The sequence below is a fragment of the Equus asinus genome, chromosome 4 (assembly GCF_041296235.1).
Source record: "Equus asinus isolate D_3611 breed Donkey chromosome 4, EquAss-T2T_v2, whole genome shotgun sequence".
NCBI classification, from domain to species: Eukaryota; Metazoa; Chordata; class Mammalia; order Perissodactyla; family Equidae; genus Equus; species Equus asinus.
In genome coordinates this window covers 24,444,786-24,511,549 of record NC_091793.1, presented here as the reverse complement: position 1 = coordinate 24,511,549, position 66,764 = coordinate 24,444,786, and the positions used below count along the sequence as shown (strand labels likewise).

Sequence of the window (66,764 nt, the reverse complement as noted above, 5' to 3'; positions counted from 1 at the left end):
CCCCTCACCCTCACTAAAACACCGACTCCGAGAGAACAGGAACTTATGGGGCTGGTTCCCTGCTCTATATCCCCAGTGCCTAGAGCAGTGGCTGGCACAGAGTAAGTACTCAATAAACGTTTATTGAATCAATAAATGACGCTGGGCCAAGGCTGTGGAGTTGGGCTGACGAACCAATGGGGACAGTGTTGGTGGACATTCTGACAAGTGCACTCAGACAAGTACAAACCAAGTGCCCTGGAAGCACAGAGGAGGCACAGTTCCGACTGTGGATCAGGGAGGAGGAGGCCCCTGAGGGATCCCTGAGGCTGGGTGGAACTTCCAAAACGGAGCTGTAAGGAGAGAGAACCCCCTGTGCAGAGGGAAAGGCAAGAGCAAAGTCAAAGGCAAAGGTGAGAGGCACAAAGGTGGGGTGGGCACAGGGACCAACCCGTGGGGCTGTAGCTTTGGGTTCAGGATCAGTGGGTGGGTGGGTGGGAAGAAAGCTGGGGCAGACTGCAGGAGGCTTTGAACGCCAGGATAAGAAGTTTGGAGTTATAAGTCTCTGTGATCTAAGGAGAGCTATCTATCTACCTATCTACACACATATGTGGAACAAATATATACACAAATATCACAGGAGCCTATTAAAATATATTTAAAATAAAAATAAAATATAACATTAAAAAACATATTTTTAAAATTTGTGTTTTAATATGCCCATGGTTCACAGTTCGGGCATAAAAGCTCTTACGATGAAAATCTCCTTCCCACTCCTGCTCTCCCTGCGGCCCCCACCCCCCACCCCCCAGAAGCTTTCCCTCCCCCATAAGTAATCCGAGTTACTGTGTTTTGTGTCTTGCTCTAGTAGATTCACGTTTGCAGGGAGGCCGCGCTTGCGGAGCCGCTGTGAGTGGGGTGCAGACAGTTGATGCCCCCGACCCACGAACAGGAGGCGCGGCCCCACTCTCCGCGCCCAGGTGGCCCCTGCACCCCTCCTGCCCGGACGTCCCTCGCCCCACCCGCTGACAGGTGGATCTGATTGAGCCCGCCCACTCCTGTCGCACGGACCCATCGAGCACTTTATGCAAATAAGCCCAAGTCCCCGCCCCCTACGACAACCAATGGCTGCGGAGGTGCGGCCGGCGGCCGGGTTCCCATCGCGACCGAGCTCCGGGCCGTCTGCACAATTTCGCCGCCGGCAAAAAGGGCTTGGAAACTGCGGCAGCTGGAAAAGCAAGGACGGGGGCATAAGTGGAACGCTCAAGTGACACTGACGGCACTGAATCCAGAAACGAGGCCTGTAGGATTGCTGGAGGTCCTTTCCCCTGACCTCGGGGCTGACCTTGTCCCTCCCTCCGCGTCCTTCCTGCCAGGTGCTCACAGTCTGGTGAAATCACTACCTGCAGACGTGAAAACAGGATGCGGCTTCCTCAGAAGGAGCAGGTCCAAGTCTGGCTACTGGGGGTGGGGAAAACCCCACAGATAATCAGAAGCGGGTTCAAATCCTGCCTCCACCACTTGTCGGTTGTGTGACTTTGGGCAATCCGCTTCACCTGTCTAAGTGTGTTTCCTCACTGGAAAATGGGAGTAATAACTACCCTATTAGCTCCAATATGAGGATCCTGTGGGTTAGTCAAATGGAAAACGCAAGCCACAGTGCTTGATAATTAACAGCATCACTTTTGAGTTACATGGGGTTCGAATCCTGGTTTTCCCAGTCACTTGTGGTAGGACCTAAGGCAAGTCACTTTACCTTTCTGACTCTAGCACTAAGGTAAAAAATGCCGTGGACTGCTGTTAGGATTACACGAGTTAAGGTCTGTAAGGCCCTTGGCACAGGGCCAAGCTCCCGGTGGTGGCCAGAACCATGGGACCTCCTGGAACCTCAGTTTCATCATCTGTCTTCTGGATACAACAATAATGTCTTCCCAGCCTGTCTCCCAGGATTGTCATGAGTCTTAAATGTCTTATGACAGTTTATAAATAGAAAAGCATCACACCAATGTTAATTAGTGATATTGTAAGGCAGCCAGCACACTGGAAAAAGCACGATGGTGCTGGCTCTGCCTTTTATTTGCTGTGTGACCTCAGACAAGCTATTTCACCTGTTGAAGGGTCAGTTTCCTCTCCTGTAATATACCAGCTTTGTAGGGCCATTGCTGACACTGCTAGGATTGTGTATGGAAAGTGCCTACTGTAGATGCAGCAGACAGCAGATTTTAATAAATGGTATTTATTATTACCAGAAAGTTTTTCCTTTAAATTGCACCGGATTCTGTTCCCTTGTAATTCCTACCCATTGGTGTTAAGATTCTACTTCAGCTTACATTTAGAAGATGAAATGATTCAGGAAAATCTTCATCCAACTAGAAATATTCATTGCACACCCACTATGTGCCAGGCGCTGTACCCCAGAGGCCAGCAGGATACATTTTTTTGGAAAGAAGAAGAAAAAATGTTTTCATGACTGTAGCTTTACAACACATTTGAATACCTGAGAGGAAATTTCTCCCCTGATTAATCTTCCCTTTTAGAATTTTCTTTCTTGCAAATAAACTTCAGAATCATTTTTGTCAAGTTCTAAAGGTGCTTGGAAACTTGGGAAAAATGTATGCTAGAAATTAACCAAAAGGTTGTTATCAGTAATATATAAAGAGTTCTTCCAAATAAATAAGAAAAAAAATTTTTTAATGGGTTAAGGACATGAATGGGCAATTCACAAATTTTAATCAAAGTGAATTAAAATTACTTACATTTTTAAATGGTTGAAAAAATCAAAAGAGGAAAAGAATATGAAATTCAGATTTCAGTGACCACGAATAACATTTCATTGGAACACAGCCATGCTCATTAGTTTACATATTGTCTGTGAAGCTACAAAGGCAGAAATGAGTAATTTTGACAGAAAGAGTATGGCCCACAAAGCCTAAAATACTTACTATCTGACATTTACAGGAGAAGTTTGCCAACCGCTGGTAAAGATAGCTCTGGCAAGATACACAAGAAACTTACAACAAATAGTTAATCCTGGGAGGGGAACTGAGGGGCTGGGGAAAGTGTGAGCATAAGACCTCCTCATTGTACATCCTTCTGTATCTTCCAACTTGTTGCCATGCTGTGATTTTTGGGATATTGTGAGTTATATTTCTCGTATATATTTGGTCTTCATCCGTGGTTCCTGGCTTACAGCTCCAGACCCTTGAAATTTCCTGAGCAATAAGAACAAGGAGCATCCTTTGTTATAACATTTGGTGTCTTGGCCTCAGTTCCTGGAAACACTTCAGAGCCATAGAGGTGGGATGGGTGTCTCGTTATTCACAAGCAGCCCCTTTCCACCACGACTGGGTTCGTGTTAATGAGATGACTTTTGGAGATCACCCCAGGATGGGGGCTGGTTGCCGGGGGAACCAGCCCTGAAGAGAGGGGTGGAAGTTTCAGTCCCACACCCTGATTGCTGGGGAGGGGAGAGGGGTTAGAGGTCGGCTCTGTCACCAGTGGCCGATGATTCGATCGGTCGCGCCTATGGAATGAGGCCTCCTTAAAAGCCCAAAGGGAGGGGTTCGGAGAGCTCCCAGGTCGGGACCAGAACGCTGCCACGTGCCACTGTGCGGCCCCCGGACCCACGAGGCCAGGAGCTCCTTTGTCCGCGACCTCGCCCTCTGTACCTCCTCATCTGGCTCTTGATTTGTATCTTTTAATGGCCTCTGTAATAAATCGGCAATCTAGAGAGTAAACGGGTTTCCTGAGTTCTGGGAGCTGTTCTGGCAAAAACTGAATCCGAGGAGGGGGTCATGGGAACCTCTGCTTCACAGCCAGTTGGTCAGAGGCACAGGTGACAACCTGGGCTTGCGGTTGATGTCTGAGCCTTTTGGGACTGAACCCTTAACCTGTGGCATCCGCTGCTGTCTCTGGGTAGATAGTGTCAGGACTGAGTTGAATTGTAGGACACCCTGCTGGTGTCCAAGAATTGTTGGCTGTGTGGGGAAAAACCCCACACACAGATTGCAATTGGTGACCAGAACCATTACTTGTACTAAGGGAATATACTCTTTTTTTTAATAAATAAAATTTAAATAGAGACAATAAATTATGTAAATATAATAAATAATGAAAATCAAAATATAATAAATTAAAATTTAAAACTAACTTTTAGCCTCATGGGTAGAGGTCTTGTCTGGGATAAGAACAAGCCCAGATGCAAAGTATAGCCTGTCCACACATGCTGGAATTTACCATGGAAAACCAGAGGCTTGTGTTTTCTAAGATCAAAGGGAAAATTTTCCAAACCCAGACAAGGGGTCACCTCTGAAAGGAGTGACAATCCAATGGTGTAAACATTCTCAAAGCCACTCTGAAGTCATATTCTGTGGAAGGAAATGACCTCGGTTTGGAGCCCTCTCGGGATGGAGTTCCCTCAGCGTCAGAGGTATTCAGGGACTGTGGGTGAGTCACTCCTCCCCGTTGGGCTCCCCTGCAACCCTGATAAGGAAGAAGACCTCATTATTGGGCAAGCGCTCTCCCCTCACCCTAATGCCTTACTTGTGTATCAGCTAGCCTGGGGCCATCCAGCCAGTCCACACCCACGCTTCTCCAATTGTCCGAGGATGCCTCTGGCCTGCCTGTTCTTCCTCCCCTGGGGGCCGCAGTCTGACCTGACCACCACCACTCGACACAGGAGGCCCCCCACTCAGCTGGAGAAGGGAGGGAAGGAAGAACGTCGAGGCCCAAGCCCACTCTCTCTCCTGTGTCCACTGTCACATCTTTGCTGTGTGTGACGGTGACACCACTGTTCAGGTTCTGCTTCACAAACCATCCATCAAGGCAGGCAAGAGAGAGACTGAAGTTTGGGGCCTGAGCTTTTAACCGCCTCATCCTGGAGGGAACGCGTGTCCCTTTGGCTCTCATCTCATTGGCCAGAACTAGTCACGGCCTGCCCTAAGGGCGCGGACCCGTGCTGGGGAGCAAGTGGAATATTTGGTGAGCCTTGCTGTGCCTGCCACATCTTTCTGCTCAGACTTTTGGCCAACGTCAATTGACTCTAGAATCAGAGGACATCAGGGCGGGAAGGACCTTGGGAGTTGTTTCATCCACTGAATTCCAGAAGTAAAAACACATCGGAATCCTCTGGGGTTGTTGTCAAAAATGCAGGCTTTGGTCCCACCCTAGACCTACTGAATCAGAACAGTCTAGGATGGGGCTAGGGAATCCACATTTTTAAAAGCTCACCAGGAGATTCCAGCAGCAGCCAGGTTTGGGACCCACCGAGGAAGGCAAACCCCTTTTTTCAGATGAGGAAACTGAGGCCCAGAAAGGGACAGCATCTTTCTCAAGGCCACACAGGAAGTGAGTGAGAGAGCTTGGACCGGAATCTAGGCTTCCTGGCCAGGGCTCTTAACACCTATAGTCAACACCTGTTGTCTCTGCCTGCCATGGCTTCTGATAACAGCACCTCACTTCTCCTTTGGGGAGACACCAGCCCCGCCTTCTCAGTCCCCATGGTTCAACTTGGGCTGATCCACTTTCCAAGTCTGGAGTGGGCACACGACACAGACCTAACCCATCAGAATCCCAGGATCTGTTGTGAGATGGGCTTGAGATCCAGCCCTGGAGGTGGGAGGCAGCCCCAGGATGTTTGCTGGAACTAGCGAGAGAAAGCAGCTCTCTCCCCACCGAGGTTGCTGACGGGTTTGATGTGAGCCTGGAGCAGCTGGTGGCTATCTGCTGTCATGTAGGGACAGCCTACCTGAAAATAAGCCCTGCACGGAGGAGAGCAGGGCTGAAGGACAGAGGGCATCCTGAGAGCATCAGCGGATGCCTGCAGCCTGCGCTGCCTGCACTTTTCCCTGGGTGAGCCACTATGTTCCCTTTCAGTTCCCTGAGGTTGCGGTGCTGCCCTTGCAACTGCTAACGGCTGGGGACAGAGCACCACGGTCCAGTAGCCCCGCTGGTCCAATGACGAGTGTCTGTTGAGGGACTTCAGGGAAGTGTCAAGTGTGAGATGCTGACGCACCAGGGACACGGAACCAACACACAGGCAGGGAGTGGTACCCAAGACAGTGTTCTAGCTCAGCATCACAGACACCCGGGTCCCATTTGCTCTCCTCCCCGGGGAGTTAAGCAGGAGTAGCATAATCACCTCTGAATGATAAAGGGACTTAAGTTCAGAGAGATGAGGTCACTTGTCCAAGGTCACACAGGAAGTGGCTGACAGTTAGCCCCGGTGTTTCAATTTCAGCCAGAGCGCTTGGTGCTCCATCCGGATCTGCTCTGCCTGGAATCACAGTGAACATTTGTTGGGTGCCTGCCACGGGCCAGGCACCATGTGAGCACTTTCCATGTTTTCCTCCTGTGTTCCACACAACAAGATACTTGTGGGTATGATGATGACGGCCTCATCATACAGGTGAACAACCAAGGCATGGGTGGTTCAGGAACTTAGCCAAGGTCACAAGGCCAGGCAGCCTCACTGGTGGATTCGGGCCCAGGGAGTCTGGCTCCGGAGCCGTCTATCGCCGGAAGTCCATTCACACTCCTGGCTACACCACATCAAGGCGGCCGGGAGCCCCGGCTTCTCATTGTCTCGATGAGAGCGGCTGATTAGAAACCAATATGTGTGCGTGTGGGGAGTGAGGATGGACAAGGCGCCTCCTCTGATCACTGGGCTTCCCCGAAATGGTCCCTGGCCGAGTCACTTCAGAGAGGCCTCACACAAAGCTTCAGGGGTTTCTGCTAAGAGGCAGGAAGTGTGGGGTTAAGGGTGGTCTCCAGACTTCCATACGCCCAAAGAATTGAAAGCAGGGTCTCGAAGAGACATTTGTACACCCACATGTATAGCACCATTGTTCACAAGAGCCGAAAGGTGGAAGCAGCCCAGTGTCCCCCAGCAGAAGGATGGATAGACAAGATGCGGTGTGTACATACGACGGAATATCATTCCATTAAAGAGGAAGGAAACTCAGACGAGCTACAACAGGGTGAGACTCGAAGACGCTCTACTCAGTGAAATACACCAAACACGAAAGCACAGATGCTCTGCGACTCCACCGATAGGAGGAACCCAGAACAGTCAAATGCAGAGAGACAGAAAGTAAAATGCTGCTTTCCAGGAGGAGGGGGAAGGGAGAGTGGGGACCTATGGTTCAATGGGTACAGAGCTTCTGTTTTGCAAATGAAAAAAACTTCTAGAGATGGATGGTGGCCACGGTTGTACAACGATGTGAATGCACTTAATGCCACTGACCTCTACATTTAAAGAGGGTTAAAATGGGAAATTTTATGTTATGTGTATTTTACCACAATTAAAAATTAATTAATTAATTAAAATTTTTAAAAAAGAGAGTCTCCAGAGATAGCCTGCTCTCAAATCTCAGCTCTGCCACTCATGAGCTGTGTGACCTTGGGCAGGTTGCTTTCCCTCTCTGTGCCTCAATTTCCTCACTTATAAAATGAAAATGATAAAGCACCTCGCTCAACAGAATTCTGGTGAGGTTTAAATGACTCCATACCAATAAAGTGCTCAGAACAGTGACTGGAACTAAGTAAGCATTCAATAAAGTTAGCTGTTATTATTTTCATACTAGTCACTGTAGAGCGAGATGGATGAGAAGGAAGATAATGATTCTTTCTTTTCTAGGTTCTCAGTCTCTTTCCCCAAATTCCACCAACCTAAAGACACTGGATTGTCCATGCTTCAAGCCACAGGGTGAACTAGCTGAAAAGATAAGTGTCACAGCCAGCCAGTCAGAGGCTTCAGCTCAGCCCTTCCTCTTGCTGCTGTGTCACTTTGGGCCAGTTCGTTTACCTCTCTGGGCTAGATTGTCCTCATCTATGAAGTGCGTAAACTACCGCCTGGCTCATAGGTGGAAGGGAACATTAAGAGAAAGAACAGAAGTGCGAGGGCCTGGCCCACAGCAGGCACCGCACACACAGCTGTCTCTCCCTTCTCCTATGGATCCATGGCCAGGGGTCCAGGCAGTGTGTTCCCTCACTTCCCAGGCTGTTGCTGGTTTGCAAAGGACCGGAGAAACGTGGTCTCCAAGGACAGCTGCTTCAGTCCACGTGACCAGGATGACCGTCATTAACAGAGGCCACCCGCCCTCCGAGCTTTGCAGAGGAGGCTTTGCTTTCCTTTCAGAGCCTCAAATGGGGGTCAGGGAGATGCCCAGGGTGATAAATAAAGAAGGAGCAAAAATAAGACCAAGAAAGCGTTTCCCCTGAGATGAAAGCACATTGCTAAACACTAACCACAAGGGCTTGTGTACAGAAACCACAAGCTGGCGACGCTCTGGAATGTCACAAACTGCAGTGTTGAGAAAAGGCTCCTGGGCCTGAGCAGGCTGCGCTGGGCCCCAGGGCGCAGGAATGGGACTCCGCCCGTGGAAGCTCTTGGGCGTCCAGGCAAGTTCGCGTCCAGGAGTCCGTGAGACTCAGCCCGACCTCACACAGCCTCAACCATCTACACAGCCGCCCCACGTTGCCTGGGCCCCTGCCCACTGGCTGTCCCTGCCTCTGCCCCTCTGGCCCTGGAGCGCCCACCTTAGTCTCAGGAACTCCAACTCATCCTTTCACACTGCATTTTTTTTTTTTTTTTTTTTGAGGAAGATTAGCCCTGAGCTAACATCTGCTGCCAATCCTCCTCTTTTTGCTGAGGAAGACTGGCCCTGAGCTCACTCTGTGCCCATCTTCCTCTACTTTATACGTGGGACGCCTACCACAGCATGGCTTGCCAAGCGGTGCCATGTCCGCACCTGGGATCCGAACCGGCGAACCCCAGGCCACCGAAGCAGAACGTGCGAACTTAACCACTGCGCCACAGGCCGGCCCCTCACACTGACTTTTGACACCACCTCTGCTAGCAAGCCTTCACTGACCCCACCCCGCCACCCTGACTCCCATAACCCCTGCATTCATCTCCGTCACAGCAATGCTACAGTGCGTTGCACTTATTTGTGCCCTTGCTTCTCTCCCCGACTAAGCTGCCAGCACTTAAGGGTGGTATAGTGTAATGGTTAAGGAGCCCATCTGCCCAGGTTTGAATTGCAGCTTCCCAGCTCGGTGACCTTGGGTAAGTTAATTGACCTCCCACGCCTCGGTCCCTCTGTAAAATGAGGATGATCATAACAGCATCACCTCACGGGGATCCTGCCCATTGCTGAGGATATCTGGGCCCATCATGCATTCTGGAACTGGGGACATAACCAAGTGTGAGGCAGACCTGAGGTACAACTACGTTGATCACCTCACCTCCATACGTCCTTACTCCCACGGGGGCCAGAGTGACAGGGGCTCTCTCGGAACCGGGGTCAGTTCAGAGCCAGAAAAGCCTGCTGCTTTCCCTTCCCCTTATGCTGTCACCCTGGTCAACGGCTGGAAGTCCCTTTGGGGTAGGCTGGGACAAAGACTAAGAGTATAACTTTTTAGCAGTGTGGCGGGGTCCCTCCTCGAGGAGAACCGGCCCCTCCTTCATTCACGGTGTCTGGATCCGTAAACTGGCTCAAGTCTGGGAATTCACTGAGGGCTGTGACTCTGTTTTGGTGATTCGAGTCAGACCCTGTTCACTCGCCCTAGAATTCTTCCACTTACACAGAGCAAGGAGGAATTCGGTAGACTGCCCACCCATTTCTTTCCCAGGGGCTCCACGATCGACTAGCCAGTGCCGTCCGTCTCTGCAGGTTTCGATGGGCTTAGGTGGGTTGATATATGAAAAGCATCAGCATGTCCCTGCCACCCTGTAAGCAAAATAGAAATGCTCTTCATCACCGTCATTCCTCTCCATGCTCCCAGGGCCTGATGGCCGGCGGGCGCTCCATCCATGAGTACAAAAGGGGAGAACGAACGGCACCATGATCTTGATGCACCGAGACTCCCCTGCGACATAAGCAGTGTTCACCTGTGATTCAGGTGAGACCTGAGGTTCTGGGTTGTCCAACGTGTCTTATCTGCATGAGGCCAAGAGACTTCTGGGAAAGAACTCCGTGGAAGGTAAGAGAGAGTCAAAATGTGGAAGGTTGGTTTGAGGCCACTGGGCCGAGGCCAGAAGGGAGAGTTATGAGCAGAAGGCTGTGACCCTAGTCACAGGTGATCGCCACGAGGCTTCGTTCTCTCTTCATGAGTGTAGTTAGCTGTTTTTATTTAGCTTCTAAGGACCTCCAGCTACACTGAGCTGAATCGATACACTTTCTGGGTGTAGGAATCCTTCTTTGGTAGTTTATGCAAAGACCCCTTTCTTATTTATTTTATGTTTCCTTCCTTGATCCCCACTCCCAATCAATTTCCCCAAATATGCACGAATCTTGTACATTTTCTTTTAAGGATTTCTTGCGTGTGTTTTAATTTTCAAAAGTTAAATCTCGTGCTGTTCACTCCTCGGAGACCTCTCTGTCCGCGCTGCTGTATGCACATCTAGTTTGTTGTTTCTGACATCGCTCCACCTTCCCTGGCACGGATCTGCTCCCTTTCGCTGCTAGCAATGCTGCAGTGAACACCGCGCCTGATTCTCTTAGGGATGCTCACGAGACTGTCTCTGGGGTGTTACCCAGGAGTGGGATTTCTAGGTCACAAGGCATGTCCAGATTTAACTTTGCCAAATACTACTCGGTTGCTTTCCAGAATGGCTGTGCCAATTCCCACGTCCACAGCAGTGCTTGGGGCCTCCCCTCTCCCCAGGTCGTCACTAACACTTGAGGGTACTGATCTTTCTAATTTGTGGTGGGCGTGAAGTGATATCTCACCGTTTCAATCACTGTTAACTCAACGCCCGTCTTCCGCGCCGGATTGTAAGTCTGTGAGGATGGCAGGCCACACGGAAGGTCCATCTGTGTCCTTAGCTAGCTCAGTGCTGCCACATAGTAGGTGCTTCGATTTACACCTTTGGACGGACAAATCAATTAATCCTGCCAGCAGCCCTCGTGAGCTCAAGCTCGACTCCTGGGGAGGGGAGAGGAGGCCATGAGTGAGCAAAACGGGAAGAGCTGTTCCCCTGAAGTCTCAGAAAACCACTGGCCAAGAGGAAATTCCCTAGAGACTCCCACACACAGCTGGAGGGAACGTAAAGGAGTGGATGTTCCCAGAGAGGCCAAGAAAAGCCACTGGGTTGCAGAGACAGGCGTCTGTGCTCATCTAGAAAACATGGGCTCTGCTGAGGTCAGGGAAGACTCTGGCAGGAGCCGCTGGGCAGAATCCCCACAGACAGACTCGAACATCAAAGGGGAACAGAACAGCGGCTGCCAGGTGGTTGGGCCAAACAGATCTTGTTCACATGTTACTATTATTATTATTTTTAAAATTTGCGGTAAAATGAAAGCCATACGCCTCTGAACTATTCCAGGCAAAAATCTCCCAATGGGGCTTGCACAGAACCGCTGCCTATAAAGAGTCCGGGAGGTGCTTTTCTGCTAGAAGCCTCAGTTGCCTCATCTGTAAAGTGGGGACAATAATGGTGCCCACCTCATTGCCCAGCATGGAGGAAGCGCTCGGCAAACGCTGGCTTTGAAAGGCTTTCTCCCAGGCTTGGCACTAATGAGGGCCAGCCACACAGTAAGGGGCAGGCAGCCTGGCATTCCTGTGGTCTCGCTTTTCTGGGCCCCGTAGGATCCTCTTATGACTTAGCATGCTCATACCCTCATTCATTTGGTCAGCAAACTCCTAAAGAGCGTTGAGCACACAGTGACAAAGCAGACGGAGCCCCCGCCCTCGAGGAGCCTGCAGACACTTGGCAGAGGGTGAGGCTGTGATGAGGGAAGACACAGACCGCCAAGGAGCACAGGGGCCACCCACCCCGTGCATCCTCCCCTCTCTGTCCCTTCCAGCTCTGTCTGAGCCTCGCTTTTCTCACTTGCAAAATGGGACTCAGAGGGTCGTTTTCAGGTTCAAGTGAGAAAATGGATTTGTGGGAAAGAACTTTCTAGACTGCCATGTGCGTCGAAACACATGACCAGGACCGTACGAGGAAAGCAGAGACCTACTTACAGAGCGATGCTAATGGTTAGTGGGCTCTTGATCCGGGGCAGTTTGCAATCCTATGGTTTTAAGAAGCTTTCATGGAAAAGAATGATGCTCTTAGCCCATCCTTTGAGCAAGGAAAGGGGAGAGATGGGACTGAAATTTGGTTGCTCATTCTGTTTTCTAGACCGCCAGGAGCGGCCTGAGTGCTGGGAGGTTTGGGAGCAGAAGCTGTTGGAATCCAATCGCTATCTTCCCCTCACCTGACCTCCCAGAGGTCAAGGAGCTGAGGGGGTGGGGACACAAGGTCACTGCATCAGCAAAGAGATGGTATTCGTTGCAGGATGGACTAGTCTTCTGTAACATCATGGAAAACATCATTGCTTCAATAAGACAGAGAAGGATTTCTGTCTCATGCAACAGTCCAGGGAGGTGGTCCGGGGCTGGCAGGGTGGCTCACCAGGGCTGGGGACCCAGGCTCCTTCTATTTTGTTGCTCAGCTATCCCTAGGGGGTTGCCCATATTCACATGCCCCCAAGCCACAAAAGTGCAATTGGCTTGTCATCCCAGACAGAAGGAAGAGAGAGAGGGGGGCTGGCACATTCCTTTCTTATTAAGGGCATGCCTCCAAGCCTGTCCCCAGTGACCCCTGCCTCCTGGTATTCCTGTCCTTATATAGTTCCCTCTTGCACTGAACAGGGATGACCTGTGTCACCAATAGGCTATTTCAGAAAACACGGAGTGTGACTTCCAAGCCCAGGCCATGGAAGGCACTGCAGCTCCTACCTCGCTCTCTTGGATCACTCGCTCTGGGGAAGGCGGCTGCCATGACGTGAGGACACTCAAGCAGCCTGTGGAGAGGCCCACGTGGCGAGGAATGGGGCCTCCGCCAACAGCCAGCAGGAACTTGCCCCCCACGAGAGGGAGCCACCTTGGAAGTGGGTCCTTCAGCCCCAGTCCAGCTGCAGATAACTACAGACCCAGTGGACATCTTGACGTCAACTTCATCAGAGATGCTGAGGCAGGACCACTCAGCTAAGCCATTCCTAAATTCCTGACCCACTGGAACTGTGAGACAATAAATGTCTATTGTGAGTTTAAGCTGCTAAGTTTTGGGAAGATTTGTTACTCAGTAATAGATGACAAATACAGGTCACCACCCAGAAGGTGCACTCATCATTTTCACTCACATCTACCGGCCTTAATCCAGCCACGTGGCCACATGTCACTTAAAGGGATCTGGGACGTGTAGCCTTTAGTTGGGCAGCCATGTGCCCAATGAAACTTCAGTGACTCACGTCCTTAATGTAATCACATCTGCAAAGCCCCTTTTTCCATGTAAGGTCATATATTCACAGGCTCCATGGATGAGGACCTGGACATCTTTGGGGGCCATTATTCTGCCTGCCACAGTGCAGAAGCTTGTACACGAATGTTCACAGCAGCTTTATTCCCAATAGCCAAAAACCAGCCAGATGTCCTTCGATGGATGAGTGGTTAAACAACCTGTGGTACATCCTTATCATGGGATACTAGTCAGCAGCAAAAAGAAATGAACTATTGATACATGCAACTTGGACGAACCTCAAGAAAGTTATTCTGAGTGAGAAGCGCCTCTCAAGAGGGTACGAGCGGGTGACTCCATTTATATAACATCCGTGGACGACCAGCATTATGGAGACGGTGCACAGGGGTTAGGAACGGCTGGCAGGCGGTGGCTATAGGGGAGCATCTCGTGGTGATGGCACAGTTATATATCTTGACTGTGGTGGTGGTTGCCTGAAGCTACCTGCGATAAAATTGAACAGAGATACACACACACACGAATGCATGTATAACTGGTAAAATCTGAATAAGCCCTGTGGATTGTACTAATGTCAATTTCCTGGTTTTGATATTGTATTATACTTGTGCAAGATGTTAACCTTTGGAGAGGCTGGGTGAATCTACAATTGTTCCAAAATTAAAAGACAAAAAAAAAAAGAGAGTGCTAGACTCCCAGAGCCCAGACTGGAGACCTGGCTTCTGGATTCTAGTCCTGGTTCTTTCCTCAACTTGCTGGTGACCCTGAGCAAATCCATTGCTATCTCCGACTCTGCCAGCTCATCTGTGAAGCGAGGGTTTCGGCTTATATCATAGGTTTTCAAAGTTTTGTTTAACAGTGAAAACCTTTGTTACAAAAAATTCTACCAGTACACGGACAGTGTTAGCACCCCAATACTGTGAACCCTAATGGACTTCTGCCGGCACCTGTCACACTTTGCTGGAGGCTCCGCTGAGCCCAGGGGAAGGCTGGGAGTGCTAGAAGTGAATGCCCCAGTGCCCTTGCCCCTGGGGCGCGATGACCAGGAGGTGCGTATTGGCTACTGACGTCCCCTGTTGCCTGCAGTGGAAGCCGGCTCGCTGGCACGTGCTTTATCGGTTCCCCCACCTCCCTGTCTCACTCGCTTTCTCCCTTACCCAACTTGCCTGGGAACACAATCCAAATAAACGACTTGTATTCCAATCCTTATCTCAGGATCTGCTCCTGCTTCCAACCACATTAGACTCCCCAGTGTGAAACAAACAACAGCTCTTGCCCAGCGGGGAACTTCCCCGAGGCTGGGCCTGCACACCAGCCTTGAGCAATAGAAAGGGAGTAAATAGAGGCACGGCTGAAGAGGGAACCTCTTGAACCAAGACGTCAGGAGGCGGGGCCCTGAGATGATGATTGGCTGTCCCTGTCCTCCTTGGCCGTCCCCACCCTCCATGCTGACCAAGTCACTCAGTGGCCGTTCTCTCCATATCTTCCCTTTTCACTCAAGACCATGTTCCTCTTTTGACCAAGAAAGTGATCCAAAAAAGGACTGTGGTCACTTTCTTATCGGGCCTGGGGTGGAAGCAGAGGACACACGTCAGGCCCTTCCCCAGCTCCCACAGCCCCAAGCGACTTCTCCGAGGAGGACACCCCATCCGCCTCGGGGGCCACCTCAGGGTTCCTCCCAAACTCTGAATCAGACAACAGAAGGAGGCCCAGGCCGTGTCCTGGGGTTAGGGCCCGAGGCATGCCATGCAGGGCAGTCCTAGGAGAGAGCCCCGGGATGGGAGGCCAGCTGCCAACTTGTAGAGCGGCCTCACGTGAGAGTCCTCATCCTTCTGAACTTCAATTCTTCAGTGGCATCCACACACCAGGGTCACGGGACAGGATATGCAGAAGGGCTTCCTGAGCAACAAACCGTGAACAGTTGGACGGTTCAGCCGAGAGTTATCACTCCAGTGAGTTCTTGAGGGCAGATCCCTGTCCTTATTCCATATCATGCCCCAGCGCCTGGCACGGGGCCTGAGGCCTGGCAGGGGCTCAGCAAATGCCTGCTGAATTAATGAATGAGAGTTTGGGTACGCCATCTAGTTCAACAATTCAATCCAACCAAGGATTGCTAAGGGCCCACTATGTGCAAGGGCAGTGAGGAAAATCACAAATAACAAGGCAAGATTTCTTACCCTGAGAGTTCATGGCCTAAGAGGGGAGCAGCCTCTTTTCCAGGCCCGTGTATGTCCCCTGAGGATCCTCTGCCCATCTGACTTGAATCTCAACGCCAGGTCACTGCTCAGGCTGCGTGTGGTGGCTGAATTCCAGGGCGGCCCCATGGTGTGCCTCCTGGTGTTCACACTTTTGTGTAATCCCTCCCCTTGAGCGTGAGTGGGGCCACGATTTGCTTCCAGCCAACCAGATGTGGCAAAGATGAAGGGATGTACGAGATCATGTGACTGTGACTCCTCTCCCTGAGCAGTAACACTTGTCCCGCGAGGAGGCTGTGTCTCCCTCGTGGCTATGATGAAGCAGGCAGCCACGTTGAGGGGCCCACACGGCAAGGAACTGAGGGAGACTGCCTGCTGACCACCAGCAAGAAACTGAGGCTCTCGGTCTGATGACAGCAACGAACAGAGTTCTGCAAACCGCTGCGGGAGCTTAGAAGCAGATCCTTCCCCAGTCAAGCCTCAGATGAGACGGCAGCCCCGGCTGGCACCTTGTCACCTTGGGAGACCCTGAAAAGAGGGCCCAACTGAGCTGTGCCCGTATTCCTGACCCACAGAAACTGTGAGATCACAAATGTGTGCTGTTTGAAGCCACTGAGCTTGTGGTAATTTGTTACGTGGCAGTAGATAACCAATGCGTCCCTGCTTCCTCCTGAAATGCCCCGTCCCCATTTACCCCCGGGCAGTCTTCTTGGATCGCGCAGGCTCCTGTTGCTTTTTGCCTTCCCGGCATCTCATTCTTCTTCCTCTGCTGACACAACCCAGTTTCCATGTGGGGAACCACTCCACTCCCACTGTTGGTCCATGTCATTCCTGTGGGGCTGACTCCATCCTCTGGCTCCAGGGGTGGACATGTGACCCTAGATTCAGCCAATCAGAATTCTCCATTCACCTGGCCATTGGTGATAGATTCAAGGATGAGCATGTGGCCCACATTGGTGCATTCAGAGTTAACGCTGGACTTTTTCTGAATTTGCTAAACTGATGGACTATAATTCCATAGCTTTGGGGGCTGTTTGTGCCACTGTGCAGGGAGATCCACTCCAGCGTGGGGTCAATAGGAGGAAAACAGAGTTAGATATGGACGGAGACAAAGTCTTCATGACATTACTCACTTGAGCACCTGGATCCAGCCATACCTGAACCTAGAGATCTACTCCTAAACATTGCATGGATGCGAATCAATAAATTCCATTGTTTCTTTAAGCTGGTTGAGTCAGGTTTTGTCACTTGCAAAGGAGAAAGTCCTAATTGACAGACTCATCTCTACAGACACATCTCAACAACCTCCCTCCTCAAGGAAGCCTGCCACGAACTCCCCAGCAGCTTCTCCCCACTACAGCGCTCTCCTCACTCACCTCTGCTTTTATCCTCTCCTCTTGTGATACTCCGATGAGATCTGAAGCATTTTTAAAAAACTTTTCTCCCATGCCAGTCACCTAGTATGTACCAAAACCAACCAAACCAAAAAATACCTTTTAAATCAAAACACAATGTTATAAAGAGGTGGCTGAAAGAAAGGAAATTCATGACCCCGCCTTGGGCACTAGAGTGTCAGGAACTTTCTGATGGGCTGTCTTAGTAATTCCGAGAGCTTAAGAGGCAGCAGTTAAGTTAGGGGACCTGGGTGCAAACAGTGGAATCTGTGCTATCCTGAAACTGGAGAGGGAATTTTCTAGAACAGTGGTTCTTGAGCTTGAGCCAGCATGGGAATCCCCTGGAGCCCGTTAAACACAGATAGCTGGGCCCCACCCCCACCATTTCTGATCCTGAGGTCTAAGGTGGGTCCAAGAATTTGTATTTCTAACAAGTTCCCAGGATTACCAACAAGTTTCTAAGTGCAGGTCCTGGGACCACACTTTGAGAACCCCTCCCTGGACTAAATGCTGTTAAGATTACAGAACCAGGAAGGGAAACCGAGAGTCAGGCGTGGAGGCTGCACAGCAAGAAACGACCCCAAAGCACATTATGGGCCAGGTCCAGGGAAGATGATCCCCTTAAGGTTGTCACCACTGACCCCAGGTGCTGGGCACCTCACTCCACCATCCATCGCTCTTGCTAGAAAATGGATTCAGTATTTCCCACCCCATGTCTGCAACCCAAGGCTCCTGGATGTTGTCACTTCTAATTGGCAGAGCCTGAGTCTCCCGCCTGCTTCCCAGCTCCAGAAGAGACTAGAAAAAGGAGGTGAGAATCATAATGTGGGAATTTTTCCAAATGTACGAAGGGGCTCCAAAAAATGTCAGGCAGCCACACACCACGGGAGTCATCGATTCAGTCTGCATCTTTAACGTGGGACGGGAAAAATTGTTTGTGGTGGGGAAAATTGTTCCTTACAGCTCCTCACTGCCATCGAAAGAGGCAGATCTTAAGGAAGGTCCCTTGTCAACTTAGGAGATAGGAATAATGGCTAACATCTATTTGGTGTTTATCCTGTGCCAGGCGCTGTCGTTAAATGCTTTATACATATTAACTCATTTAGTCCTCGCCACCTCTCTTTCCAGTAGGCATTGTTATCATCAACCCATTTTACAGAGAAAGAAATTGCGGCAGGTGGAGGGGAGGCCTCTTACTTGAGGCCACCCTGCTAATCAGAAGCAGAGCTGAAATGTGAACCCAGTTTGCCTGGCTCTGGAGCTTTCGTTCTTAGAAATGATGTTCAACTCCTTCCTGGGGTAAGAAAGCTGAAAGATTCCAAGAAGTGAGAGACCTAAATTGTTTTGCATAAGAGAAGGAAAAGCAATGAGATAAAAAATGTCAGACCAGGAGTCGGGGGGGGGGGGGGTGTTGGGGGGGGACATGACTAGAGTGGCTGCCTGGTGAAAGGGTGGCGAGAGAGAGTCAGAGAATCAAGAGGGCTAATGGGACTTCCGTTCAATTTTCCCGCATTCTGAGCAATGTAACCCTTTCATCACCCCGTGAAACCTTCAGTAAAATCTCATTACTCACTAAGGACAAGCGGAGCTGTTTTTGCGCATAGAAGAATGCATCAGACCCCTGGGAGTTCCTTCCAGGTGAGCACAAGGATGAGAACAACAGCTATTTCAGGGAGCTCAGTCACACTTGGGAGATACAAAGCTCAGAGAGGGAGGACATTTGTCTAAGATCACCCAGCAAGTAGATAGCAGAGTGTGGATTTGAACTGAGGGTGGCCTCCTGCCAAAGCCCAGATTCTTTCTGCTAGAAAGCCTCAATGGTTTATTTAAAGTCTTCCACGTGCTCTGGAGAAACTTCCCTGTCCCACAGGCAGGGGCTTTAAGAATTTCTGGATGTGCCTGAAGGAGGGTGGGCAGGGGGGCTCTTCCAAGAGTCTGTCACAAGTTAAGACCCCAGAGGGACCCGTCCCCATGGCTTGGGGGAGCTGACCACTCGCGCCCTGAGCCCAGACAGCTTCCTCCAGGCCCGAGTGGCCAGGCTGATAACAGCCAGGTCATCAGTGGCTGTGACAGCAATGCGTAACGGGAGGCCCGATGCAGTGCTGACCCCAGGCCAGCAGGAGTCCCATGGCACAGACACACAGAAAACCCAACAGAAAACCTGAGAGGTCCGGAAGCTCGGGGGTCTTCTCTGGGCCTCACCTGCCCATTCTCTGTTCTCTCGAGGTGTCTGCCTGTCTCTTTCTCTTTGTCCCTCTTTTTTTCTGGCACTCTCACTATCTCGTCTCTGCGTGCCCAGCTTGCTTCCCCTCCCGTTTCCCTGTCTCTTCTCCTGCCTCTTCCTCTGTGCATCGGAGCCTCTGTTCCTCTGTTGCCTGCTGTTACTCTGGTTCTCTCCTCTTTGTCTCTCTGTTCCAGCTCCCTCTGTCTCCCTTCTCCTTCACCCTGTCCTTTCTCTTCCCCCGTCCCCCTTCTCCTCTCTCCTGCTTGTGCTCCCCGCCCTTGGCCTGCTCTCTGGCCCCTGGAGCTCAGGCACAGAGACCCAGCTGGCCTCTCTGAGAGAGGAGGCTCCCCAGGGGCCCAGCAGGAAGCGCAGTTTCCCCTCTGACCCTGTCAGCTGGCCGTGGGGGATGTGGCTTCCCTCCCACGCTGTCCACTCAGGCCGGCTGTGCAGCCTCTCTGGGGCTCAGGATAAACCGTCTCACTTTGGAGGGGCTCTAAGGACAGCCTTTATTTACCAGAAGGGTGGAGAGTAGGGGGTGGGCTGCGGCTGGGTGAGCAGGGGAGGGGAACCCCATGTTCACTGAGCATTTTCTGGGTGTTGGCATGGCACCAGGTCCTGGGCGGGGGGGGGGGGGGGGGGTGGGACTAGGGGAAAGTGTCAAAGGCCACAGTCCCTTTCCTGGAAGACAGAAGGACACACAAGAGCAAGGAGCTTGGGGGGGGGCGGGGAGCATGGCAAGAACTGAAGCTTGGAGGAAAAGAGAGGTCTCTGCAGAGGTGGGGCTTCCGGACCAGCCTGGGAGGATGAGAACCACCCCCATGAATTCGCACAACCCTTAAGATACTTTTACATCCACTGGACGACCGTTAGGAGAGGCGGTGTAGCGGGTTAGAAAGTGTCCAGGGGTCAGAGTCAGAGGGCTGGGTTCCCATTCCAGCTCCATCTTGTTGTGTGCGTGACCTTAGCCATGTCACATGACCTCTCCCAGCCTGTTTCTTTGCGTATGAGGTAGGTGTAAAAGCCCTGCTCATTGTGGTGTTACAGAGGGGATGGGGGCGCTAAGGGAGCTGGAGAGAGGAACCCAACGTTTACCGATCTGTTGCCGCTGTAACAAATGACCGTGACCTTGTCTTAAAACCACACATATTTACTATCTTACAGTTCTGGAGTTCAGAAGTCCAGCACGAGCTGGACGAGTGTTTCACTGGGCTAAAGTCAAAGCGTCAACAGGCCTGGGTCCCTTCTGGAGGCTCTGGGGAAAATCCATTTCTTTGTCCTTTTCCAGCTTCTAGAGGCTGCCCACATTCGTTGGCTCCTGGCCCCTTCCTCCATCCTCAAAGCTGGTGGCTTTGCATCTCTCTGACGGCTCTTCCACAGTCACACCTCCTCTGATTTTTCTTGTGCCTCCCTCTTCCCTATTTCAGGACCCTTGGGATTACGTTGGGCCCACCCAGGTAATCCGGGATAATCTCCCTATTTTTTGAGATATAATTGATATACAACATACAATTATATAAGATGTAATTGATATACAACATTGTATTAGTTTCGAGTGTATAACATAATGATTTGAGAGATGTATACATTGCAAAATGATGGCCACAATATGTCTAGGTAACACCCATCACGTCACATAGTTATACAATTCTTTTCTTGTGATGAGAGCTTTTTAGATCTACTGTCTTAGCAACTTTCAAATATACAATCCAGTCTTGTTAATGACAGTCACCACGTTGTACTGCTCTCCCTATTTTAAGGTCAACCAATCAGCAACCTTATTTCCCCCTGCAGCTTTATTTCCTCTTTGCCATGTAACCTGACTGTTCACAGGTTCCAGGGATTAACGTGGCCGTCTCTGGGGGGGCCATTTTCCTGTCTGGCACATCCAGTGAAGGGAGAAGATTTTACAGGTCCCATCCCATTTTAGTCTCCTCAACAACCCTAGGGGGTTAGTGGTGTTAACCCCATTTTAAAGGTGAGATTGAGGTCAGGATCACACTGACATCCAATAGTGGAGCTGAAATTCGAATCCAGGTCTATCTGACCCCACGGCCCACCTCTTCCCACCTCATCACAATCCTTTGAGACCCCCAAGAGGCTGCAGAGAGTGAGAAGTTATTCCATTCATTGATCACATTTGCGGAGCTCTCCCCACATGCCAAGCCAAATGCTGAGCACTCTGGAGGGATTCTCGAAGGATTAAGATGTGGGTTCCTCCTCCCGAGGAATTTATCATCTGTTGGGGGGGATGGGGGAGACGATATACCCCAGTGCAGAGAGGAGCACAGCGGGGAGACGGGGTGAGGGGGACGAGAGCAATGGTCTCCTGGTAGCTGATGAGGACCCGGAAAGGGCTGGTTTTGGGCTCCAAGTGCAGCCCCTCTGCTCCCTGGGTGGCGGTCAGAGCAAAGTGAGCCTCTGCTTTCTCATCTGTGAAATGGGAATAATGATATTAACCATTTCACACCTAGAATTGCTGCGAGGAACAAGTTAGATGATGTTTGTAAGCACGAGCAGGTGCCTGGCACGGTCAGAACTCAATAAAAACAGCTGTTGTCATTATTTTTATTGTCAGGATGCGGGTATAAGACAGCAAGATGGATGGTGCCGGATGCTTGCGAATGTATTCTTTCGAGAGGGAGGTAAAGAGCACCGAACAGGGACCCAAAGACCAAGGTTGGCGTCCTCGGTTGCTCCCGTGACGGAGGAATCTGGAGAAGGGGCTTCTGCACTCAGTGCCTTGGTTCCTTCGGCTTTGAAGGGGATGATAAAGACTGCGGCTTCTGGGTTTGTGCGAGGCTCAAATCAGATTAGGTAGACAGGGCCTTTGCAGGTCGTAAAGAGCCATTCAGCTGTAAGAGCTCATCTTCATCACTGCCAGGAGCAGAATGCGGACGGCGGTGACAGTGTTGCCCAGGATGAATCACTGTCATATTGACCCAGTGACCGTCCAGGTGCCTGGGGCTATTGCTACCTGAGGCTCAGGGAGGTCAGGTGACATGGACAGTTGCAGAGCAGGGTTCTGGGACCAGGACCCCCTGCCCCCTGGCCAGGATGTCTGCTGCTCCTCCGCCTGCCCCATCCCACTTCAGGGTCAGCTGAGCAATCCACTCTCCCTCTCGGAGCAGGCCCGAGCCCCCAAGCCCCAGCCTGCCACGGGTCATCCCACAACCTCCCCACCAGCAGGCCTTCGGAGGTCAGCACATCCTGTGCTTCTCACTGTATCTATCAGCAGTCAACTGCTTTTCCAAAGAACACCTGACCTGGAAGCTCAGTAGTCGGGACATGTGAAACTGGAAACTCCTCACCGTGGCCTTCGAGGCCCTCATGTTGTCCTGGGCCCCGCCCCTTGCCCACCACCTGCAGCCCCTCAGCCTTGGGAGGCGGCGCTTGTTCCCCTCAGCATCCACGGTCACTCCCCCTTCCAGGCCTCTACTTTTCCTCCCTCCCCAAAGGCTGTGTGCCTCCTACTGAAAAGGAGGGACTCTGAAGTCTCAATACCAGCCCCTGCACTTATTTGCTGTGCGCCCTTGGACCAGTTACTTACCCTCTCTGGGCTTCAGCCCTCTCATCTCTGATATGGGTATGTGATGATAGCACAATTGCAGGGTTGTATGAGGAGTGACTACGAGTCCGCCTAGCTGGCCTACAGCAGGGTCTGGCCCCCAGGACACACTCTCCAAGCTATTTACTTCACCCATGCCAAGGGCCGCACAGATGTGCGGCCCATCACAGAGGCCTTCTCTGAGACCCCACCTCTCACTCCCCTGCCTTGCCCTCATTCACCTACTCAGTAACCTTGAATGGAGAGCCTCCTCAGTGCCAGGCGGGGCTGGGCATCATGCAGAGACTCACGGGAACCAGGCGGGGCCCTCCTCCAGGCAGCTCTGAGGACAGAAGCCCAGCCTCTGGGCAGGAAGCTCCAGGAACTTGCTCCCTGACACTCTAGGGGCCTCCTTTCCCAGGGCCTGAAGGGGTCAGGCCTCAGCCCCCAGCTCCCAGGTGGTCCTGTGCAGACTTGAGGGGCGGACTGACAGCACACCCGGTGGGCACTGATGGCTGAAGGAACAGGGGAGCCTGGATGGGAGTCTGGATTCAGACTTAACTTTGCTCTTCTGGGGTTGCCCCTGTGCTGAGCAAGAAGCACGGCCGCTGGCCTCCTCACTCAGGAATGCAGAGCATTTCTTACCACCACGAAGGACAGGACGGGGCCAGGCCTACCCTCCCAAGCCCCAGAAGCATCCAAATTGTTTGCTAAAACCACAGCCCAGGAGAGGTCTGAGGGGAAAAGTGAGGTCTGGGGCATGGGGGCGGAGACCCTGGCTGTGATTACCCTGGGGGGGAGGAGGAGCCTGCCCTTAGAAAGGCAAGTTCTCCTCGGGTGGATGGATGGTGGGGTGGCAGGAACAGAACTCTCCTTCCCACACCACAGTGCTGGCTCCCAGATCCCGAGGGGTGTGGGCGAGGGATGGGGGCCGGCTCGTCCTCCCCCTCTAGGCTCCTCACGGCCCAGCCCAGGCCCCTTCTCATCCCAGCTGCCTACTCCCTTGCCTCCGCTATGCCACCCTTTTCTCTCTTCCCAGATCTTCTTTGTCAAACGCCTCATTGGAGGGCCTCTATTGGCCGGCCCTGGTCTCAGGTATTTTGTTCAGTAACTATTATGTGCCAGGTGCTGCTCTTACTAGGCACCTTGCGGAGGGGAACAGGATGCCCACAGGGCGAGAGCTACTCCTTATCTTCCGCTGTGTCCCCAGGGCCCAGCCCAGCCGCACAGCCAGTCAGATGGGCAGGATTTGACATAGCTTGGCCTGGCTTTTCCAGCACCTCGAGGCCCTCTCTCTCCCCCAGAGACCTCCCTGCATCCAGCGCTCTAGGCTATCCCCCACCCCTCCCCCTGGGCCATCCCCCAGCTCTGCTGCCTCCCATCCCCCACACCTGTGTTTGCTCAGCTGCAGCTGGGCCGGCACTCCAGCTCCGCTCTACCCCGCCCACGGCCAAGGTCAGTGGACCAGCCTCCCTGGGCACCTGGGCCCAACACAGACCCCAGCTGAGGGGCACAGACCTTCTAGCTATTCCTGGGCTGGCTCTCCTGCCCACCACAACCCCATTCTGAGTGGTCTCCCAAATACAGGCCCCAGAGGCCAATTTCCCTTGGCTCCTGTATCATTCAGGGTTCACCCAGAGAAACAGAACCAGTAGGATACGTATATTTTGAATGATTGTCTGATTGTAAGGAAATGGCTTATGCCACAGTGGGAGCTGGCTAGGCCAGCCTGAGATCTGCAAGGCAGGCCACTGGAAAGGGCAGCTGGGTGGACCTCTCAAGCACAGGCTGCAGCTGCTGTCCGCAGGCGGAATTTCTTCCATTTCCAGAGCCTTGATCACACCTGCAAACTTCCTTTTGCCATTTAAAGTGACATATTCACAGATTTCAGAGATAGGGAGGCCAATACCTTTGGGCGGCCTTTCCGCCGACCGCGGGCCTGGAGGGGCCACCATCTTTCCACATTCATTCATCCTCTCACTTTCCCAAGCATGATCCATCTAGGGGTTAGGCCTGTCCTGAGGGCTGGGGCACAACCGAGGCAGCCTCAGAAACAGATGATGGTGATACAGAGACAAGCGACATAATGGAGGCGAGGTTCAAAGGACTTGGGCGACATGGTGGGATGTGAGATCTGAGAAGCGAGGAAGGGAAGACAGGAGGAGAGCGTCTTGTGGGGCTTCTACTCCTGGGGACCCTTCGCCAGGGGTCTGCAGGGACCGCTGCCGTGTTAGGGGGTGAGGGAAGCCAGGGCAGAAATGGTACCCTCTGCAGTCAGACTACTCCGACCCTTTATGGCAGGAGGGGAGGGAATTGTGTGCTATTAAAACAAACACAGATCTCCTAGGGAGTGGGAGGCAAGATTCCCAACGTTTCTCAAGAAAACCAGGATGACCTGAAGGAGCTGTTGAGCGGGCCTCCGCTTCAGTTCCTGGACCCGCCCCCCCGCCTCTGTCCAGTCCTACCCGCTCCGGGTCCCACCAGCTCCTTTCACAGTTAGGGGTTGGGGTGGCTTGAGAAGCGCTGGTGGGGCCGAGAGTTTGGTCTGGAATAGAAAGACTGGGGCGCCTCTGCTCAGTCATCCATCCTGCAGACCTGGGAGGAGAGAGGCCCAGCCAGGCTGGCCCTGCCCAGGGGCACTCCCGAGGGTGGGGCGCTGCCGAGGGCCGAGTGGGTGGGGCCTATAAAGGCCTCCCCTGACACCTGCCTTCTCGAAGGCCCCCGTCTTGCTTTCTCGAGCTTCCTTCAGCTGCTAAAGTGCTGGGGACTCAAGAGAGGACCCGGGCAGCCTGTAAAAGCAGACCCTGGGTTCGCATCCAGGCTCCGACTGCTTAAAGCTGAGTGAACAAGGGCGTCTCCTTTCCTCCTCTGTCATGATGGGGTATCTCCCCCCTCCTCCCTGGCTGACAGCCATCGGCTCAGGAGAAATCCTGCCCACAGTTACAAAGCCCCAGTTACTCAACCTCCTGCTGCCGTTAACCACTTCCGCAGCCCTTCGAGAAAAATCTCCAGGAAAGCAGCGACTGTATCTGCCTGTTTACCACAGTATCCCCAGTGTCCCCCACAGGATCTGGCACGTGGTGGGAGCACAATAAATACTCCCTTTCCTTCCTTCCTTCCAATAACACACATTAACTAGTCTACAGGGTGGCAGGCAGGTCCTGGGCTGAAATGTAGGCCTTTCACTTTACAGCTGAAGAAAGGCAGACTCAGAGAGGTGAAGTGACTTGCCCAAGATCACACAGCAGGTAACTGAGCCAATATTTGGACCTAGTTCTTCTCCCTGACATTTTCCACTTGGCCCTGTGGGGGATCAGAATTGGCCACCCCAAAATGTGTCTCTTTGGTTAAGGACAAAAAACTCTGAAAGAAACTTTGAAACTGCGCCCAAGGCCTTTGCTTTCTTAGACTATTTTTGGGAGTGAACTTTCTGGATCTTGTGAGGGCTGCTTCTTCTGTACTCTCTTTTGGGGATGTCTCTTGTGTCCATGGTTAAGCTGTAAAAGGCTTATTAGTTTGAATCGCTATTAAGATCCTACTCATCAGTGTGGCCAGATGATGGATCATTTAAGTTGGAAAAACCTCTAAATTGGAAGAAAATTTTTTTTCTCTCCTCCTTCTCCCCAAAGCCCCCCAGTACATAGTTGTATATCCTAGTTGTGAGTGACTCTGGTTGTGCTGTGTGGGACACTGCCTCAGCATGGCCCGATGAGCGGCGCCATGCCCGCGCCCAGGATCTGAACTGACGAAACCCCAGGCCACAGAAGGGGAGTGCACGAACCCAACCACTTGGCCTTGGGGCTTGCCCCCCAAAAAAGATTTTTGAGAGCTCTCTTCATAATTGTTTTATTGGTACCTATGAAAAGACCAAATTAAAAAGAAAATACAAAAAAATAATGACTAGCCTTAAGACCCTGCCTCAGGGTGCAATTAAATCGAGAAAATGCAAAGGTTTTGATACGATTATAAAGGTTAAAATATTTGAGCTAATTTTATATAAAGAGGTTGTATCAACTTTGCCTGAGTCTGTCTTCAAATGGCTGACTGGGAATGCTTCTCCTAACCAATATTATAAGACCAAGGCCTATTGATAAAATCCTAAAGGAAACTATGATTAGAGGTAGAAGAGCTGATGGAATTCAGATGAAATTTTGTGGAAAAACTGATATATTTATGGGCTTTATGTGAAGTGATGGCATCTCTTTTTGCCTGATTATATTGTGTCGTGGGGACAGACGCGTCTCACCGTGTCCCCAGCCTGATTGTAAGACAGCGTATAAATCTGTGCTTCAGACAGTGTTAATTAAACATACTGAAGGGAAGTCAATAGAGTTTCCTGAGCCCCCACACCATATTAGACAAAAACTGGAGGCTAATATCAGGTTCCAAAAAATAAAAAAGGTAGTAAAGTTACGCCCCCCCCCCACCAAGGTAAATTGGTCTAGGGTTAAATTGTACACTTACAAAGAGGACCTTTGTTAAATGCTTTGTGCAGACTTTTAAAGGCGTGGTACATTGTCCTAAAGTGTGAAAACAACAGGTGTAGAGTCTTTGTGTATGTGTCTATATGTATGTGATATATGTGGGACATTTTACCTCTGGATGACATGACCAAAATTAAGAGCTCTACTTCACTGTCTTAAAGTAAGCTCTTACATAAGCTATTTCTAAATGTAAAAGAAATTAACCCAAATGTCTTTCAAGTTAACATGATATGAAATAATCTTTAGTAAATGAAAGCTTGTTTAAGTTTGTTGGTTTGATTAAAATAGACATGTCCTCAAGATTACCAATACTGGATGTGATGCAGACATACAGCCCAGGTTTATAGTCAAATGAGCTCATGTCATCTCTGTCAGCAAAAATAATAACTTAAAATGATAGCTAATTTTGTATAATGTCTCATGAAGTTTTCGTGGGTAAGCTAAACATAATTGTTGGGAGCAAGTGATTTAAATATAAGTGAGATAAGAGTTGATAGATAAACTTTTAGGAATAATTATAGTTTATGACATGTGTGCTTAAAATAGCTTCCAAAATCTCTTGGGTAACTTGAAACCCTGAAGTTTTGCTAGGATAAATTAAATGATAAAAATTCACTAAGTATCTAGATCATTTCCAAATAAGATAAAATACTAAAACATTAATTGCTAAACCTGTCTAAGTTTACCTACTTTTGTCTTATTACAGAGAACCAAAAATTGTTTGGGTCCATTAGTAAATACATGTCTTGTATTTTATTAAAAGATTGTACAATGAAGTAGCATGTTTCTAGAAATTATGAAAAGTGTTTATAAACTTACTGAGCCACAGAATGCTAACGTAAAAGGTAGTTTATGATTGCTTGCTTCTTAGTTTTCACTAAAATTAAAGTCCATAAGGGTTAAGAATTCTAATTAATATATGTAATATATTTGTATTCAAGGAAAGCAAGATGTAAAATGTATGTTTTCAGTAAAAAAATTTTTTTTGTTAAGAAAGATAAATTTGTCCTAAAGTGCTAGAAGGAAAAAAAGAAGGCATGGGACAAATCTGAATGTAAAAAGAAAGTTATAGAAGGTTTGTAAAGAGAAATTCTGAAAAAAAAAAAGAGTTTTGTACATAGTCAAGTTGGCTAAGATTGAAATGAATTTAATTAAGTTTTAATATCAAAATTAAGCTAGTGCAAAATTAGAATTTGTTTTTTCCCCTCTTTTAAAAGGATAATTTTCTTAAACTTTTAATCTGTTCTTGGTAAAGAAATTATATGTTTTATCAAAATAAATTTCCTGTGTTGTTTTTATCAGGTCTTTAATCACAGGTACTAAGGTTTTTCTTATAGCTATTTAATTCTCTGCATTCACCTGAAAATCTTTAATTGTCACCATGGTTAAATGGATAACTAAACATTGTTTCATAGGGATCTGTGATATCATGTTGGTAAATATTATTGATATAATAAGTATTTTTTAAAAAGTATATAACATTCCTAAAGTTCCTGATCTGTCCTGACTGTCGGTCATAATTCTAGTTATTATCTTAAAATGTTGTATGTCACAGAAATAACCAAGTTTTTTTGTCAATTGCCATTTTTAGATCTTTTGTCAATTACAGACAGTTATTGTTGTACTTTGCTTTTGAAAATATGTTTCATCTTTAGAGAGTTTCATGGAAAGGACCCTGACACTTCCTGTGGAATACGGGTTTCTGATAAACTTTCAGATGATAAAACTGAACTAGGTTAAAAATTACAGAACTCTAATGGAGAAACTGATGACTTCATGAAACTGCTAACGGAAGATCAAGATCAAGAGTTGATTGCATGGGAATTAATGAACTGATGAGGATGATTATAATTTTTATGACTTTTCTTTTGAGATAGGCTGATTTATAAAAATGTTTTGGGGGTCGGCCCCATGGCTGAGTGGTTAAGTTCGCACGCTCTGCTGTGGTGGCCCAGGGTTTCACTGGTTTGAATCCTAGGCACGGACATGGCACCACTTGTCAGGCCACATTGAGGTGGCATCCCACATGCCACAGCTAGAAGGACCTACAACTAAAAATATACAGCTATGTACAGGCGGTTTGGGGAGATAAAGCAGAAAAAAAAAGCTTGGCAACAGTTGTTAACTCAGGTGCAATCTTTAAAAAAAAAAATTTTGTCTTTTCAGATTTCAGGAAACCTTTTTCTCTTTTCTCTCAAGCTAACTATGACTTATAGCAATTTGGTAAATTATACTTTTGTAAGCAGATTTGAAATATTTATATTTTTCTCCCTACCTGATCCTTCCAGAATTTGAAAACTCTTAGTGAGTGATCATTGTATTTTCATGGCACTATAGTTATTTACATAAGTTCAATAAGAATCTGTTAACCTTCTAACAGGACCAAATTGGAAATATTGATTATATTACAGAACATTGATTATATTACTTTGACTGGAATGTCATATTTGAGAAAAATATATAGACTCAGATATGACCTGACAGCTTTTGAAAAACAAAGATTGGACTTCATGAAATAAAGCCACTTGAAAATATTGGCCTGGTACCTGACTTACAGGTTTCCCAGCAACCTTACCAGGTGAGTAAAGCAGGTCACTTCTCTAGCAGGTGCAAGGAACCTCAAAATACTTTGGGGAACCTCAAAAGAAGAGAAGAATTCACCCAAATCTATAGGTATTACAGGCCTTGTCTGATGACAAGTCCTTGGCTTAGCCTGGCCTCAAGAGGCCTTTAAAGTTCAATCTGAGATTCCTGATGAAAAGTTCCAGCAAAGCAGATTTAAAAGAGCCTATATGATCAATGGCTATTCTTGCTGTATTAAAGTAAATAATTGGGCCAAGTTTACTGAAACTAGACTTACTTTACAAAGCAATTAGTCTTAATTTGGCTATATTTGGTAAAAATGAGGGTGATTTTAGAGAGAAAAATTATATTTCAGTAGAAACCATAGTACACATGTATACATATTAGATTCCAATTCTGTTAGTTGTCTTTGAGGTTTTGTTTCCTACCTGTAAACTGGACTGGATCCTGAATTCTTCTAGTCTCCTGAAATATCTGGCTACAAACTAACATTTTCAATTTTTTCCATCATTTTCATTTGAAATCATTAAGGACTGAAACCACGCCTGCTCCTGAAGCCTTGCAGACTGAAGCTGGATAACTTGATATAAACTTAAGCGAGATCACCACGATAGCATGCCTGTTGCTGAGTAAGCCACTCAAAAGGGCACCTGAACACCTGATGACATCATCAGAGACATTTCAAACTACAAAAGATGCTTTGACCCTAACATCTAGAAATCTTCTTCACTGGCTGTCCCCTGGACTCAGAAACTGGTTTATAATTTGCTCTAACCATTAACCTTGTTTTTCTTTTTATTCCTATAAAAATGTTTCTTATTAAATACCTGATTGCTTGCTTACACAATACAGGCCTAACTTTGGGAGCCTACCTGCATCACCACCTCCTGAAATAAATTTAATTGCACTGATCTATTATCAGGACCAAGAAATGTGTTCAGTGAGATGAAACAATCTACCAACTCACCTTTGGACTATGAAACTTCTTAAAGTTTCAAAGGCAGAACTGGGGGGTGGGGAGGGGTCAGAATTGGCCACCCCAAAATGTGTCTCTTTGGTTAAGGACAAGAGACTCTTAAAGAAACTTTGACCTTCCCCCTAACTGCCTAAAAGAATTTAAGATAGAATGCTTGTCCCCAGGACAGGCCATCACCATAGATAACTCTGGCTATCGATAGACTGTGAGGGTCCTTGCTAAGCCCACTCTTATCAAAATTCTGTCTACCAAACATTTACTTTTCCATTTCCATGTGAACTGCCTTCCTCCCCTTTGAAGTCCCAAACCACTACCCCCAACGTCCTCCTTTGTCTTTAGCTGGAGATGGTATTTAAAGTGGCAGCTTTGGCCATTCTGAGTGAGTTACTCAGACTTCCTGGGTTTCTCCCATGTATACATATTATTAAACTTTGCTTGATTTTCTCCTGTTATTCTGTCTCATGTCAATCTAATTCCTAAACCAGCCAGAAGAACCTAGAGGGTAGAGGAATTTTCTTCCTCCCTTACAACCCAAAGTGTCAAAGTGTGGAGGTGTGGAGGCAAGGGAGTGGAGTGATGTATTGGGGAGGTGGCCAGAACAGCAGAAGATGCACTGGAGAAATGGGCTGGGGCAGGGTCATGACGTGCGTCAAAGGTCAAGCGAGGGACTGGTGAGGGTTGCCCCCGTCCCGTGGGCCACAGTGACCTGGAGTTTGTTCCTGCTTTGGGCCCTTGTAAAACTAAAGTGGCCTCAGGGAAAGGGCTTGTCACAAGCACCAGTTTTCTTACCTAAACAATGGCACAAACACATTGACAAGTGTAATACACCCAGTGGAAAGAGTTGAGCCTTGGGGTCAAACATCTCTGGGTTAAAATGCCAGCACTGCCACATCATAGTTGGGGGATCTTGGCAAATGATGACATTGTTTATCTTTTCTGAGCCTCAGTGTCCAGCTAGGGGAAATGGAACTTGTCACACTCATCTTGCAGGACCCCGGGAGGCTCAAAAGGGGCATTACGTAAAGCACCAAACAAGTATATGCACCTGACAGTGGTAGCTGTTATTGTTATTATATTATTATTATTACCATTAGTGGGGCCTTCTGGGGTTCAGACCCGGGGCTGAATACCCCCTGACTGAGGAGCCAGGGCACAGGTGTTCTGTGGGCTAGCTGCTCCCCACAAGAGAACTTGGAGCCCTTTGCTCCTGGCTTCCCGAGTGTCTGTGTGTGTGTTCCAAAAGCTTAGTCTTAGAACAGCTGCTCTTGAACCTCATGAGCATATTATACTTAGCAGCATGGGAAAAACTGGCTGGGAGACAGGAGACCCAGGGCCTAGCCCCAGCTCTGCTCCGACTTGCTGTGTGATCTTGCGTGAGTCATTCCCCTCTCTGGGCCTCAAACAAGGCAGGTGGACTGGATGACTCTTAGGAGCCTTTCATTTCTTATCACAGTAACTGAGGTCTGGAGATGGAAATCCAGCACCGGGCCCAAACCCTGGTGCGTGTAGAGTCCAATTCAGAATAAGGCCGGGGAACAGATGCCTGCCAGGTCCAGGTGCCCGATTTCTGAGGCCCCCAAAGACCTAATCAGAAGGAGTTCCCATGCAGTATGGTGAGGAGGGCCAGATTTAAGTATGCTCAGTGAAGATCAAATTTCTGATAAAGAAGAGGGTTTTTTTAGTATAAGTATGTCCCAAATATTGTATGGGGTAAACTTATACTAAAAAATTATTTGTTCTGGGGCCGGCCCATGGCCGAGTGATTAAGTTCGCGCACTCTGCTTCGGTGGCCCAGGGTTTTGCCAGTTCGGATCCTGGGTGCAGACATGGCACCGCTCATCAGGCCATGTTGGGGTGGCATCCCACATACCACAACTAGAAGGACCCACAACTGAAAATATACAACTATGTACGTGGGGGCTTTGGGGAGAAAAAGGAAAAATAAAATCTTAAATAAATAAATAAATGAAAGTAAAAAATTATTTGTTCTTTTTCTGAAGTTCAAATAATTCAGATTTAGCTGGGTGTCCTGTATTTTATCTGACAATTCTAAATATAGCCAAAGAAAACCCATGAGGAAGCTCTCTACGTGCTCATGTGAAATGCTCTCAGAGATGTGTCAAGGGAGAAAGCAAAGGGAAGAACAGTGGGAATGACATGCTTCCCTGCATCAAAAAAGGAGAAAAGGGGTGCTGCCCGGTGGCATAGTGGTTAAGTTTGCACGCTCTGCTTCAGCGGCCCCGGGTTTGGATCCTGGGCGCAGATCTACACACCACTCATAAAGCCAGGCTGTGGCAGTGTCCCACACGTACAGGGGAGGAAGATTAGCTTAGCACAGATGTTAGCTCAGGGCCAATCTTCCTCATCAGAAAAAAAAAAGGAGAAAAGAATACAGGAAGGATACATGCAGAAGCAACCGGAAACACAGGCAGCTTCTGGGGAGGGGCCTGGGGGGCAGGCATGGAGGGGCACGGTGTGGAGACTTTTCACTGTGCCTCCTTTGCACCTTCTGAATTTTGTACCATATGAATATTTTATCCAGACCAAAAAAGTAAGTGAATAAGGAACATCATCAGGCAGTTTGCCCTGATCAAGCTCCCGCACCCTTAACCTCCTGCATTCTAGAAATACTCCAGGGCTTGTGTTATCCTTACCAAAATTCCTTTTGGCCTTGGACTCCTGTCTCAGCATTCCCTGGCCTGCAGGGGTCAGATGAGTCACAGCCACCCCTGGCCAGCTGTTTGCCATCTGCAGGCCTTCCTGGGGAAGAGCCCCTTCCAGCTGTGGCCTCCGTCTCTGCAGACTCTGATGCCCCTTTCATATCTCTCTCTCTCGTCTCTCCCCTTAGACTGTAATTCAAGTGAATTCAACCCCCATTTATTGGGTGGGCCAGGCACGGTGCTAGGAACAAGGAAGACTTCCCCACAAGTCTGAAAGGGAGGGCTTACAAGAGCAAGGGGAGAAGTGTGGGGGTGGGAGGGAATTCTATATGTGCGTCTGTAGAGAGGTGGTGGCATCTGGGAAGACTTCCTGGAGGAAGTGGCACCTTGAAAGAAAAGTGGTCTTCTGAGCAGAAGTGGGGAATTGATCAGCAGGTCTTCATGGAGCACAATGTGTAGAGCTCAGGGGCCGAAGGCAGAACAAGGACGCGCCTTCCCTCCAAGAACTTAGTGATGCAGGAGGAAAAACAGCACATCTCACTGACGCTGCGGGAACACCTCCAGCGGGATGTGCTGCATTACCATATCCAAGGGGATAGGTAGGGCTGCTCAGGGATCCAGAGGACAGCTATCAAGCTAGCGTGGGAAGGGCCTTTACACATCCTTACATCTCACTCTCATTTTTCAGGCCCAGAGAGGGACAGGGAATGGTCCAGGTCACACAGCGAGTCAGTGGCAAAGCCAGGACCAGAGCCCGGCCCCTGACTCCCAGCCCAGTGCTCTCTACACAGCCCTCACTGCCTCCTCCAGGGCTGGGAACTCAGGCTGGCATCAAGGAAAGCTTCCAGAAGCAGGTACTGCCAGGCACTCTGACCCAAGGCAGTCCTTTGGGAGGTGGCACAGATGGTGGCACATGGTGCGATCCCAGGAAGGGACCTGCATACTTTGTAACCTGGGGTGACATTGCCCTGTTTGGGCTCAGCTCAGAGCAGCCTGCAGGGCCACTGGGGAGGAGAGGCCACCTGATAAAGGTTGTCTCATGTAATCCTCCCTGTGGAAGCTGAGGTAGGAACAATGCCGGCTTACAGGTCAGCAAATGAAGGCCTAGGGAAACGAAGTGACTCGCCCAAGGTCCCCAGGCATTGACGACCCAGCCATAGCAGTGCCCTGTGCCATTTCCACGAGACCATTCTGTCTGCGCGTGGGAAGTCCGTCACCTTCCTGACAACACACACAGGTGTCCTCCAGACGTTCCTGACAAGGCGCCTGAGCCCCGCCATGAGCTCTTTTTCTTCCTGGTTACCCCAAACATCCCCTTAAAAGGAGCAGGTAGCCCCTGAAGGTATTATCAGCCATTTCTACCTGAGTGTAAGTTAGTTATCAGACCTTGAGACTAGAGCCGAAGGCAGGGTCTTGCCCCAAATGACACATGACTGGTGAGGAGGGAGCGGTCCCCGGGTTTGGGCTGGGCCCGGGAGTGGCTGGGTGGAGCTTCCCCTGAGGCCCCTGGGCCCTGTGTCCAGGTGGCACTGTGACGGGAGGCGCCCAAGGGTGGAGACACACGGTGATGTAGAAAGAGCACTGACCGGTTCCAGCCTGAGCTCCAGCACCTCCCACCTGCACGGCCTCAGGCATGCCACTCACCTGCGCAAACCTCGAGCCTCACCTGTGCAGTGGGGACGCTCCCACTGGATCCGCCTGCAGGTGGGGTGCTTGAGAAGATGCTCCGTCCCAGGGTGGGACAGAGGGTGCCCAGAAGGAAGAGAAGAGGTGGCCTCCAGGGGCCAGGTCAGGGCTCGGGGCCTGAGCTCTCTCCGATGATGGCTCACAGGAACTCAGAAGTCCCCTAGTAGATGCACGATGACAAGTGCTTCCCTATAGGCCAGCCACTCTGCTCAGGGCTTCAGAGGAACCGTGTCACATAACCTTCCCCAGAAGCCTGTGAAGCAGGTTATCCATCCCCCCATTTACAGAGAACGAACCTGTGCAGACAGAAGCACGGCCCCCAAAGATGACCGTGCTCCAGTCCCTGGAACCTATGAATGTTACCTCACGTGGCAAAAAGAACTTTGCAGACGTGAATTTGATGAGGATCTTCAGATGGGGAGATTATTCTGGATTATCCAAGGGGGCCTGATGTCATGACAAGCCGTAATGACAGGGAGGTGGAGGGTCAGGGTCTCAGTCTGTTCAGGTTGCTATAATGGAGTAACACAAGAGGCCGGCCTGGTGGCGGAGTGGTTAAGTTTGCACGCTCCACTTCAGTGGCCCGGAGTTCATAGCTTCGGATCCCGGGCGCGGACCTACACACTGCTCATCAAGCCACGCAGCTCATGAAGCAACAAGAGGAAGATTGGCAACCGATGTTAGCTCAGGGCCAATCTTCCTCACAAAAAAACCCAAAAAACACAGGGCCGGCCCAGTGGCACAGCGGTTAAGTGCATGTGTTCCACTTCGGCGGCCTGGGGTTCGCTGGTTTGGATCTGGGGTGTGGACATGGCACCGCTTGACAAGCCATGCTGTTCCAGGCATCCCACATATAAAGTGGAGGAAGATGGGCACTGATGTTAGCTCAGGGCCAGTCTTCCTCAGCAAAAGGAGGAGGATTGGCAGCAGGTTAGCTCAGGGCTAATCTTCCTCCAAAAACAAATTTAAAAGATAAAATAAATAAATAAAAATCTTTTAAAAAAAACGCCCAAAACAAAAACAAGAACCCACAGAGTGGGTGGCTTACAAACAACAGAAATGTATTTCTCACAGTCCTGGAGGCTGGAAGTTCGAGATGAAGGAGCCAGCATGGTCACTTCCTACTAAGGGTCCTCTTCCCGGCTCGTGGCTGACATCTCACTGTGTCCTTACGTGGCGGAAGGGGCTAGGGATCTCATCCCATCCATGAGGGCTCCACCCTCATAGCCCCAGCACTTCCCAAAGGCCCACTTACGAACACTGCCATCTTTGGGGGTCAGGCCTTCAACATACGGTTTTTGGGGGGATACACACATGCAGACCACATTGGTCAGAGAGTCAGAAAAGAGATGTGACGACGGAAGCAGAGGCTGGGCTGATGTGGTCTGCATGCGTGTGTCCCCCATAAGCCAAGGAGCACGGGCGGCATCTAGAAGCCAGAAAAGGCAGGCAAACGGATTCTCGCCTGGAGCCTCCAGAAAGAACACAGCCCTGATGTCGCCTGGATTTTAGCTCCGTGAGATTCACTTTGGACTTCAGACCTCCAGAATTGTAGGACAATATATTTGTCTTATTTTAAGCCACTAAATTTGCGGTAATTTGTTAGAGCAGCCGTAGAAAACTCATTTAAAACCCGAGGCTCAGACAGGGGCGGTGGTAGGGCCGGGCCTCAGATGTCGTCTTTCTGTCTGCAGGAGCGGTGTGCTGACTCCTAACCACAGGAATGACTCAACAGCCGACCAGGGTCGGGAGTTAAAGGCATCAATGCCATTTTCCCCAAGGAGAAGAAATGACCCCGTGGGGAGCAGAGGGGAATTCTGCTGTTTCTAAATATCAGAAGAATTGTTATGGGAAAGAGGAATGTTTTTGGCTAGGCGCAGCAAAGAGTTTCCACATTTTGGACCAACTCCAGTGGGTGACAGCTGGCTACCGGGAGCTCTGCACAGAGCAGAATGTTGAGGCTGAGCCCAGGCTCCCAGGGAAAATGTGCTGCGGTCGATTGGCAATGTCTGCCTTGGCCTTGTCATGGCTGAACAGCAGTGTATGCTGATCTGGATTAGATGAGTTCCCCAGGGCTGGCCTGAGTCTGATGCATCCTTTTATTCCCAGGGCCTAGTATTGTTCCTGAAATACAGCAAGCACTCAATAAATGTTTGAGGGAGGGAAAGAGAGATTTATTTTCAGGAAGGCCAGGACTAGGGCCAATAGTAGAATCCCAGGGTCGAAAGCTTCTGATTTGCCTCCCCAGCATCACTCACCTCCTTGTTCTGATCATAGCGATCTGTTCCTTTGGGGATCTACCCCTCCCCTGTTCCATTTGGTTATGGCTGCCAGCCACAAGGTTCTGCCCCTTTTATCCAGGGGCAGGCCTGTGACCCAAGCTAGGCAGCCCACTCTATTTCCCAAGATCTGAACCTTGATGAGAGACACTCAAAGCGAGAGCGTCTGATGGCCAGATCCTGGAGAAGTGGTCCACAGACAGACTCAGCTGCTGAAGAGTAAGTGTTGGAGCTAGGCGGGAACCCAGGTCCATGGAGCTCCTGAGGTGGAGCTCAGGCACTCCCAACCTTAAAGTCCTCTCTTTCAGGACAAAGGCACAGAGGCCACTGGGGAGAGACGCGTCGGGGGAGGTCCAGGCATCCGGCCCTTCCTGTGTTCCAGCCGGTTGGGTTCCAAGAAGCAACTCCACCGCCATTTTTCTTCTGCTCAATTATTCAGAGTCAGTTTCCATGGCTTGAAACGGAAGAATCCCGACTGATATTACACCATCTCTCTAGGAGGCGCCAGCTAACGGTCAGAACTGTTCAACTTCAGAAAACCTCTTGAGTCCGGGACTTGAGGAAAGAGGGTGCTACAGATTGAAGTTTTGTGTCCCCCAGATTCGTATGTTGGACCGTGAGGGGTGGTGTTAGGAGCTGGGCCTTTGGGAGGTGCACCCCCATGGTGGGACTAGCACCCTTCGAAGAAGAGGAGGCAGCCAGCCTTCTCTCTCTGCCTTGTGAGGACACGAGAAGACAGCTTCTCTGTACACCAGGAAGAGGGCCCTCCCCGAGACCCCCACCGTGCTGCTGGCACCCTGACCCCGGGCTTCCAGCCGCCAGAACTCTGAGGAAGAAATGTCTGCTGCTCCAGCCCCCAGCCTGAGGTGTTCGGTTCTGGCAGCCCGCGCCAAGACACAGGGGCTGGGGTCCATCTGGTGGGAACGTTGTTGAGTCAGTTGGGGAGTGGGAGGGAGGGTCAAGAGCCCCGTAGCCAGGGAGCCGTGGCTTAGAGTCCCTCCCTGCTGGCTGTGGGACCTCGGCAAGTCCCTCCACTCTGTGAGCCTCAGTGTCTGCGAAAGGAGGCCGTGGGCATATTTACTGCATGGGGTCCCTGCAGGGCACACGGGGGTAATGTAGGGGAACCCCGGCACAGCTCCGGGCTCCTCTCCTCTCCAGGGGCTTGCACCACGTGGAGGAACACTGGAGTAATGTACCCACGCAGCACAATCCGTGAGGGCCGGCCGTGGGCCAGCCACAGGCTGAGAGGGTACCTGGATTCCTGCATTTGATCTTCAAAGTGGTTACAACTATCCTCGACCCACAGATGAGGGCTCTGAGGCACAGCGAGATAAGCTGTCCCCAAGGCCACCCGGCGGGCCAGCAGAGGGCTGGGGCTTGGTCCCAGGCACTTTCCATGGAGAGCCCCAGCTCTTAGCCAGGACTCTCGCTGCCCACCCCCCCCCCCCCCGGGGAGAGGCCCAAATCCCTCCCCACTGTAAGAGCCTGGGACTGCAGACGTGGGGGTCTCAAACCCACCCCAAGAAGCTGTGGGTCCTGCTGGAACCCCACACCCACGTGGAAAAGGAAAGCAAGCTGAGAACGCAAAGTGTGTAGCTAGTGCTCAGAGGAGCCGGCAAGACTCTGGGGAGGGGGAGGGCCCCTCTGCCTGGATTTCAGGCCATATCCAGTGTCTCCAGAAAGAAAGGACTAGAAGCCACCACCCTAATCCTGAGGCCCCAGGGCAGCAGCAAATTCCTGGGGGAACGCAGGTTCCCACAGGCCTGACCCTCCCCTGTCACTCCCCCAGGCAGCTCAGGCCCCTGGAGATGGGGAGGAGAGGGTCTCCTCTGAACTTGGGGTGGGGGAGGGAGCGCTTCCCACACACAAGGCGAGGGCAGGGCTCAGGCTCAGAGCCCTGGGGGCTCCAGGGCTCACTGGTCCCACCCCCTTGTTTTGCAGCCCAGAGAGGGCAGGAACTCTGGCAGGGGCCACAGAAAGAGGGCAGCCGAAGGACAGCCAGGACGCAGGTCTCACAGGCTGGGGTCCTGGCAAGCATGCCATCAGCTTCTCCCTGACAGGCGATCTCTCCAAGCCCCTTCCCCAGGCCCCTCCCCTTCTGCAGACCCCCAACACAGAATGATGAAAAGAAAGAGCACTGGATTTGGAGCAAGAGACCTGGGTCTCCAGTAGTCACTCAGAGACTAACTCCCATGTAATCTTGGATGAGTTCCCTGCCCTCTCTGGGCCTCAGTTTCCACATCAATAAAATGAGGGCGTTGGACACCATTTCTAAGGTGCCCGCTGGCTCCCATGTTCTGAGAGCCCAGGACTACCAGTTGGGGCCACCCCTCTATCCCAGGTTTCCCCCATCTCTCCAGAGGCCTCAGAGATCCCTGATGGAAGAGGAATTTGGACGGGGAGGAGGAGCTTGGCCCTTGTACCCACCCTCGGCTAAGCCCAGGTGCCAGCCGCGGGCAAGGCAGTTAGCACAGGTAAGAGGCCAGGCGGAAGAAGTGGCCCTGGTGATGGCACACAGGGGGCCTCAGCCACCCTTTTCCTCCCTATCCTACCCAACCCCACTCCTGGGGCTGCTGGTGTCCAGGGCAAGCCTGGCAAGGGAACTAGAGGCCAAGTGGAGACTTCCAAGTGTCCTCCGGGGTGGAGGACAGGGTGAGAGATGAGGGGGAGATGTCCTGGGGTGGCTCTCCTCCCTCTCGTTTGGATCTCAGCCCCACCTGGGAGCTCCACCTAGAAGCACCCTGTGGCCAAGAAGTCTTCTGATGAGGGGGGCGGGGGGGTGCCACACGGCTGCAGGGGTGGACCCGTCCCACCTTCTTAAGCTGCTTTACAGGTTAAACTAGCTGTGGGGCGAAGGCCGCCTCTCCAGATCCTGAAAGTTAACGTTCTCTACGAACCAGAAGGGGCCCTGCAGCCACCACTAGACCCTCAGGCTTGGGGCCGGAAGGACTCTTGGATCAATGTTTTTCAAACCGCAGGTCGTGACCCACTGGTGGATGTTGAAATTAATTTAGTAAGTCACAGTCAGAATTTAATGATGAGGATGATGACGATAACAAAATAGAAGAGAAAATATCAGAGTGCATCTTGGGTAGTAAGAGGAAACGGTCTTGGGGCTGGCCCTGTGGCCGAGTGGTTAACTTCACTCGCTCCGCTGCAGGCGGCCCAGTGTTTTGTCGGTTCGAATCCTGGGCGCGGACATGTCACTGCTCATCAAACCACGCTGAGGCAGCGTCCCACATGCCACAACTAGAAGGACCCACAACGAAGAATATACAACTATGTACCAGGGAGCTTTGGGGAGAAAAAGGAAAAAAATAAAATCTTTAAAAAAAGAAGAGTAAATGGTCTCTTCTGAAATGAAACTCTGGTTTCAATTTGGTGTGTTGTGCCAGACTGTGATATAACCTATTTCTTATTCCTGGTCACAGTCAAAAAACCTTGAAAAGCCACTGCCTTAGATCATGCGTCAACCCCTTTGGTCACCAGCTGGGGAAAGTTTGCTGGCACATAGGGCCCTTCCCACTGGGGCCCCACCTACCTGCCTCAGCTCCTTGGCCACACCCAGCTGGGCGCCCCACCCCAGCGACTGCACACGTGGACACCTCTCGCTTCTTTCAAATTCCTCCTTCTCTCAGCCTGACCCCCAACCCGGCCTTCACCCAAGGAGGCCCTGTTCAAATGACATCCCTCTGGCAGTCATCCCCCAGGGGCCCCAGTGGATGACACTTCACCGTTGGCAGTCCCACCATCTGCCACAGCACAGCGCTCACTCGCTGTGAATCAACGGGTCCATATCAGGGATGCTTAGCACATTCTGACTTGATGGATGAATGCACTCGTTCCTTTAAAATGAGTGAATGAATGACGGGTTGAAGGTTGAATTGCTCTGGAGGTGGGGGTTTTGGAGCCGAGCCTTGCTGCTTTAATAATCATCCAACAATCGCTGTGCAACCCACAAGCTCCTGGGGACGCTAGACCACCAGACATCCTGGAGAAATTTGGTCCAGTGAGAGAGACTGGCATGTAAATCACCCCTCAGTGCTCAGGGCTCAGTAAGGGCCCCAATAAAGGCATATGCAGGGGCACCCCGGGGAGCTGATGCCACTGTATCTGCATCTAGGAGGAGGGCCAGAGCCACCAGGCAAAGAACTAAGACAGGGCGGGGGTTGAGGGGGTTGGGGGGGACTTCCAGGCAAAAGGCAAAAACTCCCTTGGTACTTTGTAGGTCCTTTAGAGCACAGGACACCTAAAAATTTTTTACACTTATTTATTTAACTCCCCACTAGATGGTAACTCCAGGAGAGAGGGCGCGGACCACCCCTGCTGGGCTGCTCACCACTGCAGAGTGCCATTTCTAGTGCCGCATCCTAACGCATGAAATATTTACTGAATGAATATTCAGAAACTGCAAATGGCCTGAGAGTAAAGCATAAGGAGGAAGTGGTAGGAACGGGAACGGAGAGGTCTGTGGGCCCCAGACCACGGAAGGCACATGTGCCCTGCTAGGGGCTGGCTCTTTTTCCTTGCAGGCACTCCGGGGCCGTGGGAGGGTTTAAATAGGAGAGGTAATAAGATTCATGGTTTAGAAAATTCCACTGGGGCTGGCTCCCTGGCTGAGTGGTTAAGTTCGCGCACTCCGCTGCAGGCGGCCCAGTGTTTCGTTGGTTCAAATCCTGGGCCCGGACATGACACTGCTCATCAAACCATGCTCAGGCATCATCCCACATGCCACAACTAGAAGGACCCACAACAAAGAGTATACAACCATGTATGGGGGTGCTTTGGAGAGAAAAAAGAAAAAAATAAAATCTTTAAAAATAAATAAATAAAAAGAAAATTCCACTGGCTCTCGTGTGCCGGGTGGGTGCCCAAGGACCCGGTGGGCAGCTGAGAAAGCGAATGCAACAGCAACTCAAGCGAGAAGACGAGTCTACAGGCGGCCAGGTGGCGCGGTCCGGAGACGAACTTGCGCGCTGCAGGCGCGCACCACTGAGGCCGAGCTGGGCTCAGCCCTCGGCTGCTCAGGTTGCCCCTCCTCCCGCCGCAGGTGCGGAGGAGAGGGGGTGCGGAGGGACCCCTCCTTCACTCCTCCGGCACCTACCCGCAGCCCAGGCGATCGTGCCAAACCTCAGGCTCTGCGAGCAGGCTCAGGACTTCGAACTCTTTGTACTTTTTTCTTATTCTCTTAAAAATCAGCTCACATTTTAACACATTAACTTATATAGTTGAAAAGTGAACATTAGATGAACATATGAAGGATCATTATAGTTTATTCTCTATGCCCTTGTGTCTATGTCTGAGCATTTTCATAAGAAAAACATTAAGGGGATATTATGTCACTACCATGTATGGAAAGCCAAGTGCCAGAAATAGCAATTCTAACCTCTTGATGGAAACTCTAAAATCACCAAAAACAAAGTCATGCCGTTAAATTTACCTCGCTCCTATCTCCTGCCCAAGGCTCCCGGTCAGAGGCCTGTCTTTCCTTTGCTGAAAGGGGGGATCGCTAAGGAGGCGCTGGAGACATTCTAGCAAAAGACTTCTCCTTGACCCTAACCGGGAACTACTGACGCGTGAACGTGTTTTTAAAAACTGCGCCTACGTCCCCTAACACTGGCAGACAAGACCAGGGACGAAGGCTGAACTCAGAGTCGCAGACACTGGGGGTTCGGGTCTCACCTCTGACCCTGGGGACTTCAGGGCTCGAGGACCCGCAGATAACTAGGACCGCTTCTGAGAAGTGCTAACTCACACGAACACATTTCATTTCCCCGCAACCCTGAGGAATGAGCCATCATAGCCCCGTTTTACAGATGAGGAAACTGAGGCACAGAAAAACGACCTAACTTGCCCACAGTTCACAAAGCCAGTAAGCGACCTAGTTAGATTCAAACCCAGGTCGGGGTTCCAAATTGGTGGCTTTTACTAAGCCAGACCTCGCAAGTTGGCGGAAAGTTGGCGGAAGCCGGTCGACTTCTTACAGCTGAGTTCAAGGCCAGGCACTGAGCAGACGCCAGGCGCCCGCGCCCGGCGGGCTGGCCCGACTCCCCTCCCCGACCCGCTTTCTGGCCCAACTACACCCGCCGCTCGCTCGGGGGCCCAAGGCTCCGCGCGCAGGATGGGAGCGGGCGCAGGTGGGGACCCGGACGCGGCCGGGCCATGGGTCCCCTCGGAGCCGGTGCGGGAAACAGCCTCCGGGGGCCGCGGGGCCGGGCGGGGCGAGGCGAGGCGGCGCTTCCCGGCACGAAGGCGCTGGGGGCGCGGCCTTGGCAGGGCGCCCCCGCGGGCGGACGCAGGTTACGACAGCCGCTCGAGCAGGGCGCTGGGCGCGCTCACCTTATAAGGGCAGGCGCGGCGGAGGGGCGGGCCTCCCACCTGGGTGGCCCCGCCCCGGGCCTGCAGAAGTGCTGCGGGAGACGTTTCTCTGCAACGGCAGGACCTGCCTAGGGATGCCCCCAGGTCCCCCAGGGCCCTTTGCGGGGGGGAGGGGGCGGTCCCTCTGCACCCCTGCCCAGGTTGAGAGGGGCGCCGGGCCCCGCCCTACAGGAGCTGAACTTGACCGACTCGACCTGGCCCTGTGGGCCGGTTGCTTCCTTCACCTCCCGCAGGTCCTGACTAGGTGGCTGGGGGAGGAGGCCCTTCAGTGACCCCTCCTTGGGGCGCTCACTCACCGATTTACCTAGCTCCTGTCTCCTGCCCTAGGCTCCCAGTCCGAGGTCGGATGGGGAGCCCTCCCGGGCCGGACTGCCCCAAGTGGGCGCCTTTTTCTAACTGGCACTATGGAAGTCTCTGTCACCCCACGGCCAGGGCATGGCTAAACATTAGCCGTTTATCCCTCTGAAGTGTTGGGTTGACTGAACCCGTCTTGGTGGGACAAAACTTTAAACCTAAGAGGAAGTGACCAGCACGAGTCAGCCCACTGGTCACCTGGCTTCCACTCTTCTCCCTCCAAGCTCTCCTCACAGCTCAGATCTTTAAAAAACTCTCGTTTGTCCAATTGCTCTTCTCCAACCTCCCCTTCACTCCTGAAAGCTCTTCACAGCCTCCCGTGGCTTGCAGGCTAAGTGTCAACCTTCAGTTCAGGACACAGACCTCTGTGAACTTGCAGTTCCCTGGAGGCATCATGCTGTTCCGTGCTTCCCAACCTTTGCACCTGCTGCTCCCTCCTAGAAAGTCCTTCCCTTGTGCACACTCAGACATGCTCATCCTTCAAAAAGATACCTCTTAGTGTCCTCTCCCTGATTATTGAAACTTTCTGAGCCTCCATTTCTTCATCTACAAAATGGGGGAAAAATAATTCCCCCCTCACTGTGTTATCGTGAGGTTCCAATGAGTGAATGTTCATAAAATGCTCAAGACAGGGCCTGGCACGTGGTAACTGCTCATGAAAATTGGTTGTTGGACAAATTCACCTTCCTGTGCTCTAATAACCCATGTGCGAGCTCACTGACTTCCCTCAGGGCCCGGCTCCTCCCCGCCATCCTGTGCATATCCTGTGCCTGGCACTTGCACGTTTGCTGGCGAATCAATGAATTTCAGGCAGGAGTGGGGGGGGGGGGGCGAGGGAGGAGGTCCCTCACCAGCATGGCCACCCCTAAGAGTGGCCATCAAACCCCCCAAGTGCAGGGATGAAGCCCTTCTGACTCGCCCCCCACGGTCTCCCGGGAGCTTCATGGCAGCCCCAGGGGACGCAGGATAGCTATTGACCCCACTTTCCAGGTAAACCTCCCATGCGTGCAGAGGTGAAGTGACTTACCCACGGTTACACAGTGATGGCAGAGTCAAGACTCGTCCTGCTTTTAGCCCTCAAATTCCAGTGTCCCAGGACCCCTCTTAAGTCTCAGGCAAACCAGGATGGTTGGTCCCCCTACATCAAGTTCGGAGCCTCGGTCTCTGAGAACCGCCACCCTCCGCCCTCCTCCGGGCCTGTGCCACCGTCCCCAAGCTTTTTAGTGAGTTTCCTGAAGAGGAGATGATGCTCTCCAGCCTAGAGGGTCTGGGCAGCTAAAAAAGTCACTCTCTCTCTTTACTCCCCACAGAAGTCAGACACAGCACAACAGGGTGGGGACAGGAGCATCAGAGGGCACAGGCCTGAGGCGTGGAGGTCGGCTCACTCTGACACAGATGCGCGGGCCCCTCCTGCGCCCTGAAAAGGAGAAGGCCAGCCCCACCCGCTAGGGCTCTTGGTCTGGTTGGGGAGACAGACATTTGGACACTGGTGATGGTCTGGTTGATGGACAGCTGGAGAAGGGAGCACAGCTAGGGGGGTTTCTGAAGAGCCAGCGCCTGCCTTGACCACTCCTCAGCTGGCCGCAGGCTCCCCCGCTCCCCTCCGCCCCCTCGCTGGGCCTGGTTTCCTCCATAACTGGAGTGGGACTGGTCTCTGAGGGCCTTCCTGGCTTGAGGCTCCTGACTCGGGGAGAGCGGAGTTCTGGGAAATGCAGCCTCCAGAGAGGAGGCATCGCAGGCCGAGCAGCCCCAGGGAGCAGCCCGGGCCTCATGCACACATCTTCCCAGGCCTCCTGGCCCGCCTGCTGCATCCTCCTGGGCCACCGTCCAGGGAAGCCGGCATCTCTGCCTAGTCCCCAGAGCCCACGCCGGCCAGCGCTGAGCCGGGGAGGGCCTGGGCCCAGCCCCGCAGAGCCTGCCTTCCTTCCCTGTGCCGAGGAGGAGACGCCCACTCTGAGCCCTGACGTTGGCCGGGCTGTGGCTCACTGGTCAGGGCCAAGCGCTGAGCAAATGCCAGGCCCCCTGGGCAGCCAGTCCCCTACCTGCCACCACCGTAAAGTCATTCCCGGGCCATGTGGGATACTCAATGGGGCAAGCCAGTGCAGGCATAGAAAGGAGGGCCTTGCCTGGCTCCAGGGACTTGGCAGGGAGAAGGGACCCCCAGGGGGACTCCCCTCCTTTAGAAATACTCTGTCTCCTTCCACCTCCCTGCCAGCCTCAGTCAAGAGCAACCCCAAGACCAGCAGTGGGAGCCCAGAGCTGCGTCTGGATTCTCTCTTCTTGCTTGCTGGTTGACCCCAGGCAATGCCTTACGCTCTCTGGGCTTCCATTTTCCTCTCCTCTTCCAGACTTGGTAGCTTCCTTCCCTTATCTCAGCATCATAGGGACCCAGTGAGATGGAACCACGTAGACAGGAAATAAGATGGGAACAACCAACATGCCTGTGTCAAGGGGAGGGAGTACTCGGTGGCTCAGGGACACAGTGGTGCCCAAAGTCACATGGGAGGTGGCAGAGGTGCTGGGGCCCAGCCAGGCCTCCTCTGTAATGGGGTCTGGGCCGTGGGATGAGGATGGGGACCAGACCAGGCACAGGGCCTGGCACAGAAGCACTCCTTGGTAAGGCACACACTTCCTTCCTCCTTCCTTCACTCATCTTGCAGTTTCCTGTGCTCCTTTGTGCCCGTCCCCATGGGAAGGGTGGGACGCAGAAGGTGCTTGAGGAGGAGGTGCGATAGGATGGGCTTGGAGGGGGCTGTGGTCTTAGGAGCTGCATTTTCTCAAAGCGTCGTAATCCAGGATTATCTGCATCCGAATTGCTGCGCCTTTAAAAATGCACATTCCCGGGTTCCGCCCCAGACCCAGACCATAACCTGATCCTTATACGAAATGGTTGCTTCGGACTCTGGGTCTCAGAAATGCCAGAATTTGGAGCCTGGAACTTTCCAAGGCAGAGGTGGCTGGGACTAAAGGTGGCTGGAGGTGGGGCAGGTCTAATGACATTCCTGCTGCTCAGCCTCCCCTCCCCCAAAGTAAACCCACAGGTGAGAGGTGCAGGTGCTCCGAGGGAACCCAGCTCGGGTTTCAGGCCTCGGGACACTCCTTCCTCGCTCTCAGCAACAATAAAGTGCTCCCTTTCCCCAGGGAATCCCACATCTATAAAATCCAAGAGAAGAACTAAGCTCTATGTTCAAACATGTTCATTCCAGCCTAATCTGTAAGGGACAAAATACTAACTGAAAAATACCTAAATACTGGGCAGTGGGGAAATGTTCGTGGTGTGACCCTTGCTGAGACTTCCCCTGGGCTGGGATGCACCAGAGGGAGTTCGTGGGAAGCTCCCCCCAGGAGCTTCCTCTGTGGGGTGGTGTTTGGGCCAAAAAGGAGAAGGGCAGGGACCCCGGAGTCAGACTGTCTGAGTGTACCTCCTAGCTCTGCCCCTTCCTAGCTGTGTGACCTGAGGCCAGAACCCAAGCCCTTTGTGCCTCAGTTTCCTCACCATAAACGAGAGTCAGATAATAGGACCTACCTCCCAGGGTTACATGAGCATCGGAGGAGTTAATATACAGTGTTTAGAACAGTGCCTGGAACCTCTGCTTGTTGGCCGTTATTATTAAGCTACATAACAGGCTGTTGTGGGCTGAGCTGTGTGTCCCCAAATTCCTATGCTGAGCCCTAACCCCCAGGACCTCAGAACGTGATGGTATTTGGAGACAGGGCCTTTACAGAGGTGATTCAGTTAATGAGGCCATGCGGGTGGCCCCCATCCAATACGACTGGTGTCCTTATAAGAAAACGAAATTTGGACACACAATGAGACACGAAGGATGCGCTGGTGCAGAGGAAGGACCCTGGGAGGACACAGCGAGAAGGTGGCCTCTGCAAGCCGAGGAGAAACCAAACCCGCTGACACTTTTTTTTTTAATTTAGTTTTTAACTTTTTTTTAAAGATTTTATTTTTCCTTTTTCTCCCCAAAGCCCCCTGGTACATAGTTGTGTATTTTTAGTTGTGGGTCCTTCTAGTTGTGGCATGTGGGACGCCACGTCAGCATGGCCTGATGAATGGTGCCATGTCCACGCCCAGGATTCGAACTGGCAAACCCAGGGCCGCTGAAGCAGAGCTCGAGACATTAACGACTCGGCCACTGGGCCGGCCCCTTACACCTTGATCTTGGACTTCCAGCCCTGAGAACTGTGAGAAATAAATTTCTGTTGGTCAATCCACCCAGTCTATGGCACTAATACGCATGCCTAGAAACGTTCGATAGGATGCTTACCACATAACAGCTCTGCGCTCCGCCATTGCATTCATCATCTCATGTCCGTCTCTCCACCATGAGGAGGTACTCTCCTCCCATTTCAGAGATGAAGAAAACTGAGACTTGGCTAGTGAGGGAGGGCTAGGATTGGAACCAGGTCTAGGTGACTCCAAGGCCCCATTCAAAGCTTACCTCCAGCTCCCTCAGTGGGGGACCCTCGGCCTCCTGCATCCCAGCCTCCCTCTTTAGATGGATCATGTACATACTTTCCCATGTCTGTGCCTTTGCACATACTGTTCCCTCGGCCCGGAATGCTCTTCCCACTGCTTGCCTCTCAGGCCCAGTCCTATTCAATTCTTCAAAACAAACCCCTTGTTGAACGTCACCTCCTCTCTGTGGTTCACCTGCCAGCTCCGGCTGACCATGGCTCTTCAGGGCTTCCCATCATTCTACACGTTATCATCAGGATGGTAATGCTCCCTGTCCTGCTGTGGCATTGATGCTCTCGGTTGTCTTGATGAGTTTGCTGTGAGCTCCTTGAGGGCGGGGGCTGTGTCTTCCTCTGCTTGGAATTCCTAAAGCCTAGGACCCACAGCCCCGGAGCGGCACTCACAGACACCAGCTGGCTGAGGTGATGGTTGGGCTGGAGACACTGTTCCAGCCTCAGGAGTAGATCCTGAGCGGAGAGAACCTCCTCCCTCCAGCCAGCGGCCAGAGCCGGGGAAGCAGAGAAGAGAGAGAGGCCCGAAGTCTGCACTCTTGGCATGAGAAGAGCCATCCTTTGACCCTCCTGAGGCAGCAGTGTGGCAAATCGGGAGGGAGAGGGGACGGGGTCAGCCCATCCTGGGCCCGTTTCCCAGGGTGTGTCTTGGGCATGTCACACTACCTCTCTGGGCCTCAGTTTCCTCATACATGAAATGGGAACAGTCTGTACCTCAGGTAGGTGTTAAGAGGGTCGGATGTGGGTGTGGCATTGGCACTGCGGGGCACAAAGGGATCAGTGCTGGACTGCCTCCTTGCTGGGAGGTTGAGGAACGCAGCAGACCAGAGATAGACAGCTACTTGCCTGTGGTCACCCAGGAAGCTGGCTGAAGGTGGGGAACCAGCTCACCGCCAATTAACTATTAGTGGCTGTGTAGCAGCATTGTCCTAGCTCACAGGAGGTCTCCCATCGGTGGCAGTGGCGGCATGTGGACGGCTAGATTGGAGGCTGAGTGAGAGGGCCGTCAGATGTGGCCAGGAGGCATGGAGAACAGAGGACTCAGGGTGAGTTCCAGTGGGCACTCTCCAAGAGTGAGGTCACCACCTCCAGCTCCCCGGGTGCCTGAGCCATGGGCACCACTGAGCCAGCCCTGGAGCAGGAGGGGGCGGTGGCAGGGACCAGGGCCAGGACGCAGAGCCAAATACACAGCTTGGTACAATGACAGGCCTGTCCCATGGTGAGGTGCTGGGGCCCTTATCTCGGGAAGCCTGGTGTTTCCCGTTTAAGACATAGCTTAGTTCAGGGGAAGCTGAGGGGGGTAGAGCAATGTGATGGGTGCTTCCTGAGCTCCCACTAGGCACCACAATGCTTCTACACGCTTCCCAGTTTGATCCTCACGATGGCCTAATTCGGTAGGGATTGCTCTTGGCTCCAGTTTGCAGAGGGTGCAATTGAGGCTCAAAATGGTGAAAAACCTTGTCCTAAAGGGAAAGCGGTATAGGTAATGGGTAAGAATCTAGAGACTTTGGAATTAAATACATCTGAGTTCAGATCCAGACTTTGACACTGTTTTTTTGTTTTTTGTTTTGGCTGAGGAAGAGTAGCCCTGAGCTAACATCTGTTGCCAATCTTCCTCTATTTTGTATGTGGGTCACCACCACAGCATGGCTGATGAGTGGTGTAGGTCACACCTGGAAGCCTGCTGAATTTGACTGCTACACCACGGGGCCAGCCCAACTTCGACACTGTTGATGCCAAGTTAATTAAACTCTCGGCCTCAGTTTCCTTGTCTGTAGAATGGCGAGAATGATAGTCCCTGCCTCTCGGGGTTGTTTAAGACTCAGCAAGATGGTACATGTAACACGCACTCAGCGAGTGCTAGCCATCATCGTCCCCATTTTACTGATGTGACAACTGAGCCTCAGAATGGGGAGGCAACTTGCCCACAACCACACAACTCGTGGGTGGCAAGGTCTGGGCGTGAACCCAGATCTGATTCTTCCTGCCCTACCTACACCACCATGGAGTGGCCGGGGGAGGCCTCCAGCTTCCAAAAGGCTGTGAGGAGGTGGCTGCAGACGTGAGGCTCCTTGGAACAACCAGTGGCTCAGATTTCCTGCAGAGCCATGGAGGTGAGCCCTGGGGACTGGGTCAGGGTCACACCCGCAGCTGGTGTTCCGGGCAGCAGAGAGGAACTGCGGCATCAGGCCTGGAAGCCTTGTCTGTGGCTCAGCATCCTGGCCGCTGCCACCATTGTTCTCTGCTCCCTCCCAGCCCAGGGCCTGCACGTTAGGGATTTCCGGCAGCCTGGCCAGAACCACCTTCACTTTCCTGAGAAGCTTTCCCCAGGTGGCTGGGGTGGGGGCTGAGCTGGACCCGGCCCTCGCTGGGCAGGGACTGCTGGGAAGGGCATTGGCCACAGCACCGTCCACATCCCCTTGGCCGGACAGGTCCTGGCCCCGGAGACTGCCCTTCTCAGAGACACAGCGCCCTCCTCTCTTACCTCTCCTGGAGCCCAGGGGAGAACGGGCCGTGACTCATTTTCATTTTAGGGCTGGCTAAAGGCAGGACATGTGCCTTCAAGTCTCTATGACAAACAGGCTGTGACCTGAGCAAGTCACCCCCTCCCCGTGCCCTCATGGGGGAGACTGGAGGAAACTCAAGGTCCCCTCACACTCGGACATCAGTTCAGGAGTGATCCGCAGCCCCTTGCTCTGCTGTCTTCGAGCACAAGCTTCTTGAGGGGATGGTCAGTTTCCCTCCCATGTTCCGTATGTTTAGAAGGAACCCAGGTTGGTGGCCACCACTCATTCATCCAAATGCTTCTGAGACCTGCTAATGCTCTGGGAGGGTGAGCAGTCCTCATCGGAGCAGCTTCTCAGCCATCCCACTGACCTCACTCTGCGCTCATCTCCTCATCTGGGAAATGGGCAGAAGCCTGCCTGGCAGAGCAGTGGTGGGATTACAGCGGAGAACTCAGGTAAAGAGGCCAGCACAAGGAATCTAAGCTTCCAGCCCTGCTTCCCGCCTCCAGGCCAGCTGGATATAGCCAGCGTCAGGGGAATGCGTAGAAGCCACCCCCCAGGGCGTCTTGGGGCTGAGGGGCAGCCTGTGGCTGTGCCCCCTTTCCCATGCTTTCAGCAGGTGTCTTTGCTTCAGAGGGGCTGGGGCTGGTCCACCTGCCCCCCAGCAGGACCACCAGGCCCTGTAGCTGCACTGCCAACCCCTCAGAGGGTGACAGCGGGCCTGACGATGCAGAGCCAGCAGCATCCTGGTGAGGTCAGCGCCATGGAATTAGTCAAACAGGATCACCCTGAAGATTCAGTGCTCAGCCAGTGACTCACGCTGTGAACAGCCTCATGGGCAGTGACTGCCAACCTGGGATGGCAGTGGCCGCGAGATCGCCTCGCCCCGCAGCACACCTTTTAAGGAGAGGAGCTTGGGGCGGCGCAGGGGCCCTGCCCTGGCCCCGTGGCCTCTGCCAGCCTTTCTCTACACCCACGCAGGGCAGAGAGGCCAGACCCCCCACCTGGGTTCAAATCTGGCATCATCGCTTTTTAGACATGACCTTGGGCAAGTCAATTTCTCTGAACCGGTTTCTTAACTTGTGATATGGAATAACGCTTGTCTCATCAGAGAGGAATTAAATGAAGTAATGTTTATAGAAAGTGCCTGGCAAAGGGCACCTTTTAAGGAGTGCGGTGGGGTACAGTGGAAAGGACGCGGGCTCCGGAGGCAGGGCGCCCCAGCTCTGAACTCCAGCCCTACCCCTTACTCGCTGGGTGTCCTTGAAAGTTACTCCACCTCTGCATCGGGGCCTCTTCTGTAAAGTGAGCCGACACCACCTGCCTTGTCTGCTAGTTGTGGGATTAAGACCATACCCTACATTTTGTAAGATGACAGGGGAGGTGCAGGAGAGGGGCCAGCCTGCCTGACCTTGAACCCCAGCCCAGGTGCCTGCGGGCGTCATGAACTTGGACAAGGGCCCCCACCTCTCCCATTGAGTCTCTTGTGCAAAAGGGAATGATGCTGCGAATGTTTACCTTGTGGGGCTGCTGTGGGGCGAGGTGCTTAGAACAGCGCCTGGCCCCCAGGAAGTGCCCTCTGAGCACTGGCTGCTAGTATTCACCGTATCCACAGCTCTCGGCCTTTCTCTACTAATGCCAGCTGTGGTCTCTGAGGCCACAGGCCCTGCTTCGGAGCAAGCCAGCTGTCCTGCATCAGTCACAGCAGCCCTCGCAAGGCAGGGCCGGGGCGGACCTCTCAAAGACCCCAGAGTAACTCAGGCAGTTCCAACAGGAGCAGTGAACCACTGAGAACAACGCACACAGCAGTGGAGATGGCATCCCAGGGCCAAGGGGAAGGGTGCCAGGACACCCCAGCTGTCGAGCACCCACAGCTTCCAGGAAGCTGGCACTTCAGCTGGGCAACCAAGCCAATGGGCAGCTGGGCCCCAGGAAAGAGATGAAGGGTTGGTTTCCCCGGCCGGCAGGCCTGGTCTGCCTCGCACCCATGGCCAAGAGGAGCTGGGCACAAGAAGGGGCGGAGAGCCTGGCCCCAAGGTGCAGGAGTCCTACAGCATACACAGGAAGGATAACTGGGCTCCCTCGGGGGGCCAGGCTTCCTGCAGGAGCGGCTTCGCAGCAGTCAGCACAGAGGAAGTCCCAGAAGGATGACAGGGATGGGCTGTAAGAGCCAGGCCACAGAGGCAGCTAGGTCTGGGTAGAAACCCCGGCTCTGCGCCCCGTGAGCCTGTGTCATCTGCATATAGGAACAACAAGCACTCTCTCGCCTGACTTGTGCGCAAAGGTGTCCCCAGGACAGCAGCCACCACTGACACACAGTAACAGCGGGGCTGGTGAAGGGCAAGAGGGTGGCGGAGTCAGAGGAGGAAACAGTGACAGCAGCCCGGCCTGGGAAGGGGTCACCAGTGCTCCCAGAGCCCGGACAGAAGGGAAGCTGTCGACAGCACAAAGCCTGGTTTTATTGGTCCGGTGTGTTCACAGTGAGCCCTCCTGCTCAGAGAACTGAAGGGCCCGCTAAGGGTGAGGGAGGGTGGTGTCTCGAGTATTCCCGAGTCAGGGGTCTGAAGGACTCCCCCAGCCCAACGTGCGCTGGCGGCCACGTGCCTGGGAAAAGGGAGGCGGCTCTTGGCGGGGTGGAGGCTACGGGGTAATTTAGTGCGGGGCCCAGGGTCTGTTCTTCACAGCAGGAGGTAGAAGGGATCACATAAAGTTCTTTATTACAGACCTACAAAAAACGAGAGAATTATATATTACTCTCACTTGTTTGGGTTTCTTTTTTCCTTCTTTTTCTTTTTATAAAATAGCAGCAGGGAAGAAAAATGCAGGAGGCAGAGGAGCCAGGTGCTGGGGTTCACTCAGAAGGGGCCAGGGAGACAGGACCACCACAGGCAGGCCCAGGCTGTCTCCGAGCATCCTGGGAGAACACCACTAGCCCTGGAGGGAGCGGAGAGAGTGGGTGCAAAGGTGGCTGTGCCCAGGTCCGCGGCAGCACCATCCCTCCGCGCCCACCCTGGCTGGGAGCACTCAAAGCTCCATGTTTGGGGGCCTGGTCTCTAAGCAAGGGCCCACGGGCAGAAGGGAGGAGGCAGCAAGGGCTGGCACAGAGGGGCTAGGAGTTTCTTAGGTCCCCCCTGGGACCACTGGGGCCTAGGCGGGCAGGACTCTTCCCTGCTGCTCAGCCAATCAGCTTCCTCAGGAAGGCCTCCAGCTGGTCTTCATCCTTGATGCCCACAAACTTGTCCACCACGTCCCCATTCTTCATGGCCAGCACAGTGGGCACAGCGGACACCTACGTGGAGGGGACAAGGGAGGCCAATCACTTAGAGGTGAACTCTTCTCACCCGCCATTCCCAGGCTCAGTGGAGGAGGCTGGTGGCTCCTGCAGGGCAGTGGCTGTCCAGAGCCACAGCCGGGCCCCTCCCTCGGCGCAGGGCACTGCAGGCCCACCCCCTGAAGAAACCTCTCCATGCGGGCTCCCAGCAGCACCCTTCCTCCCCCAACCACGTGACTGACTCCCCGCCCAGTGGTCTGGCTGCAGTGAAGGGAGATTAAAATAACCCACGCAGCTGCAGGCCAGGGCTGGGGGCAGGGAGGGGCTGAGGAGCCAAGAGACCTTCCCCGAGGGGCAGCCTGGCACAAGGGGACCAGGAGATGTGAGTCTGAATCCTGGCTTTGCCACTCACTAGCTGGGGACCTTGGCCAGGTCATGCCACCTTAGGAGCCTCAGTGCCCTCATCTTAAAACAGGCAACATGGTATCCATCATGAGGGCTTAGAATAGGGATTACACGACCGTATGTAGAGCTGGTGGCGGGGGGTGGGGGGGTGCTCGGGCTCTGCAGCAGCTGGCCAAATCTTGGCCGCTCTGGACACACCTGTTCACCTCACCAGCAAAGCGGAGACACCAGCGTCCGTACAGGAGAGGGGACGGGGGGCTGGATGAAGTAATGCACTCAGGCTCTGCACAGCACCCCCGCCTGGCAGGGCCACCAACAGTGTTAGAACTGACACGGTGCCTGGGACACAGCGCCATGTCAAAGTCTAACGCAGGGCCCCACACGAGCTACCTGAGCTCACTGCCGTGATGCTAGCAGCGCCCAGAAATTCACTGATTTGTACTGGACGGTGTGGGAGGAGCCATATAGGATCTGATGTTTATTTATTGGGGGTGGGGGGCTGGACATTCTTGGCCTATGAAGCATTTTCTCAAGCTCCCTCTGGGGACCTGTAGAGATGACATGGGTTGTAAAGGAGGCCCACAGCCTGCTCTGGCTTCACACGTTCTCTGCTGCCTGGGCTCCCTGCCTGGCATTCACGGGCATTTGAAAAACTGTACAAACAGAACAAGATAAACACAGACTTCTCTTACACACAACTGAACTACAAAGTAACAAAAGTGATTTACACAAACATACCAGGTACTCAGTCTCCTGAGCGCCTTCCTGCCATGAGTCATCTTGGGAGGCCGGACTTAAGCTTCAGAATGTTCAAACTGTGCACGGCAGTTACAGAACAAAGAACTGCGGGCCAGATGACCGGGTCCCATCTCAGGGATGGGCCAGCACTCATGCACCGACTCTATGGGGCAGGCCTTGCAGCCCTCTCCTAATGATGGGCTTTGGGGACAGACACAGCAGGGAAGACGACACACTCCCCACCATTGTTAGTGCCTTCAGGCCCTTCCAGGACTGCCCTGGGCTGATGGGGGTGGCAGCTTGACACACTTCCCACAGGGACCGTGCAGGCAGACCCATCTGGCAGTGGGCTGACCACACGGATCACTGCTCATTGCCCCACAACTGGCTCCCGTCCTGGTCATTCTTGACTCTGGCATGGGGGGTGGTGTGAAGAGCGAGGGTCCGGCACACGTGCAGTTTCCAGGCACGCAGGGCCCTGACAAGCTCCCCAGACAAGCTCGCTCTGGGATGCCCCAGTCACTTGAGGCGCGGCGGGCCGGTGCGTGCTTTGTTCTCTCTCGCCCTCTAGCGGTCTGTGACGGCAGCGGCCCCAAATCCGGCCACTCGCATCTGAGGCACAAAGACCAAGTGCTAACAGTTCCACCCTGCACTTCCTGGGTCCCGCCCGGGCCTGTTTCTTTAACTGAAATCAAAGCTGCACGCACTGTACGCGACGTCGTCCTGTGCACGTGTCCTCTAAGCGGGACTCCACGCCCACCAAGGCAGCATGGACTGGACTTGGTTTTCCTCAAGAGCTCCAGGTGAGTCCCATCACAATCACACTGTGTAAACTCACACACGTGCTTGCACATGCAGACCATGCTGCACCCGGGCGCACAGCAGACACGCCGCCACGACTGTGTTTTCATGAGAACCAAGGTCGAGGCATTGCTGATCAAGGGCGGTCTTTGAAGTTTGAGCCTGGACACCCATACACACTCACACACACACACACACACACACACACACACACAGCCTCGGGCTAGCCAGAAGCTGGATTTCCCAGGACATTGCAGGGATCCCTGGGCTGTGACTGGACTTCCCTCACCCGAGGAAGAGGACGTGGTTTTGCTGTTTCTGAGTTTGGCTCAGCCATCAGGAGGGGCTGGTGCCTGGAAACACTGCCTTAAATGGAAGCGCCTAGGTCCTCGGCACATTCTTCTGGAATGGTGATTTAAGTGTAAGAGGGGCAGTGGTGGAGCAAGAATTCAGCTTCCCTTCAAGTCTGGCGGCACTGAGGGAACTGAGAGGCCGGAGAAAAGACGAAGAGATGTGCTAGGATGTGCTGCATCTCCTCCTGCTCCTTGAGGCCACCTGGGGCCTCCTGTGCTTGGCTGAAGACCCTGAGAGCTCAGGGCAGGGGCTGTACGTGTGCACGGTCTCTTCCCGCTACCCTGCAGCCCACCCGCCCGCACAGCCACTGAACTCAGCGTGCCTGCCAAGTCTTCTGTCTCACCCCACTTTCCTTCACTTGTGAGCTGTTAAGGACCTGTCAAGGGACAGGCGCAGTGCTAGCTGTCACAGGAGACTGGCAACCTCCTCCTCGGCTAATTGCAGAACGAATGCAAAGGAAAAAAATCACCGTCACCCCGGATGCCACATACTGAGTGCTTTTTAAGTGACACTGACCTCTTGCGTATGCCGTCTCATAAATTCTTGCCTCAAGGTGGGATCATTTTCGAGATGGGAAGACTGAGGCTCGAAGGCCGAGTGACTACATGGTGGGGCTGCCATGGGAAACAAGATCTGTCTGACTTTGCTGTCTGTGACACCACACTGTGCTGTACCTCGGCCCAAGAGGAAGGAACTGGAGATAAACAGAGTTCCAGCAGGGCGAGGAAGATGTGGGGAAACACCGAAAAGATTTCACGTTTCAAATGAGAAACACCAAATGCTTTGTAAAAAAGCTTTTCGATACAGGAGGGATCTTGGAAAAACTATTATTGAAAAAAATCAAATCCAACTATGACATTCTGGAAAAGGTGGAGCACAGGGGATTTTCAGGACAGTGAAACTCTTCTGTATGATACCGTAATGGTGGACACATGTCACTACCCATTTGTCCAAACCCATGAAGTGTACACAAGAGGGAGCCTCAGGTCGGAGGAGCCAGCGGGAGCCCCCTGGAAGGGCCACCCAGGCTTCTGAACTTGTGCTTCTTGGTGTTGGGTCCCCGACTCCCTGCGGTGGCATCACCTGGAAGCTTGTTAGAAATGCAGAATCTTGGGCCCTTCCTGGACCTACGGAATCACAACCTGCCGTAACACTATCCAAGGTCCTACGCATGTGTGAGAAGCACTGACTTAGAACACTCCCCAAACAGGGGGATGTGGGAATGACTGGAGGACTGTGCATTCCAGCTAGGAGATGTTATTCAATGAACTGTCTATGAGGTTATATGGAACATTAAAAAGAAAAAAACTCAAATAAAAAATCCAAACGAGTTCCTCCCAATGTTGACAGTGGCTGTGTGTGGATGGCAAGATTACAGGAGACTTATCCCCTTTTTGTTACTTGGCTGTTTTTCTAACGCTTTTTAAAGGGCCTTCTTCTATAAGATGAGAAAATAAAAGGCTAGCAGCTCCCATTGTGAGGTCAGAAGCAGAAGGCCCAGGGGAAAGCATAAGAGGATCAAGGGTTCGCATCCTGATCCCCTCTTTCCCCTCAGCTGGCAAGGTGCGAACGCTCAGGAAACACCCAGCCATTCAGCAGGAACCCGAGGAGATGGGACAGCAGAGCTGTTCACTCAGCCAAGCCAGGCCAGCTCGGAGTCTGGGGTATGGACACTGAAAACTCAAGGCCCTGGACGACCGGCCCCTCCTTCCCTCTCCTTTGGGAGACCGTGAAATCCTCGGGTGGCAGTTGACTGAAGCATAAAGCGTGGTGAGAGGGGAGAGCAGTTGTGGTGAGGAACGAGACTCACCCTGAGGGTGTGTGCTGGGCATGGGGGACGTCAGGAGAGCTGGGGAGAGGCGCCTAATTCCCGGAATATAATTTAAAGCAGTTTCTCCAACCAGTTCATCCAGCATTTGGAAAAGGAGGAAGCCGTCCCAGGAGGTACTGTGGATCTCTTAGCTGAAACCTCAGGCTTTCCTCCAAAAGAAGAGGTGTGAAGGAAGCGGGGGAGGGGTCAGGAAGCAACCCTGTTGGAGCTTCCTAAGCCCTGCAATGACCTCAGCCCACAGCTTGGCAAAACCTGGAGGCCGGGACCAGGTGACATGAGCCCAGCAGCCCTGAGGTCTTCTGTGTGACCCACACACTATCTGGACAGTGGACAGAAGGAGAAGGAGAGAGAAGATCCTACAAGAGGACCCCCAAACGCACACCTGCTGGGCTTAACCACAGGACTGTAGTGCCCAGCCCTCCATCCCCAGGCTCCCTGGAATACAGGCGGGGACCGTCTCAGGAATTCTCACCACCCATGTGACCGCTCTTGGCAGGAACTGGGTTATTCTTCTTTGCATCCGTGACAGTTACCCGAGTTCCTGGAACATGGTTGGCACTTGGGGCGTGTCTGCTCAAGTTCCACTGGCTGAGGCTGAAGCTGTGGTGCTGGGCAGTGCCGGGAGGGAGCCTAAGACACCTTAAGCCTGCCCATCTCCCTGGGGATGCCCAGCAGTAGCGCCAGCCCTCAGCTCACCCCAGAAGGCCATGCCCTCACCCCTGCAGCTGCTGCGATCCTCTGGGGGAGGGATGGACACACAGGGAAAGCTGGGGGGCATCTAAATGGTCAGACAAGTGTCCCCTTGACTGAGCGATCAGTGGGAGAGCTTGTGAGGAAAACAGCAAGTCATCCCTCCCCACCAACCTGTAAGCAGCCCTCGGTCACCCTGTGCTGTGGACAGTCTTTGAGAATGTCCCCTCAACCATCTGCAGGAGCCATTGGTGGTCTGCGCCCCCTGCATCTGTTTCCTTTGCCTCTGCTCACGGCAGCCTGACTTTCCTTTGGCTGATCACTCCCAGCCCCAGCTTGATGAGCAGCCAGCCTGTACTCGCCCCTCCCCCCGCCCCCACCCCACTTCCTGCCATAGAGACTGGCTGGAGGGTGGGCATCTCTGCTTGACCTGGTCTAGTGAGAGCTGAGCCTGGACTTGCCCACTCGGAGAAAGAAAGAGGCCCCCTCTCTCAGTCACTTGTTACCCGCAAGAAGGGAGGGGTGGAGGTTCACTCTGGCCAGATCCAGATATTTCAAGAGAACCACAAATCTAGACTTTCACGTGAAATCTTCTGAGTTTTAAATATCAGCATCTGGTCTGGTATTGAAAAAAGAATATGTTGAAGGGCAGACCAAACATGTCAGTGAGCCAGATATGGCTGCCAGGCCAGCAGGTGCAACCCTGGCTCTGTAACAACGCTATCCTCAGCATGGCTATCCAGACCTTTCCAATCTGGCCGCAGTCGGCTTTCCCAGCTGCTTGTCCTCTCACTCCTTGCTCAACCCTTCCCTCCAGCCATCCAGCCACAACAGACCTTTCCCCTTTCTCCAACTACAATGGTCTCCAAGGCCCAGAGGAGGCCCCCAGACCCCACACATCTCCTGCTCCTCTTCCTCCAGCATACTCTGTTCCAGGCACACAGGCCCTGTTAGTCTGTGAGCAAACCCGTGAGACCCTGACCTCAGGGCCTTTGCATTTGATGTCAGCTCTGCCTAGATCACTCTTCCAAAGAGCTACATGGCCCATTCCTTACTCCCTCCAGGTCTTTGCTCAGAGGTCAGCTTCTCAGCAAGGCCTTCCCTGGCCCACCCTTTTAAACACAAGACCCTCCCCAGCCCCTGGCTCAGCACTCCCACCGCTTCTTCCTGATTTATTTTTCCCCATAGCACTTACTATCTAAAACAGGGATTAGCAAACTATGGCCCACAGGCCAAACCCAGCCTGCTGCCTGTTTTTTAAATAAACTTTTACTGACACAGAGCCATGCCCATTTGTTTACATACCGTCTATGGCTGCTTTAATGCTACAATAACAGCTCAGTATCTGCAAGAGACCAGTGCCCTGCAAAGCCTCAAATATGCACCGCCTGGTCCTTTAGAGAAAGTCTGCTGACCCCCAGCCCAAAATACTAGAACACAGGCTCCACGAAGGCAGGGACTCTGTCAGCTTTGGTCACTGCCATATCCTCAGCACCTGGCATTTCAGGGACTCTGAATAAATATCGCTGAATGAATGCACAAGCCAATGAAACACATGAGGCCACCTCGCGTCTCTGTGTATGCCAGGCTCTCAGCCCTGCCTTCTTCTCCGTGCATCCTGCACAGCTCGGCTCAGGGCCTCCCTCTAAGGTGAAGCACTCCCCGTCCCCCCACCCGACCCAGGCCGCCCTCCCCCTGCCAGGAACAATCAGTCCCTTCCTCCTTTGTGCGTCTCTTCCCTCAGCATGTCTCACCCTACGTTGCGATGATCTGTCTCCCTGTTGTTCTCTCCTGCTAGACTGAGAGCTGCCTGAGGTCAAGGAGCCCATCTTATCTGTGCCAGAACCACGAATGCCTGGTGCACTGGAGGGCTCACAAATGACTGTTAACAACATGTGGGTGGACGCACCCACGAGTGAAGGATGCACCAATGTCCCGAGACTCAGGGAATGACCTGTGTTTTGGGTCAGACATTCCACTTCGTAAGGTGGTGGAGAAGAGAGACAAGTGGCCCACAGGATCAATGGAGTCAATTCTGCAAAGTGCTCTGAACTCCTGAGATCCCTAGAAAAAACCAAGACCCACCCCCTTCACCTTACTGACTACCTCGTAGTCCCCAAGACATCTCCTGCGCCAGCTTCTGCAGCCCCGGGCATCCCCACCAGCTGCCCTGTGGCAGTCTCCTGCCAATCCATACCTCATACTCTATGGCGAGGTCTGTGTGGTCGTCAATATCCACTTTGGCCATCACCACCTTTCCATGCTGCTTGGCCACCATCTTCTCTAACCTTGGCCCCAGGATCTTGCAGGGACCACACCACCTTGGAAGGGGAGAAAGGGAGCAACCTGTCATAAGAGCACTGAACGATCCAGCTGTGGTCTCCCCAGAACCCTCCCTTTCTGAGGGACCTTTTGCCCCTATTACCTCTGTTTACAGTGTTTGACCATTAACCTGTAGTGCTGACACACCAAATGGTAATGCCAGGAGACTCTGCCACTTGGCAATTTCCACAGGTCCTGGACTTTTAAACACTGGCCTCAACATAAGACTCTTATAAAGGCTATTTCACTTATTTCAATAGATCTAAAAAAATATACTGTCCTATAGAAGACTATGGGTCTCGAAGTTAAAAGGTTTGGTTTAAAGAGAGGCTCCTCACTGACCAGCTGACTGTTTTGGGGCCTCGGTTTCCTCACTTGAAGAAGAGCGACTATGCCTCTCACGGCGGTGATGAGAAATCCACTAAGGCAACGTGGATAAACACAGTCCGTAAGCTGCAGTTACGTCCAACACCTCACGGACTCAGAACCAAAGGGAGGGGGAACCAATGGCCAGGGAGTGTCTACGACACGCCAGGAACCTTCTCAGCTTTTACTGCCAGAACCCTCAACCCTGCCAAGGAAAAGAAGACACCTTCCTAAGAAACTGAGTCCCATACAAGTTAACAAACTTGTGCAAGGTCACAGAGCTGGCAGGAAGCACAGCTGGGGTTGCAACCAGGTGTCTTCTTTCAGCCCCAGGCTATTCTGTGTCAGCCCCTGTGTCAGCTGCTACCATCATAGATGCTCCCCTCTGGGTGTGAGCTCTTCAAGAACTGGCTGTCATCTCTAGGTGCCTGGCACTAAGTGAACAAACGTACACCTTGCCTCCTTGTTGGAGAAGAAAATGAGGCAGTGCCCCATCGATCATTCATTTTGGAAGTCCTCTCTGGAGTGCTCACCATGCCAGGAGCACAGCAGCTCCGCTTCCAGGAACCCCTGCTTGAGGACTCCTATTTTATTCTCAGCCTTTAAAACCCCTTCCATTCAGAGATTCCAGTTAATGAGCTCACAACACCTAAACACCCAGTCCGCAAGACCTTATCTCCTATTCCAAGTGAAGATAGAGAGGCACAAGGACATCACATGGCTGCCCAAGGCGACATGGTGAGTTAGAGAAAGAACGGGATAGGAAGCAAAAGAATCTGTCAGAGATTTGCTCAGAAGGCCTCCTACCTTCTAACTCAGGCCACACTGGCTCCTTCGAGAATGTCTAATTCTAAGGGGTCTGTCCAGTTTTTTGTAGCCAGGCCCCAAAGGTCTGGAAATGAAGAAGGCCAGGCTAACAATCAGAAGGCTATAGGCATTTCAACATCCCTAACACAAACTCATACGGCGCTGGAAAGAAACTCCTGCATGTACCCTGCATGCTCGGGCACCACTGCGGTGGCACTGACAACTTTTTGGCAGCCTTTCCCAGTTTTGGTGGCAAGATGTTAAAATAAAATCAACTTATCTGCAGGGCCAGGGACTGGTATACACCAAAAGCCGGATGATGTGACAGTCATATTTTTCCTGCTTTGGTCCAGGCTGAAGATGACTGAGCCATTCAGGCCAGGAGATACAGAACGTTAAGTGTTTCTCAGCACTAATTACAGCGATCTTGGAAGACTGCTTACTTGTCTGTCTCCTGCAGACTACACTCAATGCCTGGGTGTTGGCCTTACCAGTCTTTGCAACGAGTCTATGTATGAGAAGCATCAAATGTGGGACTGGGACGCAGCAGGCGCTCAATAAATACCTGAACAAGCGACACCCCAGTCTGCTGCTGAGCCCCAGGACTCACTGTGCATGGAAATCCACGACCACTGGTGTCTCACTGTTGACAACTCGGTCTTGAAAGTCAGGTCCATCTTGGATGTTAAAGGTCGTCGCACAGACTCTGGTGGTGTATAGTGACCGGGCCTGGCTGGGTGTTCCTGTCAGGTCACCAGGACCACACTGTGGGGCCGGCAGGGCCCTGGAGGTGAGCGGTCCCCACCGACCGGGACAGGGCCTCCTGGAGACGACGGAGGCCAGGAACCTCCTCAGGAGAAGTCGCTGAGCCATCTGCGAGGGGAGGAGGCAGGAAGAGCTGGGGCAGACAACACAGAGTGGATACACTAGGAAAAGAAAGGTATGTGGGAGTACTGGGGGGCTCAAGATGAAGGGCTAAAAACAAAATGCCAGGAAGTGACATACAAGATTTCTGAACTGGAGGTGAGTAGGTGAAGAATGAGAATCAACGGGAAGGAGTCGCAAACTAGAAGGACAGGAAAATTGCGATGACAACCAAAAAGAAATCAGGATATTGGTGGAATTACAACAGGAGAAAAGGAGGCAGGAACCAGCATTTACAGAGCGCCTGCTAAGGGCCAAGTGCCTTACATCCATCATCGTCCTCCCACACCTACTTTGAGGAATTTCTATAGTATCGCTCACATTCCAGGTAAGGAATCCGGGGGTCAGGGAAGTTGGTGCCCAAAGTACCCCAACTAGTAAATGAGAGTTAACACTGGAACCCAAGGCCGCCTGCAAAGTCCTTATTCTATCACTTACTCTATTAAAAAGTGTTTTAACAGGAAATTAAGGAAAAAGGGGGTTGTTTGAGGATCCGGAAAGAACAACCGAACAATTCAAGGAGGAACTAAGAGGTACAGGACAGGAGTGTGGGGGGAACGAAAAAAGAAGGGACGTGTGCGTGGAGGGAACCGGGGACTCAGACGCCACTAGGGACCCCGGCTCTCCGGAGGGCAGGTGCCCCCGCCCGCTCGGCCGGCGCCCCGCGCAGGAACGCGCCTGCAGGGTGCCTCAGCCGCTACGCCACCGCGAACCGCCCCCACGGCCGCCTACCTCCCTGCAGCGAGAGCGGAGGGATGCACAGCCCGGCCCTCCGCGCCGGTCAAGGGCACTTCTGCGGTCACTTCCTCAGGGGAGGGCCTTTCGAAGGCCACTTCCGGGCAGAGGCAGCCTGGAGCACGTCTCTCCGCAACTTGACGGGGGGCTCGGCTTTTCCGCCAATGAGAACGGTGGGGGAAGGCCCAGCTAAAGAGGCGGAGCCTCCGTGAGGGACCGGAAGAGAGGGACTTTCCGGGGAGAGACCGGAAGAGGAGGGGCGGGCCCTTGGAGGAGGGACCGGAAGAGAGGGTTGCCCTCGGGGGAGGGACCAGAAGAGGCGGGCGACCCTCGGGGGAGGGACCGGAAGAGGCGGGCAGGCCCTGGAGGAGGGTCTGGAAGAGGAGGTGGAAGGAGGCCGGGAGCGGGAGGGAGGTGTAAGAGGGAGAAAAGGGCGGGAGGGAGGTGTGGTTCCGGATTTTGCAAACTCCTGCCGCCCTATTGGTCACCCCGCGCTGCCCACCCCATTGCCGCAATGTCTTCCAAAAACTCCTGGAGGTGCTGGAAGGTTCTTTCCCTCCATTTTTCAAGTGAAGAAGTTAAGCTCCCCAAAGGCGTAGTGGAGCGTGAGTGGGAGTCAAGAGGCCGCTTTGTGGCCCATGTCTGTCACACAGCTGTGTGATCTCGTGTTTTCGGGCAAGTCGCCGTGCCCTGGGGGCTTCAGTTTTCCAAGATGTGGCACGAAGGACCAGGCTTACATGACCCGGGCCCCTCGAGCTTGTCTCTTTGGAGCTGCTGGGGAGCTGGGCCCGGGCAAGGCCCGGATGGTGGTGATACTTGGAGGGCCCGCCCTGAGTGTGGCGGCCTGTGAACCTGCCTGGCCCTGGGCCTTCCTTTCACACCCTTTGTTGCTGTCATGGACAACAGGCGTCTAGGCCCCTGTGTGTCCCAGGCTGGTGTCACAGCCGCCTTGTCTCCCCTGCACCCTGCACCCAGCACCTCATGTTACAACCACACGTGGCCTCTTAGGGTTCTGTGAATGTCGGTGCCTTTTCTTCCTCCTTGCCTTTGCTGAATTTGAAATACCTCTTTCTCTCTCCACTTGGTAGAACACTTAGTCATCATCTCTTCTTTGAGCAGCATTAATTGCTTCCTTCTCTGTAGTGCTTTGTCCCTAACTCTTACAATAGCACATTGCACAGGTGTCTGTCTCTTCCACTAGACCGTATGCTCCCTGAGAGTAGGGATTTGTAGCTTTTATCTGATTCCATATGCCCAGCACTCACCTGATACAGTGCCTGGCTCACAGAGGATGTTCAATGGAGGCTTGTTAAATGAATATCTTCGGACATCTCAGGGAATGGTTGACAGTCAGAAAGGTTATGTGACTTGGTCAAGGTCATGAAGCAGGTAGATTGGCAGCGTCCCATCTCACACCTCCATTTCAGTCTACACTCCAGCCAGTGGGAACCACTTATAGTTCGAGAGTTTGCTTAAATGTCTCTGCCATCCCTGCATTTTGCAGTTGCTACTCCCTATGACTGGAATTCTTTTCCTCTACTCTCCATCTGAGAAAATGCTGCCAGATACCAGATTAGGCATTCTCTCTGGAGACCCTTGCCTGAGCCTCCCGGAGAGGGGCTAGATGTCCTTCTCTGAGCTTCCACAGCCCCTGTGCATCTAGCATTCACCACACTCAGTACTCTGTATTGTTATGTCTGTTTCTTTATTCCTCACCCTTCACTATACTGTCAGCTCCTGGGGGTTCATCTGTCTCTCTATTGCTTGCCTCAGGCCTTGGTGCACCATAGTAGGTACTCAGTGATTAATTGTTCCATGAACAGAGAGCAGGGATCCAAATCAAATCTCACCCGAAATCCCATTTTTCCCACCATGTTGCATGGCCCCATTGTGCCCTTCCAAAATCATTGCCATGTTTTTTTCCCAGTTCATCTTGGCCACATCATGCTATTATTTGTCCTCTGTCCAGTTGGCAGGTTCACTCCCTCACTCTGCTGGCGGGCAGGGCCACAGCCACAGCTGTGCAGGGAACTTCTTCTGCGATGAGGTGGAGGAATCCATGGAATAGGTCCCATCCCCTGGGCACCAGTAGCCACATCAGCCTTCTCCTTAATAGAGTCCCGTGTCCATCTCAGGCAGGAGACTAGGTGAGGGCATGGGCAGGCATGGCCTTCTCCACCCTGTCTGACCCCTTGCTTTTGACTCTGTCCCTACCTAGGACAGGAGCCAACAGTAGTGATCCACAGTGGGCCTCTCAGTACCCCTGGCTCTCCCGAGGTCAGCATCCCTTGGTGCAGCTGTTTCTGCTAACGCCAGATGCCATCTGGCACAGGCACTCCCGCCCTGTCCATTTTCATTTCTATTTTTCTGTGTCTCCAGCACTTTCTCTTCCAGTCTCCTAGTAAGCCTATTTAGCATTTTCTGGAACACCAGTTTCCCTGCTTAATTCACATTCTGAATTCCAAAGGAGGACCAGTCCTGTTTATTCTTATCCCATAGTCACTTCATCTCTGTTGGCCTCAGGCTTCTCAGCTGAGACTTGGGGAGAATGATGC

The 66,764-nt window shown here is 52.5% G+C and overlaps 1 protein-coding gene across 3 annotated transcripts; it reads right to left on the bottom strand.

Annotated features, from left to right (window-relative positions):
* Nucleotides 1-53,404: 53,404 nt before the first annotated feature.
* On the bottom strand, nt 53,405-64,446 carry TXN2 (thioredoxin 2). Of its 3 annotated transcripts, XM_070506945.1 has the most exons (5): nt 64,207-64,417; nt 63,161-63,423; nt 61,253-61,376; nt 54,136-54,254; nt 53,666-53,692 (listed from the first exon to the last, which is right to left on the bottom strand). In XM_070506945.1, exons 2-4 carry the CDS (start codon nt 63,421-63,423, stop codon nt 54,141-54,143), a joined length of 501 nt encoding a protein of 166 aa, XP_070363046.1. In that variant the 5' UTR covers nt 64,207-64,417; the 3' UTR covers nt 53,666-53,692; nt 54,136-54,140. The 3 variants fall into 3 exon arrangements, with proteins under 3 accessions (XP_014706684.1, XP_044636257.1, XP_070363046.1); XM_014851198.3 differs by having other exon boundaries at nt 53,405-54,254; nt 63,161-63,448; nt 64,207-64,446; XM_044780322.2 differs by having other exon boundaries at nt 53,405-54,254; nt 63,161-63,476.
* Nucleotides 64,447-66,764: the final 2,318 nt, after the last annotated feature.

Bases quoted from the DNA above. Each gene is read 5' to 3' on its own strand.
- TXN2 (XM_014851198.3), bottom strand. From the start codon at position 63,423: ATGGCTCAGCGACTTCTCCTGAGGAGGTTCCTGGCCTCCGTCGTCTCC. The intron at 61,377-63,160 runs GTGAGTCCTGGG...TCCCCTTCCAAG, and splicing joins GTCGTGGATTTCCATGCACA to GTGGTGTGGTCCCTGCAAGA. The intron at 54,255-61,252 runs GTATGGATTGGC...CCCTCCACGTAG, and splicing joins ACCTCGCCATAGAGTATGAG to GTGTCCGCTGTGCCCACTGT.